The sequence below is a fragment of the Papaver somniferum genome, chromosome 9, assembly GCF_003573695.1.
Source record: "Papaver somniferum cultivar HN1 chromosome 9, ASM357369v1, whole genome shotgun sequence".
Taxonomy (NCBI): domain Eukaryota; kingdom Viridiplantae; phylum Streptophyta; class Magnoliopsida; order Ranunculales; family Papaveraceae; genus Papaver; species Papaver somniferum.
The window spans coordinates 181,421,224-181,493,312 of record NC_039366.1 but is presented as its reverse complement, the minus strand read 5'-3'; the positions used below and the strand labels follow the sequence as shown (position 1 = coordinate 181,493,312).

Here is a 72,089-nt window from a genome sequence, read left to right as displayed (position 1 = left end):
TAACTCAGATTTTGATCTATCTATGTAGATATATTAACTAGTTCTTAATTATTTTCAGTATTTTCCAAATAAAAAGTACGATGAGGGAGATATGATGGAAGTCCGCAAAGAATGGATCGATCACATCAAACCATATATAAAAGAGAACGATGGAGCGGCTGATATGGATTAAGAGAACGATGGAGTGGAAGATATGGATTGCTTAGTAGAAGAATTTAAAGCTTGTTGTTTCTTTTCTTTTTTTCCTAAACGATTGTGACTACTTATTAGTTTTTCCTTTTGATGCAGATATTGATATTCAAGATGTTTGATTTTATGAATAATTTTAAGATTATCTTGAATACATTGACTTATATGCGCTTGTGCAATATTTTATTTTGTCTTGTTAATAATATCAACTGGCCCGGTCCCTAAAAATATTTACACTGAAAGCTCACTCGGCTCTCCTTTCCAGCCTGTATCCATCAATTGATAACAGATCCGAAGATCGTGAGCCTGATAACAGATCCGAAGATCGTGAGCCTGCCCCACCCCTGCCCAGTCGGCCTACCCTCTACCGTAACACCTTATAAACTAAAATGTTACTGTAACCATACATATAGTAACTTGTTTCGAAAAAATGTTACTGTAATACCTCCGGACGTAACATTTTATAAATTAAAATGTTATTTAAGCATCCATATAGTAAGGGTTTTGAAAAAAACAATGTTACCGTAACAGTTCATAGTAACAGTTTTATTGGAAAACTGTCAGCTTAATACCGTATTCAAGTCCAAACATAAAACATATATGAGAGTATCGTAACAGTTTAAGACTTGATGTATTATAATTACTCTGAAGACAGTAACGGTTTGTTCTCAAATATGTTATAGTAATCTGCCAATCGCAACAGTTTTTCTAAAAACAGTTACAGTTGTAACTATTCAATAACATAAATTTGTACAAACTGATACGGAAACCCACTAACGGTGACAGTTTAAAATTTATGCAACATTTCTATGCAACGATTTCGTAACAGTTTTTATAAACTTTCCGTAACAGGGGCTTTAGTAACACCGCAGAAAAATTTAAAACTGTTACAGAAACTATACGGTAACAGTTTATACCTGTTACCAAAAGCCATATTTCTACTAGTGTGGTTTAAAACACGATTTTCATTTACCCACTCTTTGATTCCATCAATTGTCACACTTCATGGGATCATGGTGTCTACAATTCCAGCAATATAAATAAGTCTCTGAATCATGATTGAAAACAAGGGGAATCTCACGTCAAACAGACAACACGATATTAACATCTCAACATCTGAGTAATCACTCTCAACAGAGATTCAATCATTCAGAACTTATCTTATTCAGAATAAATAACACACCTACAATCTTTGATTACCATTGATTCCACACATTTCTCAACTTTCCTCCTACAGATCGAGCCATCCTCTCTTGTGACCGAATTTACTCTGGGACGGCCATTGTCTTGGTTTAGGCCGGAGTACTACAGATTGATCTCTCGAATTCAAAGCACTCCCTTCTGGCAGTGCATCTGTGTGAGGTTGAACATTTCGCTCGGTTCAAGGAGTCTCCTCTGTAAGGTCGTCTCCTTAATTCCGTAAAAACCAGCAAAATTGTTTTGCCCCATCTACAACGTTTCGCTCCAGAAGCCGTCACTTCAACGTTCTCTCCAGAAGCCGCTTCAACGTTCCTCCAGAAGCCGCTTCAATGTCCTCTCCAGAAGCCGAAGCCGCTTCAACACCTCAGCAAGCCACACAGGCCAACCGCATCAGGTCTGCCACATCACCTACTCAGAACTCGATTTATGTCCTAGTCCGAGACATCTATAAATAGGCTAGAAATCAAGACTTATAGTTTTGATCAATAACATTGACAAACATGCTTGAGATAGCAACGCATGCAAGTCCGACCGAGCAGTGCTCTAACATATTTTTTCACCATTTTGTTTTTACTTCAACCATCAACAGAAAAAAACAAACAGAAAATTCTACTTAAGTGTACCTCTTAATTGTTTTCATAAACATTTTTATTTGAGTAACCAAGGTTTCACTTTGATTTATCTAGGTTTTATCCTATATTTTCTAAGGTCGGGTCACTCATGGAATAAGTACTATAACTAGGATTTGAATAATAGTATCATCTGAAGAAGAAATTTTTTTTTAACATTTCTTAAATAAAATCATATAGTTAAACGTAGTTATCTTTGGAGTGGCATGACTATAGTATTTAGATATTTATAAAATGTAAAAGATTAAATACTCTAAAACTAGAAACCTGGTTATACTTAATCAAAGTATGGGGTTGTATTCAGTCACTATAAATAACAGAGACTAGTACAGGTCTAAGTTCAAGCATTTTAAGATTATTTTCAGATAATAATTCGACACTTCCTAATATAATTGGGAGGTGTAGAAAGGTTTAATGAGGTACTGATTTCACATTACAATAAAGCCATCTAAGGAAAACTCCTATGGGATTGACAACTCCAGTATTTGCTAATTTTGAGTCCCATTACGGACTCGACAAACACCCATACCTTCAACCTTAAGGGTTAGCTGCGTGAAAAATATTGCACTATGTGAAGAAACTTTTTCTCGTGACACAAGTTGCATTGTTAAGCGGTGAAAGGTGAGTCGCACGACAGAAGTTGTGTAACTCAACGGCTAGATGGCAATGACTCTCTTTGAATCCTCTATAATTACTTATCATTTCACCAATTTTAAATTATACCTTCTCTAAATATCTCTTAAATATTCACTACACCATTTTTCACGATTTGGAACAGTTCCTGAACATTACGAATCAGGATTGAAAACGGAAATTGAACGTTACAAAAAGAGATAACAAATTTTTTGTAACGACCCACTTCCCTTAAAAAATTTGATTTGTAGCGGAGGTTGTAACAGCTGGGAGCCGTTACTACGTGTGCATTCGTAACATGAAGGAGCCGTTATGAAATATTTTGTAGCAACAACGTCGTAACAGCTTCAATTCGTTACTATGTGTCATTTTGTAACAAGCCAAAGACGTTACTATGTGGTAAGTTGAAACTGTTTTGAGTTGTTACGATTTTTCGTAACAACAAAAAATTACTGCAGGTCAATGTTGTCTGGCAATAACTTTCCAGACGGAGATATGCCAGAATTCCAAATAACCTATATACACTTTTCATTCTATCCATCATCTGCATTCAAGATTCAACAATAGTATCTATTCATATCATATCCAAATAATCTATATACACCTTTATACAATTCATATCATATTCAATGAACAAAAATCAAAAATTCCTCTAAGTAACATTTTTTTTTGTTAAGTATCAACTTCAAAGGGAATACACAGAAACTACTAAGTTCCTAAGTTCTGAGGGAATACACAGAACTTCCAAAACTTCCTAAGTTCACAAATTCTTCTAACTTAAGTCATAGCAAATACTACATAGAAATTTACAAAACTTGCAGCTGCTAAGTGACCTAATGGCTGCTTTGTTCTCCAATATTTTTGATCTCACAGCAGAACATCATTCAATAAACCTGCGAACAAAACACACCTTTACACTAGAGTTGAAAGTTACTGCAAGGAAGTAAGAGAAGTGGAGTATGTGCAACTTACTGCACATGCATGCTATGTAAGATATCCTTGTAGCCTTCTTCATCATATTCTCCATAATCCCTGTCTTTAAGTTCATAATTCCTAACCCATACTACACGAAACAAACCAAAGACATCTATAAGAATCCTTTAAGTAAAGTCGTGACCACGTATAATAATCCTCATTTATACAAGACATGGAACTTGCAGAACTTTAAACAAGTTCGAAAGACAAGAATAGAGCATTACCTTGTTGGTCCATGTATGGAGAAACAGTTTGATAAGCTTGCACTCCATTTTTCTTGGATGGTAATACAAAAATGTCCCATTAGGAGATTCAAGATCAAGTAAAATCTATACAAATATAGAGAAACGATATATGGTATATGGTTGTAGAAATACTATATATCTACCCTTAGATAAGTTTTTCACCCAATTAAGCAGACTATGAGAACTACTTACAATGAATTTGTTACCAGGAGTTGTCATCACTTCACAATTTGAATCGTAACCTCAAGGTCAAACAACATATATAGCATCTGCAACAAAAATTCAAATTCCATAGCATCAACACCACTTCTAAGACTTATGCCACTTGTTATGCAAGAAGTATCATAAATATAATGATCCAATAAAGAGTATCTGGAATTCATACCCGTTGATGTCAATCCCATTCCATTGGTGTCCACTTTTCACCAGCATAATACCTCGCAAGTATAAAATGAAGGGTCAAAATCCATAAAGTTAAACTTAATTATATATGTATAACCAAGTGAAGTACTTACCAAGGATTGATATTTTCCCGGCTGGCTATTATTGTTTCAACTGACCTTATGTGAAGTCACATATGCATTCATAGAAAGAAAAAACCATATGTTAGAGCACTGCTCGGTCGAACTCGCAAGCGTTGCTATCTCAAGCTTGTTGTCAAGTTTAGTTGCCAAAACTATAAGTCTTGATTTCTAGTCTACTCATATCTAAGTCTCGGACTAGAATAGAAAGTGTAGTTGAGCTCTAGACTCCATGGCGATCATCATACAAAAACGAAGAACTACTCAAGGAACTGATGGAACTTCATCGACTAAAAGGTATGTGGAGACTTGAACTTATCTATCACTCAAAAGTCTATCTACTCTATCTCCTATCTTGAGAAAAAAGTAGTTTTGCTATACAGACTATGATTATACACATTTTCTATTTCGAGCCTAGTTTATCTCGCTTATCTATTTCTCGAAATATGTGTTGGTAAGCTTTCGCTTTGGCCAAGTTCATCTTTACTAGTGACGAAAGTCATATTAGTTTCAATCACTTGTGTTGATGGTGGTTTTTAGTTCAAGGGCTAAAATCGTAAAGCATGTATTTAATGCGCTATCATCCTGCAAAGGAACAAAATCCATTTAAAAGCAATGAGTGCTTAAGCCTCTTCGCTCACATATGTATTGAGCAATTCAATATATTTGTATATATGAAATTTACTCAGAATGGTACGTGCAACAACAATCCCAAATATTCTGTGAATTTTATCTTCCACCGGCATTATTCACTAATGCATTGCCTGCCTAGTATTATCCTTTGCAATGTTCCCAACCGAACTCTCAATATTGGCATGACATGACGATTAATGTTCACTCGCAGCGGAGTAGCATGAATCTCCCAAAGTGCCAGTATTGAGACCTGCATGAAAACACTCACGTAGGCCACACAACTCTCTATAAAGAGATCAGCGTGTTTACACACTTTTTAATTAAAAGTTAGCGTGATCGAACGCGTTTAAATTCCTTAAATAAAATCTAGACTGTCCATATCAATCTTAAAAAACGATTACAGCCACACGATTTGGCCACACAATTCAACAGGCCTAACCTACTCCTAGCGGAACTAGGTGATCATCATGATGACCACCGGCGGGCCCACTAACATCACGATCGAACGGATTCCATCTAGTACACCCGCAAGCACTTCGAACGTTAACCCTAATATGGGTGTTTCCGCTATTTGAAAAGTAAGCTCAAATGAGCTAAGACCGGCAAAAACGGTCTCAAATACATCATGACCGTCCAACTTAGCCAGCCTAGTTGTACGGCTGAGATCTTCCTTGGAATGATCAAAGAGGCGCCAGCATAACCATTAGCGTCCCAACTTCTTCCTTGGTCGATCAACCTGCCCGCAACAAGTCCAGAGGGCGTCAAATCGTTTGCCCAAACTAGGGCCAAACCGCTATTCCAAAGCCCTAATTTGGGTTGCGACAACATACAACTATCGCAAATCATCACATCCATCCAACTTAGCCAGCCAAGTTGGACGGCCTAGATCGTGTCCCGCACGATCGAAGAGATGCCAATGCGTTCACCGCCGGCCCAATTTCATTCCCGGTCGATCGACTTGCTCATGGGAAGTCAATGACGCATCAAACCGTTCGATCGAACTAGGGTGGACGCGGTCGTTTTAAAACCCTAATTTATATTTGCGGCAATATGCTACTGTTGCGAATGGACCATGACCACCCATCTTCGCCAGCCGAATCGAGTGACTTAGATCTAATTTTAGATGGCCCAGGAGATGTCAGCATGCTCACAAGCGGACCGTCTTTGCACATGGCCAACCGGCCTGTTGAAATCAGCGCCCAACGCTTTGATTCGATTATCCAAACTAGGGTTGGCCGCACAACTTCCAAACCCTAAATCAACGACAGCAAGCAGCTGCCGCAAAACCATCTTGTCTGTCCAACTTCGCTAGCTTGGTCGGACGACTTAGATCGGATACTAGATGATCAATGGGGTGCCTCTATGATCACCGGACACCCCCTCCCGTAAGGAACGATCAGCCGAGCTATAGATCGCCCGTGCGATCCCAAACGATCGCCCAAAGATGGCCCTTCGCGCTGCTTCAATAATAGTCATTAAATGCCGCAAATCGTCTCGGCCACTCAACTTGGCTAGACGATTCGAGAGATCCAGATATAATTTATATCAACCAGTAGGATTTTAGAATGACTACCATCCGCCAGTCGTCTACAGGGAGCCATCGACCAAGCAGTAGCTCACCCCTAGAGCTACCAAACGATCGCCCAAAGGTTTCCGGTCACGCTCTTCTTTTTAAGACGGTCGACTCGCGATTAATTTAGACAATCTCTAAAACAACGATTCTCCATGCGCATCGATTATTTTGAGTTGCTTTCTTAAAAGCGATGCTTTACGTGCATCGAATACATACGATATTTTATGAATATCGTCTTCACAAATAACTTAGTTATTTAACCTAATAGAGTTGCGTGCTATTCTGTAGGGCGAGTCCCACGACTTGACCCATTTACTCGAGACGTCAAATGTGTCACAATTTGGGGGATGCTCACTGGGGGTATTGGTCTGGAAATTTACAGCGTGCGGCGTGCAACGCTCCCACTATGAGAAAGTGTCAGGAAAGGACGGACGGTTAACAACGATGAGAGTAGTGGGTGAAGGTGTGACCAGTCTTCCCTTATAATGGAAACGTGATGATCGCCACCTCTTACACAACCCCACTGCTCCACTACTTAATCTCCTCCACTTCCTACGAGATCAAGGTGCGCTCAATGACTTGTATAAATAGGTTTTCAATCTATTTCGACAATAAGAACACAAGTGTTATCAACACAAGTATCCAGAAAACACCAAGAACTGATAGCTTATGTTCTGCAAGCCAGTTCCACATTCTGATACAAGTCATAAAACAGCCACACCTTCGTAATTCAACATTCTTATCTCAAACACCTTCTTCGCTTCGCTCCCTAAGATCAACCCTTCTCCTTCACTTTGTGACCGAATTGAATCTGGAACGGCCATTTCTTGGTTTAGGCCAGAGTCTTACAGATTGATCTCTCGAATCTAAAAGTACTCCCGTGCAGTACATTTGTTTCGGGTTTGAATTCGTTTCTCATTCACACACCCAAATTTACCAAAAATAGCAGAATCAGTTTTTACCCCCAAACAACTGGCGACCACAGTGGGAGATTAATCTCTCGGTTGCAAGATTAATTTTTAATTTCATTTCAATTTTCTCAAATTCAAGATGGTGGATCTTAGGTCTGGATCAACAACAAACCCCGATGTCACTGACACTGAAAACACCCCTGGCGTCAACATTCCTGCCGGTGACACCAACGTACCACCTACCATCACGATCAACGCATCTCGTGTCACTACATCCTCTACCACCAACACCAGCGGCGCATGAAACATCCCCTCCGGTGTGACACCTCCTATCACCAAGGCTAAAGTCGTTGCCGCTATTCCCAATGTTTCTTCGAGCGTAACACCTCCAGTCGTTACCAGAGCTACTGCAACTTCTCCATCAGGACGAGAGGCTGGAGGAACTAGAGGAAGCCAACCCCCTATTACCATTGTTGATTTGATGGAAAGACAAGAAGTTCTCTCTAAATCCCATAACTCAGAAAGAGGTACTTACTTTCCTAAAGACACTAACGGAGCGGTTACCACAAGAGCCACGTCAACTCACAGAGCCAATAAGGAGTACTTTTAACACTCCTGGCGCAATCACTTCAACGGGAGAGCCTTTATAGATGAAGAAGTGTGTGTTGCTCCTGAACGCTCATGGTGAAGGAATCAACCGTCTAATTTCATCACACGTGAGGATCTGGAACGACTTCTCCAAAATCGAGGCAAAGAAAACCCGGTAGACATGCACCAACATCAACTTCCGTATCCTCCTGATTTGCAAAGAGTTCCTCTCCCGAGAGGATACTCCTCCCCTCAGTTTTTACTCTATGATGGCACTGGTAACGCTCGTGAACATATCTCTCGTTTTCTGGAATCTTTGGGAGAACACGAATACAATCATGTCCTCCGCCTAAAATAATTATCAAAGTCGCTTACTTGAAGAGCGTACACCTGGTACAACAACATTGCACCAAACATCATATCCAATTGGTGTGAGATAGTCACTGCTTTCTACAAGAAATATTTCTTCGTGTCTGAGGAAATCACTTTCGCAGACTTGGGGAGGATGTTCTAACGAAAAAAATGAGCATCCAAATAATTATGTCAAGAGGTTCAGAATTCAGGCACTGGATTGTCACGATCCAAATATGACTAAACAACGATTGAATAGGATGGTACCTGTCTATCGTGCTACGCTGGAGAATCTGCGCTTTCAGGCATCCTCTGAACTTCGTGAAGCTGCTAAACGCTTAGCTACAACAACACCTACCCTGCTAGAAAGAACTAGGCCTGCCAGGAGTGAAGAGCCTCATGATATTCATGGAAGCATACATCTCACCAGCAGGCAATACAACCTTCAGCCTTCTGTAAGCAGTTTCACTGAAGCAGTAAGTGGAAAATCACCGAGATACAACATCCTCCGCGTCCAAAACCGCCAACTCCAACTCCAGTACCACATGCACGACTGTCACAATGATAAAACAACGTCCAAGATATAACATATTTGGCTCGACAGCAACAACATCGGTGAGAGACGCTTTCAGAATTTCGTCTCCCGTAGAAGAAGTGGTTGCATTACCGAAGGAGGTTGCATCTGGGACTTAAGAGGTACATACGGACTCTCCATGTCAAGAGCTTCATCATATTTGCACAACATGTTGGTTAAGTCATTCGCATGAGGGAACTTCCCTACTCCTCAAAGACACGATCCAAAGATGATAAAGGAAAATGAGTATGGCTAGGGACTGCTCAGCACTACCCATCTCAAAGATGCTGAATTTAGAGAGACCCAAGCACGCTATCATTATGATTCCAAGATGTCCAAAGACAAAGACATACTCAAGAGAGCAGACGTATTGTCAAAGACCAGCGATATTCCTGGACGTCTATGAAACGCAACGTAGACGCAAAGACGGCCTCATGATCAGTAACTCGTACAATCCTCATCAACATAGGGTTCAACTCCAACTCTCATCCAAATTATTTCCTCGGAAACCCAGAGTGACAACATCTATCAAGTCGAAAGATCAGTGGATACTCGTGGGAAGGGGACTGTCTCCCTATTTTTCTTTCCATGAGGCAACATCAAGGAAGCTATCGGCTCCATCATTAGTTTCTCCCTCTAATAACGAGACAAGCTCTACCACTATATGAAGACTATCAAGTTCGTGCCTGTAGCTATCACGCCTCTCCCTGCCAGTCTCTTCTGATCATAGTTGCTGCCAAGAACCGTTGTTGCTCGTTTTTTGATACCAGCCCGAGCTTCACCATAGCAACAACCACTAAAGACAAAGGTAATCCGAACTTTTGCATATTTTATTTTCCCATGGAGAAGTAATAGAGTCACGGAGGCAAGATGGTGATATCTTTATTATGGTAAACCCACCGACCATACAAGATAGAACCATGTAAATCACGCTTGGGGACTCAGGCTCAACACGGGATCCCTTCACTGTCAAGGACCTTTTCAACCCAGAAGAGACGGTCAACCAAGAAGTCATAACCGTGACAAGGTTACCACTTTTCAAAGATACAGCGTAAGAGTATCATCACCTCCCTATTTGGGGGCGCCTGACCGGCAAGCAGTATTTGTGTAAGGACCCTCAAGTTCGTCAACGCTATTATACCGGTCAAATGATGATTTAGCAATAATCTAGAGATGATCAAGAGATGATTTAACCGCTAATGACTCGATTAATTAAATATGATCAAAAACTAATCAAAATAATCTTACAATAATTTGAACAAATATATAGTACCAATAGATAGATCTCGAAAATTTATGCAAATGGGTTACCAGAACGCGTCAATCGGATATCGTACGTGGTAGATACGGCACTCGGAAGTTTAGAAGCGGAAGTTTCACTAAAGTCAACCGTCATTGACTTGACCATCGACGTTTGACCTTAACCCTGGTCTTTTCCGTTGACTTGACGGGACCTCCTCTTTGGATCAACCTATGGATAGTTTATGAGGTTAACCCTTAGTAATTAGATGATGGTGGTAATAGTAATGGTGTAATCAAGGTGTAAATAAAGTGATACTTATCCCTTAGCTTTAGGTATTCTCTTCTAATACGTGCGTATAGGAAGGTGTTGGTGTTGGTGTGGTAAAGAGACAGAGTTATTGTGGGTTTATATAGTTCAGTGTTTTTTAGGAGTTGGAGAGATTGAAATAGATAGTAGAGAAAGAAAGAAAGAAAGGAAATAAGAAATTTAGTTTATAGTTGTGATGAAATGGAAGCCTATTGAGTAGTTGATGAAAGAATAGATGTGTGAATAAAGTGAGAGAGTTAGGAAGAGTGAGATGTATTGTAGAATTCATTGAAAAGAGAAGAGCATATGGAAGGTTTTTTTTTTTTTTTTTTGATATTGATAATACTCATGATGATAAGATGATAGTTGATGGTTGATAATGATGGAGATGATAGTTCTAATATAAGAGCATGCTCAAATGATCAAGGTAGTGCTTATAATCATGTTTTATTAGTTTATAATGATTTGGATAGGCGGTAGAAATAGAAATAGAGTGAGTTAATCATCTTTTTTTTGTTATGAATAGTTATGATTTATGTGTATTTGTGTTTCACTGCCTTATGTTTGAGCATGGATTAGTTGTTCATATGTTGTGAATTAGTCTTGATACAAGAATTAATTTAACATATGAGTTTATACTCTTTTCATAGAGCTTGAGTTTGCTCAATTTGGAATTATAGGAAATTAATAGCTATATTTCAAAGTTCAGTCGTTGTGACTGTAAATCTGGAATCAGCGGTAAGGGAGTGTCTAAAACAACCTTTTTAGGTAGGTTCGGATTGGAATTGGTTTCTGGTCAAAACTACAATGTTGTAGAGGAGTCTCTCACGTTTCTAAAGAGCTATCAAGTGAAATTTTTGGAGTATAATTGTAAACTCTAGAGACCCTGAAAGTTGGGTACTTTGTGTTGTGTACAAGATGTAAAATTCCCACCAAGTGTTTGTGAAAATGTTTGAATCAACTCAGTTAAACCAAGAACCAGTGAGTCAAATCGTTTTGACTCAGTGAGTCAGAAGAGTCAGCTTAGCTTGCTCAAACCTCAGACCGGGGCAGACGAAATGAGTAAGTGGGCCGGTTTCATTGTGTCGGTTCAGGCCCATTGGACTTGGGCTTAGATCAGATTTCTTATTTTGACATTTTGTACCTTTATGGTATGAATTAGCTTCGGTTCCTTCTGCAAAGTGTAGCATTTTTCGAGAGCTTTCCGACGACACCCAATTTGACCCCATTTGGATAAATAGATATTAATTTATGCCTAAAACACTTAATACAGAGTTATAGAACCATTGATAGAATTAGAACAGTTGGTTATTTGACTTAGCTCATAACTGGAGACTTGTATGAAATTATTTTATGAACCTTGTATGAGCCTTTTGACTAAACTTTTAGAGTGACTGTGATTAACAGTTAGTCTATATTAACAACAATCGATTCAAATGATGAACCAGCGGATTGTGGAATTCAAGGTAGGAGTGGCTTGTCATCATATCAGGTGGGAACTCTGTAACCTTCTTGTAATCATTAAGTTCACTTTATCTGCGAGCATGATGAGTCTTTAATTTATGTAAGCATATTGTTTGTAATTCGATGGGAATGTTGTGTAATATGCGTTGGATGGTTTCCCGCGAAGAGTGTCTGTGTTTCCCCATAGATCTTGGCTAAGTTTAGTAGGGCAATGCTACGTTGTTTGAATATTACCTAGTAGTCCGGTTTTAACCCTTTTGATTATTATTACATTTTATTGTCTTAAGATAGTATTCCGGCTTTACCTTGGTTGATTATTACCTAGTAGTCCGGCTTTACCCCGGTTGATTATTATATATACTATTTTATTTAGGAAAGTCACTCATGTGCATATTATACTTGATTGTGCAGTCTTAGTAGTATGACTGAGTTATTATAATCTTGACTTAGGAAGAAATTCTAGGTTCATGACTGGATATGGTTATTATTCGGTGACTTCGGTCTACGAATAATGATTGAGCCTTTTGTGAACCTGTTGTGCGGGGTCAGATCATAGTAATCAAAATCTTATTATATTCTGGACTTAGATGGTGGAATTGGATTTTATGAGGTGTACGCATTCCACGATGATATCTTACGGTAGCTGGATTCATGCTATCATTTGAGATTGGAGTTATTCCTAGCATCTTCTCCTCCATTGAGTGAGACGAGGTTGGGATAACATATGTTTAGGTTGTTTAATTCTTTTCTCGTAGATCCATCCGGAGGTGGATCTTTCACGGATATTACCACTATGGACGTAATATCTGGGGATATGAATTGAAGCAATCTTCTGATCTATGTTGCGTGTAAAAGATGTTTATCGTTTCTCTTTAGTAGAACTGTGATGCATGTTAGTGATTACTTGAATGTCATTTGTTTCCATTCGGCACCCCTTTGGGATGATGTGCTCATTCGTTCCTACTTCAGTTCCAGTAATCAGAAGCAATGGAGCGCACGAAAATATCTGTCTCGTAGATTAGAGCTTTATCAAATCTAGTGTTGTGGTGTAACTTTTATTATATGTATGTATCCTTTATTTATAAAGTAAACAACACATTATTATATTCTTAACACTCAAAAGACCTTCATTTATACGATATCAGAGAGTTTGGGTTTTGTTATTAGCGCTTTACGTAATTATGATTCTTACAATCGGTAATCTAGTTTTGATGCTTCAATTAGGTTGTAATCCCATTAGCTAAGCAGGTTTAAGAGTTGGGGCGTCTCAAGTTGGTATCAGAGCTCACTATTAGATCTTACATGGAAAACAATAGATTATAACTTGTATCAGATAGATAAATAGATTAGTTTAGAACAAGTTGGATTGTGAGATAAATCTTAATCACTAAAAGCTATCAATTACTAAAAGATTTGATTGGTTGACTAATTTGTTTGTTTATCTGTGTGTACATTTTGTGAAGTAAAAATTATAGGGTAAACCAAGTATTTTATGGTTTTCAAAGTTAATAGGGATGAGAAAATAATTAGTCCAAAAAAATATGAACTTGTAGACAATCCAATACTAGAAAAATTAGCGAGATTAATATATTGGATAGATCCCAAATTTATTTAGTAACTCTTTGAGTGAATTTGCATTTATGTAGAGCCATCAATCTATTGAAATGAAAAATTATTAATACTTATCTACAATTGAGTTTTGTAAATTAAACTAATGAAAGATTAGAGATATATGTTTTGTGTTTAAACCATATAGTTAATATAAGACTTATTAGGTTAGACTTAAGAACGTGAAGATATATTGCATTAAAATAAAAAGTACTACACTCCTTAGTAATTTTATACCTAAATTATCATTAGTTCAATAACTGATTCAGTAAATCGTTAAAATTAAATAAACACACATGAAGAGGTAATAATAGTACTTGGATGCTTAGCACAATAATAGACTTGAAAGAAAATAAATTTGTATATTAATAAGATACTTTATATTAATAGCAAAATCCAAAAGACTATTAGGATATATTACAATTTTATGTAGACTCAAGTTTAAATCATATTAATTACCAACGCCAATAATTTACAAGATATAGTATATGGATTCAATAGGAATAAATTTTCCTTAAAAAAAATAGGAATAAATAAAATCAATTATATCAATTCTTACGTAAATGTAAAGTCTATTTAGGAAAACAAGACTTAGTGTACCAAACTGGACTATTAATAAACCAACAACGATAATAATAAAGATGGTAAGAAGAGTCACACAGTTTCAACAATTAGGTTAATAGCAATTTTAAAGTAGATAATATTTGGAAAAGTTTATACATGGTATAACAGTAAAGTTAAAATATCAGATATTATAGATTTACGTGAAATCAAATTTGAATTAGTTATATGGATAAAATGATTTTCTTTTAATATGAAATATGATATTGATATTTTAATAAAGGAATTAAATTTATATATTTCAAAAAAATTAATTCAATAGAATATGAGAAAATAGAAACATATATACTTAAGTAATACGTGTTTAACGAAAAAGTATTAGTATAGATTAATATAAAATGATTAAACAAATAGGTAAATTTGTATGACAATTTAAAATGATTTAGTTCTGATAAAATGATGATTAAAATTAATTGAAAATTTTAATTAATAAAAATGTAAGATAAGTTGTATGGATAAATCACATCAATTAATAAATTATTGAATGTTAGACTATAAATTTTAGCGCGGGGAACTTAGACATACTTATCTGTAGAAATAGAAGTTAGTCTATTGAACTTAGAGCTACAAATTATAGATTCTAGTTGTAGAAAACCATATAGGTTTGTGTTTCATTTCTTGTTGTTTCGAACTCATTTAAGATGAGTTGTTTTTCTTTTGTGCGTTTGTAAGTATGGGAAATACTTGCATTTGGTTGAGAGGTAGTTTTTCTCTATAAGGTGGGGAGTTTTGCAGACCAGAAGTGCGGTTCGATTTTCGAGGACGAAAATGAATAAGGTGGGGAGCATATAAGGACCCTCAATCTCGTCAACGCTATTAGACCGGTCAAATGATGATTTAGCAATAATCTAGAGATGATCAAGAGATGATTTAACAGCTAATGACTCGATTAAATAAATATGATCAAAAATTAATCAAAATAATCTTACAATAATTTGAACAAATAAATAGTACCAATAGATAGATCTCGAAAATTTATGCAAAATGGGTTACCAGAACGCGTCAATAGGATAACGGACGTGGTAGATACGACACTCGAAAGTTTAGAAGTGGAAGTTTGACTAAAGTCAACCGACATTGACTTGACCATCGGCGTTTGACCTTAACCTTGGTCTTTGCAGTTGACTTGACGGGACCTCTTCTTTGGATGAACCTCTGGATAGTTATGAGGTTAACCCTTAGTAACTAGATAATGGTGGTAATAGTAATGGTGTAATCAAGGTGTAAATAAAGTGATACTTATCCCTTAGCTTTAGGTATTCTCTTCTAATACGTGCATATAGGAAGGTGGTGGTGTTGGTGTGGTAAAGAGACATAGTTGGAGAGAATGAGAGTTTTGATAAGTTTGAAATTATTGTGGGTTTATATAGTTCAATGTTTCTTAGGAGTTGGAGAGATTGAAATAGATAGTAGAGAAAGAAAGAAAGAAAGGAAATAAGAAATTTAGTTCATAGTTGTGATGAAATGGAAGCCTATTGAGTAGTTGATGAAAGAATAGATGTGTGAATAAAGTGAGAGAGTTAGGAAGAGTGAGATGTATTGTAGAATTCATTGAAAAGAGAAGAGCATATGGAAGGTTTGTTTTTTTTTTTATATTGATAATACTCATGATGATAAGATGATAGTTGATAATGATGGAGATGATAGTTTTAATATAAGAGCATGCTCAAATGATCAAGGTAGTGTTTGTTGGAATTTTTAGTGAAAAATAATTATATGAGTGAAAATTGGTTTTCAAAGATTTAAATTCCAAGAGATGTGTTTGGTTATGGCTTTTCACCATAAGACACCTAGTCATGAATATGTGTTATGGAGAGTCACCATTGGCCATGGGGAGTCGCCTATTGGTGAAAAGACACCTTGTAGAGTCACTAATGACTCTATATAAGCCCATCTCTTAGAGTTATTTTGAATGAGTTTTTACAAGGTTTTGACAAGTAGAAAACAGATTTTATGTCAAATGTCAGAGTCATTTAAGAGCACAGTAATTGTCAACATTCGCTGGCCTAAAAGTATTGTAGTGCTACTTACTATAAGGCGTGATCGTTGTATCTTGGAAGGCGACATCCGTAGAACCGTGAGCACCGTATGTGGGGATGAATTGTCTTTAAGGAAAGAGGATTACCTCGCCTCGATCAACCCAATCCGATAAGTCTTTCTAACTCTCTTGTTGTTAGTATTTTGTTTGTTGCAGTAACATGATTTCCGAGAAACCGAAACTGCATATTATTTCCAACAATCTTAAAGACAATTCATCATGTTTTGGTTTCTTGGAAATGCTAATAGTTGGTGCTCTCAATCTTGATCGCTACAAAGTTTCGTGTGAATGTGCACTTGAACTGTTGAACATGTTAATTAAATTTGAATCACCGCCTGCATGTTGGTGCATATGTTAGAGGCTTTTGTGCAATGCTTTTTCAATCGCCTTATCTTCTTATAATTTAGTGCTTGTCTCATCTGATTAAAAGCATGGCGTCTCCATATCCAATGCTTTTGTTCTTTTGCACCACATTGCTCGTCTTACATGATATTGCATGTCTCGATATTGTTTGTTAATTTGATTCAAAGTATACCCATGTTCAGAAATACTTTGAATGAATAATCATCATAATTATTTACAGTACATGCAGTTAAGATCATTTTTGCGCCTTCAGTGTTCTTGATTCGGTGAATCAAGGAAAGTAGAATGATAGGCGAGTGGGCGTCATTTCTGTTTTACAGTTCGTATATTTCATTTTGATGTTAGTTAGTTATGGGGACATGACCTTTCATATGATGTATGAACAGTTACGTCTGTTCAAAACGAAAGACTTCAAAACGTTACCGTTTTAGAACCATTTAAAACTGTTCGTGAGTTTCAAAGATAGGTGATTTTGAGAAATCCTTTCACGGAATGAAACATGAACACAATTATTTATTTGTTCAGCCTCTCCTAAACATTGCAGGCTAGAGGTAATCATTGTGAATGGAGTTCCCTATTGTTTCTCTTGGGCGGAAAGGATGCAAACAATTGGTAGTGAAGGTATTACAAAATGAAATTTTTGTAAGAAGAATCTGATGAAAGTTCTCTGGTTGGTCCGTGATGTCGTTTTGCTACACAAACTCATCAGGATTAGAACACCGCAAAACCAGTTGTTATGCGATGTTTCCTAAGATTGATTGGTGGGAGACACCAAATGGTTACTACCATGACCATCCAATCAGAACCTCATTATCCCTCTGCAAATTTTAAGATCTTGCATTGAGTTTTTATTTCGGATCAAATCCATTAAAGTGGTTTTCATGACTATTGGTGATAGCCATGAAATGTGGGGGAAGAAGTACCATAAACAGGTTCTGATGCAATGTGACCGATAATTCTGGCTCACATTTATGAAAGAATTGGTCTTCTCCGAGAACTTCAGAAGCCTAAGACATAGATGTCTAAATGATTCATGTGATTACGTGAATTTACAGTTTCAGCTGTGGGTTGCATACATGTCGCCTGAATTTTGGGAATTTGTATTTCGTTTCTAGATTGGTTTGAACTACTTTGTTCAGAAAGGCGTAAGTCTCTTACCGCTGGAAATTCTTCCAAGAATAAGAGATGAAAATGCACTGCAGGAAATGTATAGAAGTATGTTCTTACATTTGAGATACAATCCGTAATGGATTTAGTTGTACGGAAAGCGAGAAGAATTCTATGTACCATCAGTAGGTGGTATATGAGAATGCTTGTTCTTACAGTTACTTATGTAAGCGAAATAAGTAAAAAAAAAACAATTAATGCAGCATTTCCCCTTGGATGTGCAAGCGCAACTCTGCTTGTGCAAAGCACCAGGAATATTGGTAGTTTCATAACATAGAAATGTCATGAAATGTGGGGGAGAAGACTAAGAGTACTCCGTACAAGTTAGTACCTCTAATGTGGGGGTTCAGAGACTCCGAGGCATTTCTCATAAATGGGTGACTATGAGAATCGGATCTCGATTTTGGCACCAATATTGCTAAGGAAAAAGCAAAGCAGTGTTAGAAAAACTGAAATTATATGATGAGTATCTAAAACCAGTAAGCCACAGGATTGGGGGTGGTCATATAACAGAAGTGTTATAATGATAAATTCATCAAAATGTGAGGTGCCTCAGTTTTATGGTGCGTTCCTATAAATACAAGGTCAACGTAATATCATAAAGCAATTGCTCTCAAATGCGCGCATCTAAAAGAAATAGTGTTTGGAAATTGTATCAAGCCGGCAAATGATACAAATTCAAGATAGAGCTTATAATTGCATGTCGAGGGGAATGGTCTTATAGCCTTACTAAAGAGTAAGTTGCAGCGGTAACCCAACCTAAGCGATTGGAGATCCCATGGTCTAGGTTCAAAAGGGCAAACTAAGTTGTGACGGACTCGCCAGATAACACTGAAAGATATTTTCTCTTTCCCATTCCTATCATAAGAGTCAGTGTTGCCTGTCATGTAAGAGGTTGAGATTTTCTCTTAATGATTCTTATAGCTTAGTTTAACTAAGAAAATTATGGCAGGATACTTTCAAATAGGAGATCACCTATATGAGTGAGAAGTGGGGCCGCTTCTATGATAACTTTAAAGGCTAGGTTAATATAGAGCACTCATAGAATTCCAAGAACGTTCAAGGCCGAAATGAACACAACCGAGAATTTGACGATTATAAGGAGATATAATGTGTGAGATTTATTGTATCGATTTACATCAACGGCTGACAGTTCAACGACATCGCGTCCACTGATTGGCTAGTAAATCCGGTAAATTTTCACTAGGTTTGGTTCAAAGCCACAAGCTACCATTTACCGATGCATTATATTTTCTGCTTGTGCTCTTAATAGTTGTAAGTTTTGTTGAGTCAGTATTTTCACTCATGTGGGGGATTGTTGGAATTTTTAGTGAAAAATAATTATATGACTGAAAATTGGTTTTCAAAGATTTAAACTCCAAGAGATGTGTTTGGTTATGGCTTTTCACCATAAGACACCTAGTCATGAATAGGTGTTATGGAGAGTCACCATTGGCCATGGGGAGTCACCTATTGGTGAAAAGACACCTTGTAGAGTCACTAATGACTCTATATAAGCCCATCTCTTAGAGTTATTTTGAATGAGTTTTTACAAGGTTTTGAGAAGTAGAAAACATATTTTATGTCAAGAGTCAGAGTCATTTAAGAGCACAGTAATTGTCAACATTCGTTGGCCTAAAAGTATTGTAGTGCTACTTACTATAAGGCGTGATTGTTGTATCTTGGAAGGCGACATCCGTAGAACCGTGAGCACCGTATGTGGGGATGAATTGTCTTTAAGGAAAGAGGATTACCTCGCCTCGATCAACCCAATCCGATAAGTCTTTCTAACTCTCTTGTTGTTAGTATTTTGTTTGTTGCAGTAACATGATTTCCGAGAAACCGAAACTGCATATTATTTCCAAAAGTGCTTATAATCATGTTTTATTATTTTATAATGATTTGGATAGGCGGTAGAAATAGAAATAGAGTGAGTTAATCATCTTTCTTTTGTTATGAATAGTTATGATTTATGTGTATTTGTGTTTCACTGCCTTATGTTTGAGCATGGATTAGTTGTTCATATGTTGTGAATGAGTCTTGATACAAGAATTAATTTAACATATGAGTTTACACTCTTTTCATAGAGCTTGAGTTTGCGAAATTTGGAATTATAGGGAATTAATAGCTATTTTTCAAAGTTCAGTCGTTGTGACTGTAAATCTGGAATCAGCGGTAAGGGAGTGTCTAAAACGACATTTTTAGGTAGGTTCAGATTGGAATTGGTTTCCGGTCAAAACTACAATGTTGTAGAGGAGTCTCTGACGTTTCTAAAGAGCTATCAAGTGATATTTTTGGAATATAATTTCAACTTCTAGAGACCCTCAAAGTTGGGTACTTGTGCTGTGTACAAGATGTAAAATTCCCATCAAGTGTTTGTGAAAATATTTGAATCAACTCAGTTAAACCAAGAACCAGTGAGTCAAAGCGTTTTGACTCAGTGAGTCAGAAGAGTCAGCTTAGCTTGCTCAAACCTCAGACCGGGACAGACGAAATGAGTAAGTGGGTCGGTTTCATTGTGTCGGTTCAGGCCCATTGGACTTGGGCTTAGGTCAGATTTCTTATTTTGACATTTTGGACCCTTTATAGTCTGAATTAGCTTCTGGTTCCTTCTGCAAAGTTGTAGCATTTTTCGAGAGCTTTCCGACGACACCCAGTTTGACCCCATTTGGATAAGTAGATATTAATTTATTCCTAAAACACTTAATACAGAGTTATAGAACCATTGATAGAACTAGAACCGTTGGTTATTTGACTTAGCTCATAACTGGAGACTTGTATGAAATTTTTTTATGAACCTTGTATGAGCCTTTTGGCTAAACTTTTAGAGTGATTGTGTGATTAACAGTTAGTCTATATTAACAACAATCGATTCAAAGGATGAACCAACGGATTGTGGAATTCAAGGTAGGAGTGGCTTGTCATCATATCAGGTGGGAACTCTGTAACCTTCTTGTAAGCATATTGTTTGTAATTCGATGGGAATGCTGTGTAATATACGTTGGATGGTTTCCCCGCGAAGAGTGTCTGTGTTTCCGCATAGCTCTTGGCTAAGCTTAGTATGACAATGTTACGTTTTTTGAATATTACCTAGTAGTATGGCTTTACCCCGGTTGATTATTATTACATTTTATTGTCTTAAGATAGTACTCCGGCTTTACCCTAGTTGATTATTATATATACTATTTTATTTGGGGAAGTCACTCATGTGCATATTATACTTGATTGTGCAGTCTTAGTAGGATGACTGAGTTACTATAATCTTGACTTAGGAAGAAATTCTAGGTTCATGACTGGATATGGTTATTATTCGGTGACTTCGGTTTACGAATTATGATTGGGCCTTTTGTGAACCTGCTGTGAGGGGTCAGATCATAGTAATCAAAATCTTATTATATTCTGGACTTAGATGGTGGCATTGGATTTTATGAGGTGTACGCATTCCACGATAATATCTTACGGTAGCTGGATTCATGCTATCATTTGAGACTGGAGTTATTCCTAGCATCTTCTCCTCCATTGAGTGAGACGAGGTTGGGATAAGATATGTTTAGGTTGTTTAATTCTTTTCTCGTAGATCCATCCGGAGGTGGATCTTTCACGGATATTACCATTATGGATGTAATATCTGGGGATATAAATTGAAGCAATCTTTTGCTCTATGTTGCGTGTAAAAGATGTTTATCGTTTTTCTTTAGTAGAACAGTGATGCATGTTAGTGATTACTTGAATTTTATTTGTTTCCGTTCGGCACCCCTTTGGGATGATGTGCTCATTCGTTCCCACTTCAGTTTCAGCAATCAGAAGCAATGGAGTGCACGAAAATATCTGTCTCGTAGCTTAGAGCTTTATCAAATCTAGTGTTGTAGTGTAACTTTTATTATATGTATGTATCCTTTATTTATAATGTAAACAACACATTGTTATATTCTTAGCAATCGAAAGACCTTCATTTATATAATATCAGAGAGTTTGGGTTTTGTTATTAGCGCTTTACGTAATTATGATTCTTACAATCGGTAATCTAGTTTTGATGCTTCAATTAGGTTGTAATCCCATTAGCTAAGCAGGTTTAAGAGTTGGGGCGTCTCAAATTAGATCTATCAGGAGAGACTCCCGCCCATTAATCAACAAATGATGAATCCAAAAGATTGTCGTCTTCATCAATTCGTCAACCACCTTACTGACAAATACAGTGGAAGTACGTCTTTCAAGAGAAAATAAGCTCAGGATAATTACACATGGGGACTGCCAGCACATGATGCCTTCACGTCCCTCAACTGTTTTATTTCTAATATCAACATCATCACTATTGAAGCTTTACGAGCCGCAGAAATTTCTCAACATGAAGACGTACATGTGCATCAAAGACTCCAAAAGTACAAGTCGGAGATATTTTCACATATCCAGCCATGCCATCAAATCTGAAGTGTAATTGGGGACTGCTCATCGCATCTCATTCCATATAACCATCCAAGATTCAGAAGACGGTTCAAAAGATGTCGCTTGGAACGAAGTCCTTGAAGATATCCCAAAAAGCAGCCTGCCTTAACATTGAGACGTTTCTCAACCACCACCTCTTTTGACTGACATGGTCCCTAGAGGAGTTTCTGTCCATTTCATTATGAAATTTTCGAATTTTGGAAATCATTTCACGGATTGGGAAGAACTGAATCTGAAGGTGGCGCAGTACCCAGTGACACTCCCAGTTTTCAATTATTTCTTCAGAAATCACGATGCACATGTCGTCAATTGAAGATAAGGCCTCTCTCATCCGTTTAGCTAACAATATGCGGCTTATTGGGTCTCTAGATTCGCGGCACAACGTCCATCCTTATACATACCTAGCCGGCACGCCACTGTTGTAGTAATTCGATTGCGGTAAATAAGGATTCGTTGCTCGGACTTGTAAAGATTTAAAAATTAAGATATACACAGAATATATGTCACAAGATCAAGAGGAACCAGGACTCAGGATTCCAATGTGTTTCATATTCAAGTGGCTCAGAAAATAATCCTAAGCGATTATAGCTCAAAATAAAACAAGTATTAACTCTATCTTTGCCAAATTAGATTCCATAAAATATTACTTGTATATTATAAGCATGGCACATCAAGAATCCCTAGGACTAAGCATGTTCCATCAAACAAAATCACAAGTAATTAATTGAAATCATAAATCAATTAAAATCGGTGCAAAAAGTGAATTAAGAATTATTTAAATAACCACATGGCTGAAAAACAGCTTCCTCCATCATCCCAGTATTGGGGTTTAGCTACTCATAATAATCATGTTCTCAAAATACATACTTGATGCTCAAAATATGATTAAAAGAGTGAAAAATATAAAACAGTGAAACTACGACCCACTATAAGCGTCCAGAGAAGAACGATACCAGAGAAATGCAGTAAAAGAACGACACTCCGCTGCTGCTGAAAATAAGTCTGCCCTAGAGACTCTGTTCTTCGTGTTCTTCGAGCTTTGTTAATGGCAGCAGCAGCAGCAGGTACAATTCCTGCGCCTCTCTGCTGGCCTCCCAATCGAACCCTAACTCTTCATCCCCCTTCTCTGACATAAAACCAACTATTTATAGGCTTTAAATCCCCTTGGAAATCTCCATTATTCTTTACGGGTTGTTTGAAGAATAATCTTCTTCTTGTTGCGTTACAGGCTGTTTCTAGCTATTCTCTCGTCTCAAATATCTTCTAGGACTTTTACCCAACTGTTTTGATGTATATCCCACGCAAGATATCCCATAAATCTCTCAAACTAATCTCAAACCCTAAACAGAAACCGTGTGCACTGTCTTGACTTTGTGTGGATTTTCTGACTTATCCATCCCAATTAGATGGGTCTAATCGCTTCTAACAGGTCCCTTATGTCTTGTAGAGTCCGTGGGTACCAAATTTGCTCATTGAATCGCCTCCTAGGTCGCTCAAATCCTTGATCCAAAACTGTTGACGCTGCTGCCTTTTTTCCGCCAAAATCCAGTTTTGAAACTTTGAAGATGACCTCCCCCTATCCAGTTCCGGTGTCTCTCTAGTACATGCCCTGAAATGGGGTGCCCCTTAGTAATTAGGTTACCCCTTATCCAAAGTGAGAGTCCGTATAGTAATTTTCTCCCACGAGCGCAAAAACCACTTTTTAGCCAATTTCGCCGCAAAAGCTTATTTCTCCAAAAACATCTACAAAGACATAAAATAACCAAATAAGTACAAAATCGAGCACTAACAGTATAAACAATTGGGACAAATTAGACACATAAATGCGTCTATCAGCCACAAATCTTCAAAAAGCGTGTAATCTGCAAGGGGAATATCAAACAAAAGAATGGGATAGCTCAGATTGCAAAATCATGTACACAGGCTCAACTCTAACCTTACCGAAGAGCGCTACGTCTAAAGTTTCAAGATATTGCGAGATCTTTCTAAGAATTTGGATTTCTTAGTCGCTAGATTTCATTCATAAAAGACTACTAAACATCATGAATGAAGGATTATTATTCGATCAAGCCCTGGCTCCAGCCGCATGAAACAAAGACTACTAAACATCAAAGAAGTGTCATCAACGCCAGGTCCAAGGGCGCCTTCACTAGAGTCCTCTCTAGGAGCTGCTTCAACATCCTCTCCGGAAGCCGCTTCAACATCCTCTCGAGCCGCTTCAACACCCTTTTCGGAAGCTACATCAACGCTCTCTTTGGGAGATGCTTCAACATCTTTTTCAGAAATTACTTCAGCAGCCTTTTAAGGATATTCCTCATGATAAGGCTCGTCCACATCAGAATCGAGGATTACGATGTCGTCATGAATAGTTTGAGATCCCAACCAACCGGATGACTAATCTACCTGGGGCCAACCGACATCATGCTAGGGGAACGCTCACCTAGACGCCTTTTGAATGTGACATGTTCCAAGGACAGGCCGACCCATGTCTCTCGGTAACATCTAAATTTGTCTCATAAGTTTTATCTTTATTTGTCACCATCTAGTGCTTACCCCGCAACAATGTCACTGTTATGTACTAAGCAAGGGACTTAATATGGATGGTGGTTTTTAGTTCAAGGGTAAAAATCGTAAACCTTGTATTTAATGCGCTGTCATCCTGCAAAGGAACAGAAGCCATTTAAAAGCAATGAGTGCTTAAGCCTCTTCGCTCACATATGTATTGAGCAATTCAATATATTTGTATATATGAAATTTACTCAGAATGGTGCGTGCAACAGCAATCCCAAATATTCTGAGAATTTTATCTTTCACCGGCATTATTCACTAATGCATTGCCTGCCTAGTATTTTCCTATGCAATGATCCCAGCCGAACTCTCGATATTGACATGACATGACGATTAATGTTCACTCGCAGCGGAGTAACATGAATCTCCCAAAGTGTCAGTACTGAGACCTGCATGAAAACACTCACGTAGGCCACACCACTCTCTATAAAGAGATCAACGTGTTTACGCACTTTTTAATTAAAAGTTAGCGCGATCGAACGCGTTTAAATTTCTTAAGTAAAATCTAGACTGCCCATATCAGTCTTAAAAAACGATCACGACCACACGATTTGGCCACACAATTCAACACGCCTAGCCTACTCTTAGCGGAACTAGGTGATCATCATGATGACCACCGAAGGGCCCACTAACATCCCGACCGAACGGATTCCATATAGTACACCTGCAAGCACTTCAAACGTTAACCCTAATATGGGTGTTCGCTATTTGAAAAGTAAGCTCAAACGAGCTAAGACCGGAAAAAACGGTCTCAAATACATCATGACCGTCCAACTTAGCCAGCCTAGTTGGATGGCTGAGATCTTTCTTGGAATGATCAAAGAGGCGCCAGCATACCCATTGGCGTCCCAACTTCTCCCTTCATCGATCGACCTGCCCGCGGCAAGTCCAGAGGGCGTCAAATCGTTTTCCCAAACTAGGGAGAACGCGTTATTCCAAAGCCCTAATTTGGGTTGCGACAGCATACAACTATCACAAATCATCACATCCGTCCAACTTAGCCATCCAAGTTGGACGAACTAGATCGTGTCCCGCACGATCAAAGAGATGCCAATGCGTTCACCGCCAACCCAATTTCATTCCCGGTCGATCGACTTGCTCATGGGAAGTCAATGACGCATCAAACCGTTCGATCGAACTAGGGTGGACTCGGCCGTTTTAAAGCCCTAATTGATATTTGCGACAGTATGCTACTTTCGCGAATCGATCATGACCACCCATCTTCGCCAGCCGAATCGAGTGGCTTAGATCTAATTTTAGATGACCCAGGATATGTCAGCGTGCTCACAAGCGGCCCGTCTTTTCACATGGAAAATCGTCCAGTTCAAATCAGCACCCAGCGCTTTGATTCGATTAACCAAACTAGGGTTGGCTGCACGGCTTCCATACCCTAAATCAACGACATCAAGCAGCTGCCGCAAAACCATCTCGTCCGTCCAACTTTGCTAGCTTGGTTGGACGGCTTAGATCGGATATTAGATGATCAATGGGGTGCCACTATGATCATCAGCCACCCCCCTCCCGTAAGAAGCAATCAGCCGATCTATATCTCGCCCATGCAATCCCAAACGATCGCCCAAAGATGGCCCTTCGCGCTGCTTCAACAACAGTCATTAACTGCCGCAAATCGTCTTAGCCACTCAACTTGGCTAGCCGATTTGAGCGATCCAGATCTAATTTAGATCAACAGGTAGGATTTTAGAATGACTACCATCCGCCACTCGCCTACATGGAGCGATCGACCAAGCAGCAGCTCACCCCTAGAGCTACCAAACGATCGCCTAAAGTTGTCCGGTCACGCTCTTCTTTTTAAGACGATCGACTCGCGACTAATTTAGACAAGCTCTAAAACAACGATGCTCCATGCACATCGATTATTTTGAGATGCATGCTTATAAGCGATGCTTTACGTGCATCGAATACATACAATATTTTATGAATATCGGCTTCACAAATAACTTAGTTATTCAACCTAATAGCGCCGCGTGCTATTCTGTGCAGCAAGTCCCACGACTTGACCCATTTACTCGAGACATCAAACGTGTCACAAACTGGTGGATGCTCACTGGGGTATTGGTCTGGCGGTTTACAGCGTGCAGCGTGCAACGCGCCTACTACGAGAAAGTGTCAGGAAAGGACGGACGGTTAATAACGATGAGAGTAGTGGGTGGAGGTGTGACCAGTCTTCACTCATAATGGAAACGTGATGATCACCACCTCTTACACAACTCCACTACTTAATCTCCTCCACTTCCTACGAGATCAAGGTGCGCTCAATGACTTGTATAAATAGGTGTTCAATCTATTTCGACAATAAGAACACAAGTGTTATCAACACAAGTATCCAGAAAACACCAAGAACTGATAGCTTACGTTCTGCAAGCCAGTTCCACATTCTGATACAAGTCATAAAACAACCACACCTTCATAATTCAACATTCTGATCTCAAACACCTTCTTCGATTCCCTTCCTAAGATCAACCCTTCTCCTTCACTTTGTGACCGAATTGAATCTGGAACGACCATTTCTTGGTTTAGGGCAGAGTCTTACAGATTGATCTCTCGAATCTAAAAGTACTCCCGTGAAATATATTTGTTTAGGGTTTGAATTCATTTCTCATTCGCACACCCAAATTTACCAAAAACAGCAGAATCGGTTTTCACCCCAAAACAACTTGAAAATCGCTTTGACGAAAAATAGCTTGTGAACAACAACTATATAACGCCCTCTAAGAATGTTTCAATGATTGAAATGAGAGTTTATAATATAACCTTGAAAGGTTATAAACATTGTGTGATAACTCATATGTGTGTAAGTCCTTATTCCTTGAACCAAAGTATGCGTACTTTGCTGCTCAGGAAAATCGGAAACTGAAGTCCGCGTACCAGTACGCGCACTGTCGGAAGTTCACATCCCGTGAATTTCTGCTGGAGTTTGTGAATTGGAAAACAAACTTATTCCGGACACTTAAGTCCACGTACCAGTATGCTTAGTTAAGTGGGTTAGTTTCGAAAAACGATTATTCGTGAAGTTAAACTTATATAAACTAAGGAATGCGTACTTTCAAACCGTGGCAATAAAGTTCACGAGTGAATCAAATCGTTTTTGCTTCAATTGTGTCTTGTATACTTCTATGAGATCTAAGCGATTGAACAACTCTCTAACTAGTTCTCTTGAGTCATTTGAACTAGTTATGGTGAAGATGAATATGGTTGATATGAAAGTGCTCATATGGCTAACCATTTGGTTAACTACTGTTGAACCAATTAAGTGTACATGTTTAGGTGCGGTTACACAAACCTAAATAAACGTCCATTTCATTTGTGTGTAACAAGCTAAGTTCGATCTAACGGTTGAAAGATATTAGCTTGAATCTAATCAGATTTTCATCTAACGGTGAATATTGAATTCTTTGTTACCAAGGTAACATTGATTGGAAACCCTGATTTGAAAACTATATCAATGAGAACTCTAGCAACTGGAAAACTTAATCCCCGCACCTTTTGTGTGATACTAGTTGTATTAGCTAGAGTCGATTCTCCTTTAACCTTAGGTTTCTATCGAGACCCTGTAGGTTAATGACTTGAAGACTTCATTGGGATTGTGAAGCCAGACCCAACTATTTTCTTTGTAGTTGTGTGATCTGATCTTGCTATTTTTATCGTATCAAGTACAATCGTAAGATTGGATTGAGATTGATTTCTCCGATAGGCAAGATAAAAAAGAAGTCACAAACATCTTCGTCTCATCGTTTGTGATTCCGCAGTATCTTCTTTCGCTAGTCGATTAAGATTATTGTGAGGTGATTGATAATTATAGGATGTTCTTCGGGAATATAAGTCCGGGTTATCAATTGGTTCTTGTTCACCCTGATTTATCAAAAGACGTAACAAAAACTCGTAGGTATTTCTGTGGGAGACAGATTTATCTATTACCGTAAAATTTTCTGTGTGATACAGATTTGTTTATTAAAGTCTTCGACTTTGGATCGTAGAAACTCTTAGTTGTGGGTGAGATCAGCTAGGGGAATCAAGTGCGTACTATCTTGCTGGGATCATAGACGTAAGGAGCGCAACTGTACCTTGGATCAGTGTGAGATTCATTGGGGTTCAACTATAGTCCATAGCGAAGTTAGTTTGTAGTAGGCTAATGTTTGTAGCAGCTTAATACAGTGTGTGTTCAATCTGGACTAGGTCCCAGGGGTTTTCTGCATTTGCGGTTTCCTCGTTAACAAAACTTCTGGTATCTGTGTTATTTCTTTTCCGCATTATATTTTGTTATATAATTGAAATATCACATGCTGTGCGTTGAATCGATCAATTGGGAAATCCAACCTTTGGTTGTTGATTGAAATTGATTGATCCTTGAACATTGGTCTTTGGTACCGTTCAAGTGATTTCTCTTGTATTCAATTAGACTCGCAGATTTTTATTTGCTTGAGTAAGTATTGAATCGAGAAAGTGAGATATAACTCATTGATATACTTTTATTAAGATTGAGTCTGACTGTCTAGTTGATTCTCTTAAAAGTATATTGGAGTTTGTCCATACAAATTGCTAAGCGAAATATTGGGTGTGGTTGTTAGACCCCCGCTTTTTCAATTGGTATCAGAGCAGGAAAACACGTTGAAAGACCTTACAAGTATGTGTTTGTAGCGATATGACTCTATCGATGATAAGAATATCTCAGATAATGCAACATCAGCTCAGAGTCACCCTTGTGAGTTTCAAAATCCCGAAGCTTCCAAGAAAAACTCTGTTTCTGGTCCTTTGACTGAATCTGCATTTAAATGGGAAAAATCTCTTGATGAACAGTTGGATGATCTTTCAGAACAGTGATTCAAAAGAAGGACAAAGTATTTATGAGGAAGTCTCTCAATATATCAAGCTTTTTGACCATGCTTTGAAAGAAAAGAAGTCAACTACTTGCTTGAGTAAATACATGGCACCTCTCTGTCAAGAAAACAGAAAACTGAGAAAACTCTTTAAAGGTTATGATTGTGGATATAAACATTTACAATCTATCGTTAAAGATCGAGAAGAAGAAGTACTCTCAAAAGGGTCTGAATGTAATAATCTTCTTCAAAATCTCTTTGTGTTGAAAGAAAGACTTGCAGAATCTGAAGCAAGATATGACTCTCAACCAAAATGTTTTAATGACAGAGAACTCAGTCTTCTCGCCAAAGAAAAATCCTTGGAGACTGACCTTGTTGCTGCTCTTGATAAAGTGAAATTACTGGAAGAGAGTCTGAGTACATTCAATTCTAGCTCTACAAAATTATCTTCTATGCCTGGAGCATGTAAAGAACATCACGATACACGTGGTCTGGGCTATAAAGGAATAGATGCTCCAGAAACTAGTAAGATCAATTTTGTTAAATCTAATGATAACTCTTCATGTGAAAAACCTTTTGCAGCTAGTAATGTTCCTAGAAACAAGGATTATGCTCCTTCGAAATCTACTCACACAAGAACAGTCAAGAATAATTCCTTTAACTGCTATTATTGCGGAAATAAAGGACACCCTGAACGAAGATGTCGTTTTCGATTAAGGAATGAAAAACTTCACAACATTCTTGCATGGATGTCTAAATAAGTTATTAAACCTGTTTCTCATCTTGTTGGAGTAAAAGGCATTGTCTGCAATCAACAGAAATACTTTGATAAGTCATTTCTTGATTGTGATTTTGAGACTAAAAGCGCCTACAATGGTAGAAAGAAGAACGGTAGAAGGGCTACTGACGTCTTAAATAGCTCCGAGAAGAAAAAAAGGCATAGGAGAAAGAAAGAAAGGTTAAATTCCTCTTCTCTCTCTGAAAAAGACTGCAGACCCAAGATGCCTGCTCCAGATTCATTTATATCAATGATCAATTCTCAGAGCTTAAGGTCAGCATAAACAGACTCAAACGGAGCATCAAAAAGGAAAGGAAAGCAGTTGTTTCAGGTATTCCTTGTTCCCCTCTAGTTAAAACTCCTTCAACTAATTCTAGTGATTTTTCTATAAATCCTTATGAAGGAAAGAAAGAGGAAGTCAATATTGTTGATGAGCAAAATGCTCATCCAAATACAACATGACTGCTTAATGTAGCGTCCTTCGTGTAATGGAAGGATGCTCATAATTCTCAAGAAGTCTGTGTCTTGAGAAAGTAGTCGTGGTTGTATGTTACTTTTCTTCTTTTCGATGATCTTAAAAGCTGGTGAGCCTCGCTCCAGTTATTTTCTTCTGAAAATAATTCTGATCATCCTCTTTTGAGAAAAAATTCCTTGTTTGATTGTCCTTCTTTTGAGTAGTTGTTGTCTTTCAACAATTATTTTATGATTCTTCTGGTGTAAGAATATCATCCTTTGTTTAGAACGACTCTTGAGCTCTCAAGACTTAGTTTAAATTTGGCTCCACTATTACCTTGGTCTCATACCAGGGTTGTGACCATAAGTGCACGTACACCTGACCCACACGGACGTATACGAGTTTCCCTAAGGTTTTCTATGGAACTTTCTTATATATACATATGTGTCATGACTCCTTCTTGATACATATTGGCTCCGTAAGGTCAAAAAGTTCTTATGAATTTTGGTGTGCACAATGGATGGAAGCAACAAGGATGACAAAGTCAAGAAAGGAAAGACTATCGAGTTTCACAAGAATCCTGTTTTTATAACATGCTATCATGTTGTTGATCATGAAAACAGACTACCAGTTCAGATGTCATCACAACTGGTAGGAAATCTTCTTCGAGATTTTGAGGTCGTACGTGAACAACTCGGAATTGCAATAAGGAATCTTGATTTTCTGAAAAAACGAATTGAAGAAAGAAACTAATGATCTCATCCATGTTCAATCTTTAGTTGATGGCCGCATTTAATGTTTTTCAAATCATGTTCTCCAAGAGTTATATGTCTAGTAAATCTTTTGATGAGAATTTTATTTTTTGTGTTTTTTTAAGAAGAATAACTATAGTTTGGAATAACCATTATTGTGATTACACATAGCTATGTCCAACATTTTCATCTTCATTGTTTTTAGGTTTATTTGTTTAAATTCTAAAATTGTTTGGAAGATGATTTTTTGCAATATTAATCTTATGGTTTTATATATTGCAAATTTTTATGGGATATGTGTGTTTGCGTCCGTGAACTATGATATTCTCATACTTTGTCAAAAGTTAAGACTTTCACATGTCGATATGCAAGTATTGATAAAAGAATGAATGAACTTTTGACATTACAAAAGTTTTTAAGCCTATTGTATGTCATTATGCAAATATTAATGGAAGATGGGATGAACTTTTGTTTACGAGGGTTATGTCTATTGTATGTCATTGTGCAAATAGTGATGGAAAATAGAATGAATCCTTGTCTATTCCGCAGTATTGATCTTCTCTGATCCATATTTTTATGTATGTACTGTGCGGCTCCATAAGTTCTCTTATGTTAAGCATTTCCGATTAAATTAATCATGGGTTTTCTCGTGGTTAATTTAATTGAGTATTTTGGATTCAAATTCATATTCATATGTGATTTGTTATGTCCAAAGAAATCCTTCTTTTCTTGTGAAAGTAAGGTCACTCTTGTTGTTCTTTCGGGAATGACATTTTATGGGGGAGAGTTCTTAATTGAATTTGTGCTTATTTGCCAAATCTTTGTGGGGAGTGTGGTTGTGGAATATTATAGGGGTTATCTTCTATCTTTATAAACTCCTTGATGAATGCATTTAGCTTCGGTTATATGATGGCATCTAAAAATTTGATATGTGCTTTCTTTTGGTCATGAAATGTCTCTATGGAATTTTCATTGGGATCCCACCAGTTTCCGTACCTTTGCCAATTTTATTGACAAAAAGGGGGAGAATTAATGTGTAGTTCACACTACAAATACATATGGTTTTCGGATCATTATGTAAGGGGGAGTGGTTTCCATGTGAGATGGAGTATTGACTAAGGGGGAGTGATACATATCACCATAGTATTGTTATCGAAGTTGTGATACAAATGAACTTTGATGTTGTGTAATAATACTATGACACTGTGTAACAATGATTGAGAACTCTTGTTTTCTCATTGTTATAGCTGCGAATTTTCAACAACGATGATGCTAAACTTACAACCTTTGGAATCATTGGAGTACTTGGAAGTGACGAAGATTTCGAGTAATGTTGAAGAACCAAGGAGATCATGCATGTGGAAGAGAAGCTATAGAAGCTACAAAAGTTTATTTGTTTATTTTGTATTCCATATTTATTGATAGTTTTTAACTAAAATTGACAAAGGGGGAGATTGTTAGAGCACTGCTCGATCGAACTCACAAGCGTTGCTATCTCAAGCTTGTTGTCAAGTTTAGTTGCCAAAACTATAAGTCTTGATTTTTAGTCTACTCATAGCTAAGTATCGGACTAGGATAGAAAGTGTAGTTGAGCTCTAGACTCCATGGAGATCATCATACAAAGACGAAGAACTACTCAAGGAACTGGTGGAACTTCATCGACTAAAAGGTATGTGGAGACTTGAACTTATATATCACTCAAAAGTCTATCTACTTTATCTCCTATCTTGAGACAAAAGTCGTTTTGCTATATAGACTATGATTATACACATTTGCTATTTCGAGCCGAGTTTATGTCGCTTATCTATTTCTCGAAATGTGTGTTGGTAAGCTTTCGTTTTGGCCAAGTTCATCTTTACTAGTGACGAAAGTCGTATTATTTTCAATCACTTGAAAATCGCTTTGACGAAAAATAGCTTGTGAACAACAACTATATGACGTCCTCTAAGAATGTTTCAATGATTGAAATGAGAGTTTAGAATATAACCTTGAAAGGATATAAATATTGTGTGGTAACTCATACTGTGTAAGTCCTTATTCCTTGAACCAAACTATGCGTACTTCGCTGCTCAGGAAAACCGGAGATAAAGTCCGCGTACCAGTACGCGCACTTTCGGAAGTTCACATCCCGTGAATTTCTATTGGAGTTTGTGAACTGAAAACAAACTTATTCCGGGTACTTAAGTCCGCGTACCAGTATGCGTACTTAAGTGGGTTAGTTTCTAAAAACGATTATTCGTGAACTTAAACTTGTATAAACTAAGAAATGCATACTTGCAAACCGTGACTATAAAGTTCATGAATTGATTCGAGTGAATCAAATCGTTTTTGCTTCAATAGTGTCTTGTATATTTCTATGAGATCTAAGCAATTGAACAACTCTCTCACTAGTTCTCTTGAGTCATTTGAACTAGTTATGGTGAAGATGAATATGGTTGATATGAAAGTGCTCATATGGCTAACCCTAACCCAATATAATAGAAAACAGTTTCGTTGAACTCTACGTAATTCAAGTTCATAATATCTTAATAACTCCGTAATAAGTTATTTTTGCTTCCTCGGTCGACTTCGCTTTCAGTCTTGTAATAGATTTCATTGACACACCAATGTTATGTGATACATTCTTCACCTCACAGCCTACTATGCTAAAAGTAAAGCCATTGACTTGATATTTTCTATATGATCGAGCCTTGAAGAGAGGTCCTTGCACGAGTCTCCAAAGTGTTGAATCAGTTTCTTTGGATTTTATCAACTGTAAAAGAGCATGTCAAAGTTAGTATCACAACCAAAACCATAACAAGTTGTATTACAAATCACTACTGAAAGCTTTAGGGTAACATGTTACCTCGTCGCACAACCATACATGAAAACTCTTTGAGGTATGCTGACCATTAGACGTGTCGTCGTTAGCATAGAAATTATATTTCCTACAACCTATATCATCATATGAGTTTCTAGGAAGCGTATTACTACCACAATACTTCATTATCACAATAATTTAACTCTAGCATATTACACAACAATTATAAACTCATATTGAAGAAGTAAAATTTTCCTTTGCCAGTCATCTAATCCGACATACTTAGATAGGATCCAGCAGCGACATTGTCAAATTGTACTTGAGTTAAAGTAATACTCTTCCCAGTACTTAGAGGCATCTTATCGAGAAACTCATAGTCATCACCCAAAAAAGCATGTGGAGTATGTTTATGAGTACCATCACCATCATCTAACATGCCTTTCATAAGGAATAAGCTAGCTTCCCGCAACGAATAACCTCTTGCAATGCATCCATCAATGTAGCTTTTATTGCCCACCAACCTTTTAAAAACTTTCACTAACCTACAAACAAAATTAACACGGAGAAATTGTTAAAATAATATGGAGAAAACCGTTATCAAGTCAAAATGTCTCCTGGTAATTAAATTGCAGATGTAAAGCCACATTTTGATATCAGTGTCGGTATAATATTTGTATATGAAAAATAAAAACAAGTTTTTGCTTGACAACACTTGTGTTCAGTTTGATCGATCTATCTATCTTGTAAATGGATTTTAACTATCCATTTACAAGTATTAGCATACCCGTATATTCTATCCGACCAAAACATACAAAGATAACATCCAAAATGAGTAATTGAATCAACTAATCCTTTGTCGTGCACATATATTATAGAAAATTATAATGATCATGCCTAACATAACATGTAAATACTCAAAGGTTGCCGTGAGGATATACGTGTACGGTTCTTTTGAAGTGACAGTCAATTTTACATACTTGTATATATTGATATCATTTATAGTTTTATATTGACTAGGTATTAACAACACCCTGGTACATGATAGAGATCTTGAAAAACTTTGTTTTTGTGATTTACATGTTTTTATTTGGGATTGTTAGAATAAATTTTTAGGTTTCCAAAAAAAAAGTTGATAAGGCGCGTGCCTAGTTAGCAATTCGCCGAACAATTCACGTACTGTTCCGAACTGATACGTTGTGCAAACTATTCGCGTACGTTCCAATTACGAACCCAGTACGTGTATTTTATGAGATATCTGAATTATACGCGAATCATCCGTCCAGTAGATTCGGCTGACTAGGACCAGGTCATCTCGCTAAACTCAGTCAACACGTATTGTAGACAAATACTGATTCGCGAATCATCCGTCCAGTAGATTCGGCTGACTAGGACCAGGTCATCTCGCTGTAAACTCAGTCAACGCGTATTGTAGACAAATCTTTGTACCAAAAATGAAATCGTGTACACCTCCGTCCAGTAGATTCGGCTGACTAGGACCAGGACAACTCGATGTAAACTCAGTCAACAAGTATTGTATCGTAGACAAATCTTTGTGCCAAATCTTTGTTCCGAACTGATACGTTGTGCAAACTATTCGCGTACGTTCCAATTACGAACCCAGTACGTGTATTTTATGAGATATCTGAATTATACGCGAATCATCCGTCCAGTAGATTCGGCTGACTAGGACCAGGTCATCTCGCTAAACTCAGTCAACACGTATTGTAGACAAATACTGATTCGCGAATCATCCGTCCAGTAGATTCGGCTGACTAGGACCAGGTCATCTCGCTGTAAACTCAGTCAACGCGTATTGTAGACAAATCTTTGTACCAAAAATGAAATCGTGTACACCTCCGTCCAGTAGATTCGGCTGACTAGGACCAGGACAACTCGCTGTAAACTCAGTCAACAAGTATTGTATCGTAGACAAATCTTTGTGCCAAATCTTTGTTCCGAACTGATACGTTGTGCAAACTATTCGCGTACGTTCCAATTACGAACCCAGTACGTGTATTTTATGAGATATCTGAATTATACGCGAATCATCCGTCCAGTAGATTCGGCTGACTAGGACCAGGTCATCTCGCTAAACTCAGTCAACACGTATTGTAGACAAATACTGATTCGCGAATCATCCGTCCAGTAGATTCGGCTGACTAGGACCAGGTCATCTCGCTGTAAACTCAGTCAACGCGTATTGTAGACAAATCTTTGTACCAAAAATGAAATCGTGTACACCTCCGTCCAGTAGATTCGGCTGACTAGGACCAGGACAACTCGCTGTAAACTCAGTCAACAAGTATTGTATCGTAGACAAATCTTTGTGCCAAAAATGAAAGCGTGTAAGCACACCGGGAATTGAACACGAGACCACCAACTCACACACCAACAGTCGAACCACCCTTCCACGCGATGGATGTTGGCTAATATAGCCTATTAATCTCAAATATAACTACGTAAAGCATAGAAATTTTTGGTCCCCCATGAGTAATATAATCAAAAACGAAAGGTACGTAGGTATGCCGTTCTGAATCATCTCCCAACTACAAATGGTTGACCGAATAGTGGACCGCATTTATTTTCCGTCAAAACGAATAATACAAGTACGTATGCCGTCCCGAACTACTCCCGTATCCCAAATTGCTAACCCGCACGCATACAATTTTGATCGCGCGATTAAAAGGTTTTCCGGTTTAGTCCTCGAATAAACTGGTTTCTACGTGCAAGTAGATGCAACTATCATGGAGTGACTCGGAGGTAATGTTGAAAGTTGTTACATCCTAGTCCTTGGCAGCTCCTCTGAGGTTCAGTCCTCGAATAACTTCTCCTGGGCTGTGGGAAAAGCTAAAATCAAGCCGAGTAGACCTACACAGCTACACTAGGGGTAGTGTACGTATATTATCCGTCAAAAATTAAGGGAGTCAAAAGTCCAACTCGTTGTTTTGACTCGAAAGAAGATCTTCCAGAACTGATAAACTTCTTCAGTCTCCTTCGTTTTCAAGTCAATATTTGCATCCAGAAAGAGACACTTGAGGTCAGATTATAAATTAGGGTTCTCCATGTGTGATACAGAAGCCTAGTCTATGAATCTCCAATAAACCGGCGTTCAAATGGAGAATCCAGTATTTGCAAGACGCGATTCCTTAAAGCACAGTTCATCTTTCAATTACTATAAAACATCTGAAGAAGACAAAAATAAATCACAACAACAATCTTGGAATAATGAAGAATTTGGAATCAGTGGAAGTGATAGAAGATTTGCATACACTCGTCTACCTTCGTTTCGTCAATCAGTTGAAACACCACATACACCAATCTCCATCAATGATTCGAGTCATCCATTACTCTCTCGAAGTGTTTCAGAGATTGATAAAACTCCATTTACTGGATTTCCCAAATTCGAAACTAGGGATAAAGATGGAGGAAATCGATTCTCAATTTTGATGCTTTTGTTATCAGTTTTTCGAATAATTAGGTCTGGGAATAGACCTATGAAAAGATTGTTTATTATGATCTCTCTTAATGTTGCTTACTCTTCTGCGGAATTATTTGTTGGGGTTTTCACTGGACGTGTAGGTAAGAATCTACTGAATCTCTTGTAAAATTCAGCTCTCACATTCTATTGTTGCAATGTTAAGATATTGGTGTCTAATGACTATATTCTTGTTTGGTGATTGGTTTATACTCAAACTGGTATGAGCTAAACAACTGATTGGCATTTGCTACAGTAATAATGTCTTGTGTGTGTCATCACTGGTTTATCACCTATGCAAAAATTATTTTGGTCAATTGGTTAGTGTATGTGGAATCTTCCTAACTTCTGTTGTTGTTTGCATTCTTTTATTCTTTTTCATTTTCAAGGATTGGTGTCCGATGCATTTCATTTGACATTCGGTTGTGGACTCTTAACGTTTTCCCTCTTTGCAATGGCATCTTCTCGACAGAAGCCTGACGGAGTCTACACTTATGGGTGAGTTGTTGTTTCCAACCATTTGGTGTTTGAATGCAGTATTTCTCCCATGTTAAATTTGTTGCATTAAATAAGTTAGCAAATTGGAAAGTAGTAAGCGCTCTAGTTAACGGATGAATCATGAATGAGTCCAGAAGTGGCCTAAGAGTGCAGATGCCTCTCCAGTAGAATGGTAAATTTTGGACTCATCTGCATCCCAATTCCTACTGTCAGATAAAAATTGGCTCAACTCTGTTTGTTTGCAACAAGATTGAAACAAACTAATAACATTTATTTTCATTAGTCTCCATATTGCTTTGTATTCCGTAATGGACTATGATGCTAACCATGCTTTCTCTTATTATGCCGTTAATAATATGTTTAGAATCTACTTTAGTGATTGGTGATCGTTTGAGCTTCTCTTATTTCAGGTATAAGAGGCTAGAAGTGCTAGCTGCCTTTACTAATGCTGTAAGTTTCTTCACTCCTGCAGCAGCGTTCTTTATGTTGTTATTTAATTGGTTGAGCTGTTAAGATTACTTGGTTAAACTGTATGATTACCACTTCTTCCCATGAGATCATGATTAATGGCACTTCTTCTCTAACCTTCTCTAGCCAATTAGGAAAAGATGCACTGCATTGTAAATACTCCAACATTCCTATGTTAGAGACTGCCTTTTAATTGAATGAGAAACTGCGAGACAAAAATCACGTGGGAAGAGGGGGGAATTAAGATTATAGTGATGAATGACAAGTAGCTAATCTTGCAACCATGTCAAGTTGATATGAATCTTGTTATATGCCCAGTTATTGTATCTTGCTTTGTTCCCCACTTAGTTTTCCTTGTGCTTCTTCTTCGCATAATTCTATACTTCGTTGTTTTGATTATCCTGTCCTAGCGCTTCACCTCAAGTTTATGCTTCATTTTCTTAGTGTCCATGTTTAGATATTATTTACTATAAACTAGGTTTTACATATCTCACGAAGACATTGGTGGAGTTGGCTATATCCAGCTCACTAATTACTCCTATGAATGTTCCTATCTTCTGCAACTGCGGATTTCATCTTTTATTTATCTTGAACGAGTCCAGCATGATGATAAAGTTGTCAGAACTTGTGTTAATTCAATGGTTTTTATATCTGTAGTTTTGTATTATAGCCCTGTAAAGGTGATCATATTATGTATGGCATTTCACACGTTTTTTTTTTCCCATCGTTAATCTTTGTTTATGAGAAAAAGTAGAGATTAAGTCATTCTTTTTATTTTGGAGCTGTTATTGTAGTTTCCGCTTCATGTCACTAACATACGATTATTTTTGTTGTGTCTGCTCCATGTATAGACAGCTCTTTCTTTTGTTTCTGTCATTTTCTTTGGCTGTAGAAGCTCTGCATGCCTTCATACAAGATGAATCTGAGCACAAGTGAGTTCCTCCTCATCACATTTGTGGTTGCTTAATTTTAATTAATTTTCATGGTGTTGCTTTATCATCTTTCACCGCATGATGCATCCAGCAGTTACTTGTTCATCATACCACATAATTTGGCATTAGGATCCATTGTGGTCATAAATCTTAAACGATAGAAGCTTGTTACTACTATATATTGTGTTTGATGAACGTCCATATTGATGTTTTGATCAAGAACTGTTTCCTTTGGTACGCAAGTGTGTATAATATGCCCATTTTGGCTTCTCGTATAGTTTTTTTTGTCTACGAGTTATTCTATCAAATTAACTAACGGATACATACATCCAGGCATTACTTAATTATTTCGGCGGTGACAAATTTATTGGTTAACCTACTTGGTGTTTGGTTCTTTCGGAGCTATGCACGTATAAATCTTGGTAAGTTGCTTCAGGAAAACTTGTTCCATCATCAATTCAATGTGAGAAATGATTTATTTTAAATAGCCTATAAAACGTCCTATTTGGAAAGGCTACCCAGTTCCCAAGCAGTCTTTGACGTTTTTTTTTCATCATTTAATCTGCAATGTTTGTATGATTAGTTGATAACTCCAAGGGGAACTTTCCATGTTTAATGCATTTTTGTCTTTAGGTTATTTCTTGTGGTGTTGCTCGTGATAATCATGTAACATCGCATACTTATGGTTAATCTTTGTGTGTGATTGAACAGCCTAATTATATTTGTGGTTAATATTTCTGTGCTCCAATTTCTGGGGGATAAACACCCAACTAAGTAGTGATCTTAGTGATCTTTTGTTCTTTGGTTTCTGATAATCTGTGTTATCCCAGTATACAGGAAACCAGAAGATATGAATTACCATTCAATATGCTTGCATGTTCTTGCAGATTCTATTCGTAGGTATATATCCATAAATTTTGTCAGATACTTTCTTTCTTTATTTTTTATGTTCTTAACTTTGAAAGCTGTCAGATTCAATGGCACTCACTCTAAAATAATTCCACTATGTTCATTGTCCTTTCCAGTGCAGGTTTGATATTGGCATCTTGGTTACTGACCCTCGGGTAGATCTTAAAACCAATCCTTTATATTGTCTATCTTATTTTTGAGATTTTCGCTGACATCTTGTGATATTAATATCATTTCAGGGTTAAGAATGCTGAAGTCCTGTGCTTAGGTCTGGTTTCAGTTACTGTATTTATGCTTGTCCAGCCACTCTTTAGAACCACTGGTGGCATTTTACTTCAAATGGCACCACCGAACATACCTTCTTCAGCGTTGAGCAAGTGCCATAGACAGGTACATACGGTTCGAATCTGTAATCAGCTTTTACTCATTTCTTCTTCACCTACTGTGTTTATTATCAGCTTTCAGTACCATTAATATATAATTGTGGCCAGATTTCTGCTCTGGAGGACGTCTCTGAAGTCATTGAAGCCCGGTTTTGGGAATTGGTACCAGGTCATGTTGTTGGGTCACTATCCATACAGGCAAGTATACTGAGAATAAGTATATGGCTAAATCTTAGTTTATATTACAAAAAAGCTATTTGCCGCCCTATCCACCACCCAAATATATTTAACCCTTGGATTTGGGCTTTACACGTGTGGCCAATATTGCTTGGCAGCAATAGGGCGGAGAATTTCATCACTCTATTCATTTACTGGATTTATTTAGAGATGCAAGTTTGCGTTCTTGCAATATGTTGAACATTCTATATTTCCGGTCAAACTCTTATGTTATTATTCTCAACAGGTGAAAAAGGGTGCAGATGATCATCCAGTGCTACAATACATACATGGTTTGTACCATGACATAGGAATAAATGACCTGACCATTCAGACTGATTGTGTTTAAAGCTTCTTTTTCATAACCGGCTACTAGAAACAGTTTACTAGACGAATGTATTGCTTATTTTATTCTTAAAATTGTTGTATGCAACTATGAGCAATTTTTGTCATAATTACATATGAGATGGGTAGAATTGGAATCTATCTTCCCCAGCCAGTCACTTTCTCACTCTCTCTTGCTGTGTACAGTACTTGTTAGTTGTAAATTCTAATTGACCAAATCAAAAGTTGACCCTGATAAAGCAAATTTGGTTGACCAACTTAATCCAGTAGGCTACCAGTTTACCTTTTCGACAAGTGCCAGCTTTTGGGAGCTGTGGTCGATGATCGAAGACAGGGCAAGTGCCATCTTACTGTCGTTTAAGTTCCCAGTTTAGGTTGCCTTTGGTCCACCTCAAGTAGCTTCCATAATTTCCCTTCCGCCAGTCCCATGTATAGATGCGGATTAGATGGAATTCTTTGGGTCCAATTGGCTGCTCCTAGTTTTGAAAGTTATACGACCAGTGTGAGTTACACTCAGCCAAAGGACATTTCCTCGGCGTACAGGGTTGTGACGTAGAAGAGGGTTGTGACGTAGATCTTCTGGTTTAGCCTGCCTTGTTGGCTTGTCTAGTCAGTAAGCAGAGGTTGTCTCTTTCTTTGATCAACGAGATCCAACTTGAAGAAACAAGCGTGCCTTAACGCAGTGGAAAGCCGAGAAGGTTAAGCACTATGTACTGGCGGTTGCTATTTTCTATAAAATATCGTTAGGGTTTGCTTATATTAGTGGTTGCTACTTGCTAATCTGGTGCGGTGAAGGATGACGATTTCAATATAATCTGTATTTTATCTATAATGGCCATTAAACCAGATGGTACATGTTTACATCGAAATCACAGTCAGCTGCAATTCTCCATTACCAGCACATGTTATTCTACATTATCAAGAGGATTAATGCGGGTTTAACGTAATTTAAATGTGGCCGCCATCACTAAGCCTAGTTACATCGGTACGTTCAGTTTAATAATGAGTTTAATTACAATGGGTCTCTGCCAATGTGCTCGGTTATAAATATATCTCGTTCAAGGTAATGGAAGAAGCAGTAGTCAATCATAGTACTAAGAGGAATCTCAAGAGAGGTATAGATCAAGCATTATGACGATGAAGACAAGTAGAATTGTGATTACCAGTTCTTATAGTTCGGTAGCAGTTATTGTCGTTGCGATGTTGTGTTTAAGTAGTATGCCTTCAGTAAAATCTCAGTTAACTTCAAACTTCTACGCAACAACATGCCCTAGTCTTTTTCAAATTGTACGTCGTGAAGTGAAATCCGCAATAAAAAATGAAATGCGCATGGCCGCTTCCTTAGTTCGTCTTCATTTCCATGATTGCTTTGTGAATGTAAGTTTCAATTGTGCATTATCACGCTGCATGAATTAAAGCTCATTTTACTCTGCAGTACTAATGTAATGGATAAATCTATCTCATATTTACAGGGCTGTGATGCGTCTATCCTTCTAGACGGTGGTGACGGGGAGAAGTTTGCGTTCCCGAATATAAATTCGGTTCGAGGATATGATGTTGTGGATACAATAAAGAAAGCTCTTGAAGATAAATGCAGTGGAGTGGTATCTTGTGCTGATATACTCGCTCTGGCAGCTCGAGAATCTGTTCTCCTAGTACGTCAACATTTTTGCATGCTTGTGATTAATAACCGACATGATAAGAAGTACCAACACTTTTTTAAATTGCAGAGTGGAGGGCCATCATGGAAAGTCCGATTTGGAAGAAGAGACGGGATAATATCGAACCAAACGAAAGCAAATCTTGCTCTTCCATCTCCATTTGAGAATGTCACTGCAATTATCTCCAAATTTTCAGATGTTGGCCTTAACGTCACCGATGTTGTAGCCTTGTCAGGTATAATCGTAACTAAACAACTGATTTTGGTCGCACTTTAATATTTTAAACTAGCCGAAACAGTTTGAAAGCTGGTACGTCTCGGATGCGTCTATTGACACCCTGCAGTACTTGTCGATTATATGCAGGTGCTCATACAATTGGGTTAGCAAAGTGTGCGACATTTAGTACAAGATTGGTGAATTTCTCTGGAAGTGGCGCACCCGATCAAACCATGCACACTGATATGGTAACTGACTTACAGTCAGTTTGTCCACAAAATGGAGACGGTAATAAAACAGTTGCATTAGACCGTAACTCAACTGATTTATTCGATAATCATTACTTTAAGAACCTACTTGAGAAGAAGGGCCTTCTATTTTCTGACCAAGTTCTCTACTCGAGTGATTCTGCGGCCGCGACTACAAAATCCATAGTTGAAAGTTACAGCAACGACTCCCAACTTTTCTTTCTGAATTTCGCTACTTCAATGTTCAAAATGGGAAATATCAGTCCGCTCACTGGGTCTAATGGTGAAATACGTAAGAACTGCAGGGTGGTGAATTAAACAATCCCAAATTATGTCTTAAACACACATATATATATATATATATAATGGACTATGGATGGATTGTGAACGTATCTAATGTTGATATATCAGTGAACTTGTTGAATAAATTCAAGGTACAGCTAGTACTTATTTATCGTTTACAAGCAATTACCTCTACTTGTTTAGAAGCAAATACCTTATGAATAGAGCAATGAAGTCGTACACATTTGATAACGCTAACTTTGAGTTTAAAACCCATCCCCAAAACCTCAATACTATAAAGGATCGGAACAAAAGAGAAAATATACAAGGACCTAGTATAGCCAGCAGCTTCATTTGCAATAAACTTTAACATCAACCATCATACCTCCTCCCTTATTACAATAACAAATTAAAGCAAGCAAAATTCAAAGTAAATCATTTACGGATGAACACATAACTTTATCTGGATTACATCTCACCCTGCCACAACAACTTTTAATCCAAGATTGTTATATATAAAGGGTACCAATTTACCTGGAGGTGTACCAAATTCCAGATAAAACAAAACATTATGCACCTTTGAAATGGTACACCCCCAAGCAAATTAATAACTCCCATTAGCAGCCAGTTTTAAGGCAAATTATATTATAATTCTATTTCTCAAGCTAATGGTGCCTCCTAATTTGAGTGTAAAAATGAAAAAGACTAAATTTGCTACAGTTTGGATATACATGCTAAATTTGGTAGAGAATGTATATTTCCTTTTGTGTGGTAATTTCTCATTATCAATAAAAGGTATGAAGATGTGATCAAAAAAATAAAAATAAAATAAAAGGTATGAAGTTATATGGTCACATGGTGTTTGGTACATTTATATAACAACCCCATTAATAACAACACCTAATCGACATGTAAATCAATTGTCTTATTTGGCTCTTTCCTTCAAGATTGTTGTTCCTGAAATTTACATGTCTGTTCCTTTGTGCCTCCTTGTTGATGCTGGTCGTCACAAAAGATAAATAGACAAATCTCCAATTAGACACAGTTTAATCAGCTGGTGCATCCATTTGTGATCCTATTAAATGAAGAGTGTACAACGTTAAAGCTAGTCCAACTGTTAATATATCTAATGCAGCTAGCTAAAAAGCATCGAGTTGCTAATTAGCTAGGATGCAGCTAAGTAAACAGCATCAAATTAGTACGTACTATAGTAGGATAAAGTACCTTAACCTAACCTATTAGGTTTATATTACAGTGTATGTTAAATTCGTGGAAAAATAAATCTTTGGTAGAAACCAGTTGCGACTTTCCTTATCACCAGGATGCACAAGTGGTAAAAGTTGAAACAGTGGAACTGATGAACTTGAAGAAACGCGTTTTGACCCAAGGACGAGTTCATATCACGCAATGGACCCTACATCTACATGCATGCAAAAGCATTACGCGGTTTCGAAAGATTGTGATTATTCTTATGGGAAAAAGAAGCTTCATTTATCAGAACCCAACTAAATTTAGTTCATTCATTTACCAACTAAATTATTATAATCAAAGCGTTTAACAGAGTTGATTGGCTGGAACAATTAACGGCATATCCATCGATGTCCTCACTGCAGCCACCTGTTCTCTGTCGATCCGTAGCTTAACACTTGTTTGACGTCGTTGACATGCTCACTTGCTGGGACAGTGAGGACTTTTAATATGCTGGATAAAGTGGAAGTTTAAAGTAAACTCTTCGTGGCAAAAACGAAACCTCTAGGAACTTTCCGGGAACTTTTGAGTCGGAGCAGTTGAAGTTGCTGTTGACGTACCCATCAATACTTCAAACACAAATTTCTTATTGATGCCAGGCCAGCTGAGATCCTTTTCAGTGTGGACGGATGCATGTGTGTGTTTCCCAAATATGGCATGTCCCTTATTCCTACAGTCTAAGACCTAGAAATGTGAAACTGAGCAAATAGGTAACCCCCAAAGTCGTTGTATCACTATCAACACCCACTTATCCAAGTTTTTGCCATTTCTGTTTATAAACCTGTCTCTGAGTTCAATATTTGCCGCCTATAGTTTACTGTCCCCAAACACCGTCACTTACTTACTCTCGAAGAATATACTTTCCTAGCTAGAGGTCAAAAAGCTATAATTCAATCACAAATCACAAATAATTCCAACACGTTCATGCATTGGAATTTTACTACCTTCCTTCTCATCATCTCTTTATAGATAGTGCGGAAATCACCAATCTTTGAGATCAATTACTTAACTTCGGAGGTAGTACTGAAAACAATAGAGAGCGATCAAGAAAAATGGGTTTCTCAACTTTCTCAATTGTCTTCAAGATCACAATATGCTTATTTTCATTTTCAATTCTCTTTGGATCATCAAATGCACAACTAAATGCCACTTTTTATGCTAGTACATGTCCGAATGTGTCCAGTATTGTTCGAGGTGTAATTCAACAGACACTTCAATCAGACCCACGAATCGGCGCAAGTCTCCTTCGACTGCACTTTCACGATTGCTTTGTTAATGTAAAAAACATAAAACATATCTATTGTTTTTGTTGCTCTCTCGTGTTTTTCTGCATTCTTTCCGTTTGAGTATGGCTTTTCATTAGGAATTTATTGCACCTTGATCTCATATTTTCCCCTTTACTTGTCTTTTAGGGGTGTGATGGATCTATTTTGCTAGATGATAGCAGTAGTATACAAAGTGAGAAAAACGCTGCTCCCAATTCTGTTTCTCCACAGTGGAAGCCAAATGTTTCCGAATGCCCATGAGAAGCAAAAACCTATGGAGGCCACTTATGCAGATAAAATATGCCTTAGCAAACTACCGATCAGAAAAAAAATGCCTAAGCAAATTACCGATATAGAATAATATATGTATAAATCAAATAAAATGATGTTACATTTTGCATCCCCTTGCAAACCTAGTTACATAAATATTGGTCATAATTTCATCTTTTTAACTTGGCCGGAAGACCTTTTATCACCATCAACATGAAAAAAAGATCACAATTTTGCCAAAGTAACAGTTTGATTCTTTATATCTAGCCTGCATTTTCAATATATTCTTACCATTTTCAATAAATTCAAGCTTTGCAAATAAATACTTCCTCTGTTCCTTTTTAATAGGCTTGTTTCTATAAATAAATATTTCAAGAAAATAGGCTGGTTTTCTAATTGGGAAAGTCAAATATTACTTTAATTTTCTGGGACCACTTTTTTCTTAACTTCTTTTGATGACAGGTGTCATGTGGATCATTTCACTTTACTTCTTTTGCTGACAAGTATCATGGGGACCATTTCACTTTACTTCTTTTATTGACAAGTGTCATGAGGACCACTTTCAATGATTAGTTCTCTTAATTTTCTTAAATTTCTCTAAAAACAAAACCAACCTATTAAAAAGGAACGGAGGGAGTATAACAGACTAGTTTCCTAGTCCCGGCAATCATAAGATACAATAAGACCAAGCCAGGTGAAATAGGTATTACGTGTATCCATCTCTAAAACATGTGAGACTCGAGTGCAAGATTGCTAATAGGGTACCAAATTATTTGGGGGTGTACCAATATACATATAGGACAAAATACATATTGGTAAGTGATTGGTACACCCCTAAGCAATTTGGTACCCCTATTAGCAGCCTTGCTCGAGTGAGTCCCAATCTCCCGCACTCCCAGAAAACTAATTATATGCAATGTTTGTTTTTTTTTTGATAGGTTAGAACAGTGGTTCCTAGAACTACACCTAATTAAGTACATTAGCTTAGGACTTATGCTATTACATGGGTTCGATCCCCAACCTCCCCTATGGGAGGAAGCTTGAGAACCATCAGATCACTTGCTTATCATTGAATTTGAAACAGTTAAACGACACAACCCTAATTCCAAATATATTTTGCGAACTAGATTCTTTAAAGTCGTTTGCCCGAGTTATATATCCACTTTGACTGCGGAGAACAAATCCTATGGGTAGTGTCATTCATTCGAAATGAAGAGGGACCTTCCATTTAGAGAAAATTTGGTGTTACTAAGGGGTCTTTCATCACCTTGGTACAATCCTTCACGTGAAGGAGTGGTTAGTAGTGGACACTACATGGCAAACGGTTTATTGTGTGAGATTTCTCTTTTTTATTTTATTTTTAAACATAAGTTTCCCTACTTATTGTTTTATATTGAATTCTAATTGGAATATGCTTTCCCGTCGAAAGCATATTTGATTTTTTAAAATATTTTTAAGCATGAAATTTCCCTCCATTTCGTTTTTTATTATAAATTTTGAACTTTTTTTCTTCTAAAAGGGCACATTGTATACCATGTAGTGTGCTTTTACCAAATTTCCCATAATAGGATCACTCCTTTCAATGAACAAGTTCTCCTTTAAAACAAACGAGTTAATCTCAGAGTGGAACTATCCATTTGTGATGCTATGAGATTCTAAAGAAACGAATACAATACAATACAATACAATACTTAGTCTTCCGTATATTTACTTGGCTGCATCGACAGACTCCACAGTTTTCACCTCTCTGGGTATTGTGAAATATATGGCTTCACCTGCAGAAAAGCCAGGTATGATATAACTACTACCAACTCGTAACACAAAATAAAGACGTTTTCTTTTCTTTATCTTTACATCTTTGTTACATTGAGTGAGTTGACTATTGTAACGCGTGTATCATTTTCATTTATTATTTTCTTTTCTCTAATAATTGGGTATAAGTATCATTTTCATTTATTATTTTCTTTTCTCTAATAATTGGGTATAAGTATCCTGTAATAATTCTTGGTTAGTCTTGTTCTTTATTTTTTTCAATCTGAATTCCACTATGGTACCAGAGCAGAAAAATTCAATTTTATTTTCTATAAATTTAATTTTCAAATTCAAACTCAAATTTCTTCTTCTATTTCTTCATATTTTTTTTTATCTTTTCGGATCTATTTTCCTTTCGAGATTCATCTTTCTAATCTCTAATAATGGAAAGTCCAACTACGTCCATTACGAAGTTTCAATCAATTCGTCATTATCGTATATCGAAAATTGAAAAATGATAGTTACTTGATCTAGAATACTTGATGTTTCATGTGATTCGAAGATTTGAGGTTATGAAATTCCTAAACAAGTCTCATGAGTGTCGAGTGAATGCAAACAACAAAACTGGAAATCCTAGCTCTTTACACAAATTGGATGATAGAAGATGCTACAATCATAGTGTGGATCAATTCCACTACTTTTAATCATGTTGTGATTTCGTATTTTTCTAGAGCAACTAATTCTCATCAACTTTGAAGAGCTTGCAGAGAGATTTGTCGTGTTTCTTCAACTCGTGTTATTCAGTTAAGAACTAAATTGTTGGTCTCTTCAGAAAAATAAATCTTCTGTTGTTGTTTATGCTAGAGAGATTAAATAAATGATTGATCAATTAGTTGTGCCTGGATACAAAATTTTTAATGATGAGATTGTTATTGTTACCTTATCTGGTCTTGAGTTAGATTATGCATATTTTTCAACTTCGATCATAGTTCGTAATGCATGCATGTTAATAGTATTGAATTGCACTTAGTGAATACATTATTCTTAGTAATTAATATATTTACTAATTCTCATACTGAATCTATAAATCGTGCGCTCTCGGTGCATTTCCTACTTGTGCACCAAAAGCATAAAGTTTATCTTTCTGATGATAAACCTACTTGTCATATCTGTCATATGTATGATCATGCAGCTGAAGAGTGTTGAAACAGGATTAAGTTTGCCTATAAAGGCAGAGCTCCACCAAAAATATATATGTTATGCTTGCTACAACCAATGTGCCAGGTGAGAATCCTTGGTACATGGATTTCAGTACTACAAATCACCTTACTTCTGATGGTGGCAATATTACTTCCAATTTTGGTTATTCCGATGATCCATCCATCACTCTTTCAAGTGGTGAAGGTATAAATATCCTTAATTTGATTCCTACTTTGATTTATGTTCCTATACACAATTTTCTTCTCAATGATATATGTCATGTTCCTTTGTCTATTGTACCTTATTTCGTTAAGAAAAAGAAAGAATAGGCATTAAATCGACTTTTCGTAACAGGAAACAATTAAACAAACAAAAACTGTTACTTTACTTCGATATGACAAACTAGGATCACAATCGATCAAGTTTTCATATTAGGAAAGAGATTATTAGAATAATTCTTCTCTCGGTTTTTGCAACCACTCACCGCACGAAGATATGACGTTTAAGCACGAGTTCAATATAGAACTCCCCCGTTGTTTTGTTATTCCCTGCAAGACAAAAGAATAAGAAAAAGAGACAACCTTTACCAGAAAAAGATCGATAAGATCTTAGCTATTACGTGCCAATAGTAAAAAAACTAAAATCGGAACTCATATATATACTAAATACATGACTTATGAGACATAAACTGATAATAGTATAATTGTGCCTTCACACATGAGTTTAAATCAATATCTACTAATGATTATTTGATGAAGCAACCTAATACGTTAATTAGATATGAAATCTGCTAAATTAAAAAGTCACAAAATCTAAAAATATCATATTATGAGACGAAACATTAGGGTTAGTAAAACCAAAAGTAAATCTCATAAACCGAAAAAAAAAGAATCACAAGATGCACAAACTATCAAAGAACACAAGATTTATAAGATAAAACTTATTTATTGATAGTTGTAAATAAACTTTATACAAGAGTTGAAATAGATCAACAATTTATTGTTCAATGTATCAAAAAAAAAACGATTGATAGTGCATTGTTAAGATAAAGCAAAAGGAATCTAACTTAATATTTGAATGTGCTCTGGTTGTTCACCGAAGTTTCTTCAGTGATCTTCATGAGATTCTTCCTTTTTTTCAATCAATTAAATCGTGCCTTAAGAAGATAAAGATTAACAATCATCTTTAAAAGTATGGATTCAAGCCATTCCTCGTTCTTTTTAGATGCTCCAAGTTTCTCTCGGGAAACTTCTGAGTCCCGCATAAGCATGAACATAAATTCAAGAGACAGATGATCTTTCTTATGTTCTTTTGAGAAACAACGCTTGTTAGAGCATAGCTCGGTTGAACCCAACAAGCGTTGGTATGTCAAGATTGGTTGTCATATTTTAGTGAACCAAAACTCATTTAAATATTCGCTTGATTATTTACTAGAGTCAACTTCGTACAGGTTAGCTTGAAAGTATTAGGATATGAAATATTACAAGTATTACGTGAAAACTTGAAGAATGTGAAGAAGTAAGGAGCTACAACGACGAAATCATCCTTCCACTTGAGGTTAGTAATATTTGACTTGAACTGTTTCATTCCCTAACATATCTTTCAAGTCGTGCATATTGAAAACATAACTACGAAGATGTGATATTATACTCTAGTTAGACATAGTATTAAGGAATTACAATACGAAGTATAACGTCTATCTTTTGAACTTCGTATATAATACATCGACATAATCGTATGAATGCTATTGTGATTATGTATGGGTATGGGTGAAGATTTCGTCTTAGGAAATAATTTTTTACATTCGTTTAAAGGAAGTAAATTCATAAACTTGTTTTGTGAATCGAAAGGGAAATCGGTAGGCTTATTGGTATTGTTATTCATTGCAAATCTTTTGAATTACCAATATGTGTGTTTAGTATAACCGCTCATCACTTGTTTACGTATCTTGGTGAAACTATTCACAAGACCCAACTTTTGTATTGGTATGACTTTTACTAGTGAAACCGATCTTAAGTAATCACCTAAGATGGTAAGATCGATATCTTGAATTTGGTGTGACTAAATACTATCCATTGGGTAACCGATCCTAGTAAGAGGTGTAACCGATCACAAGAGAGAGTGTAATCGATCCTTGCAAGAGGTTTAGAAATTTTTAGTAAGTTGGTGTAATCGATCCTATAACTTGGTCAACCGATCACAAGTTTTACCATAAGAAGTGGCAACCGATCCTAGTACTTAGTTAGCCATTTTATGGTAACTAGTGTAACCGATCCTAGTACCCACTTGGAGGTAGAACCGAAAATTTATGTTGAGGTAGAACCGTGAAACCCATTAATGGTGATTTGATAGGATAATCAATCACATAGTTCTTGGAAGTCAGATGAACCAATTCTAAACTTGTTTAAAAGTCTCGCAAATCGGTTCCAAGATTGTAAATATGAAAAAGGATTTACAAAGTAAAGATGTCGACATACTTTGAACATGTGCAGTAACTCTTATCTTTTATTGTTCAAAGATATTCCTTAATAGCTAAAGGATAATCCCGGATCGAAATAAATTGAGAATCTTTTAATTAAGGTTTTTAATTTTTATATGCTTTTAATTTCCCGCAATTAAAATGCATATCTTTAGAAAATAAAAATTAGTAATGTGCATTTACTAGTTGGAGATTTTCTACTGAGATTTCGGTCAATATTTGGACAAAGCATTTCCAGGAATTATGAAAACCGTTTTTGCCCTTATTGCATATCTTTGAGAATATTCGGTTTTGGAAATTCCTTGGTGTCCAAACTTCCTTGTCTATAAATATTGAAGTTTGCATTTCGAGCAAACTAATCCTCAGAGCCAACAAAACTACCTAGTTGTGTTGTTACTGGTGGAGCCGCCTATTCGGAGAGGAAAGTTCCCTAATTAGGCGAAATATCTTACGGCCGCTCGGTTTAAATACTTCTTTGGGATTGAGAAGCTCTATTAGTACCGTTGGTGGGAAACTAGATAATTGCAGTTTATTATTAGTTTTCGATTGATTTGATTGACTAATGGTTGTTGAACTTTGATTGCACCTAGTTTGTGTATGCTTGAGAATCTTCTCTTCTGATATAAGATTCACTCAAACTAGATCGAAGTTTTGACGGGGATCTTTAGACTGTTTGTAGATCTAAAGACGTCTTGTGATAATCTGTTGTTAACAGACTCCGTCCTGTGTGTGATTGATCACAAGAGATTCAAGTTGTTTGTGTGCAGGTGTTTATTGAAGATCAAAGAAGATTTGAAGACAAAGAAGATATTTGGGTTCATAATCTTTGGTGTGCACAAAACTTGTTTCGGCTGGAAAAGGATCCAACTATAATCGGTTTATCTTTGTGATAGATTTGATTGATTAGTTGAGTAAATCGGCATCAATACGTTTCTTTGTGATTCAAAGTATTGCTTGCATAATCTTAAAAATTACTTTGGTAGTTGTTGAAAAGATAGATCTAAGGACATGACAAAGGAGTTTATTGGGATAAACGGAAGAACATTTTGTAAAACTCATATCACGTTGTTTGAGAAGAGTTATTACTGAACAGATTTGTTGTTCCTTTACTGTTTGGAATACGAACCAAAGGAATTGTTCCAAGTGCGTGACTTATTGCAAGTAGAAGGCGCGGGGATACAGACGGAACTAGGTGAACTATAGGTTTAGTTGCTTGGTCTCAACTATACGAAGTTGGTTTAGATTTTGTATAACGGCTTAATCCTGAGAGTATTCAATTCTTGACAAGGTCCCGGGGTTTTTATGCATTTGCGGTTTCCTCGTTAACAAAATCTTGCCGTGTCTTTTACTTTTCTATTTCCGCAATTATAATTGTTTTATTATAATTAGAAGTAAAATACACAAACGTTAATTCCTATTTACTTGATAGCAATCCTATTGTGTTTGGTTAAGTCCGAACCTTTTATCAAGTAAACATACTTCGTTGTTGTATTGTCTTGATCTTGTATCCATAGTCAATCACACAGGTTTTCTTGTTGTCGTATTGTCTCGATCTCGTATCCATAGACGATCACACGAAATATGAACTAATTAGTTGTATTGTCTCGACTCAGTCCATAGACAATCACTTTCGGAGAAAGGAATTATAGGTGGAAAAGTTTTAGATTGAGGTATATTTGGGTACCCTCGTCTTTTAAATTGGTATCAGAGCAGGCAAACACGAAAAGATCTAACAATTTGTATTTGGTGCGATCCAACCTATAATAATGAACTCGAGTTCTCATGAATCGACTTCAATTAACGTACCGCCAAGATTTGACGGAACAAACTATCTATGGTGGAAATCTACTATGAGATCTTTTCTTCAACCACGAGACTTTAATACATGGCTATTACTCGTCGATGGTTATAATTACCCGAAAGTAGAAAATTCGGAGACTGAGTTTAAACTCTTAGTGGATTTTTCAAACGAAGAAAAGGCCTTTGCGAAGAAGAATTCAGATGGTTTGAATGCTATTATACATGTTGTAAGTCGTGATCTACAACATCATGTATCAACGTGTCTAACTTCGAAAGAAGCTTGGGATAATCTTCAGATCGTATTTGAAGGGAACACATCATAGAAAGAAGCTAGACTTCAAACTCTAATGTCTGAATGGGAAAACCTTTGAATGGATGACAACGACACTTTTGAAGAGTTTCATATTAAACTCTCTGAGATAATTAATGCTTCTTTCTCGCTTGGAAAGACTATTTCTGAAAAGGATATAGTATGCAAAATTCTCAGATCGTTGCCATCTAGATACGATTCTAAGAAGCATGCAATCATCGAAGCTAATGATCTCTCCTCATTATCAAGAATTTCGCTTGTAGGAAAACTGAAGATATTTGATCAGGAGTATTTGTCTAAACAAAAAGATAATCTGGCCTATAAAGCTGGTAGAAAGTTTCCGACTTAATGTCCGGAAAACTCCCAAGATCAGTGAAAAGGCGAGGGTACCCAATTATACCTCAAGCTAAAACTTTTCCTACCTATAAGTCCTTTCTCCGAAAGTGATTGTCTATGGACTGAGTCGAGACAATACAACTAATCGGTTCACACTTCGCGTGATCGTCTATGGATACGAGATCGAGACAATACAACAACGAAGTATGTTACTTGATAAAAATGTTCGGACTTAACCAAACACAATAGGATTCACTTATCAAGTAAATAGGAATTAACGTTTATGTAATTTACTTTAATTATAATAATACAATTATAATGCGGAAATACAAAGTAAATGATACAACAAGATTTTGTTAACGAGGAAACCGCAAATGCAGAAAAACCCTGGGACCTTGTCCAGAATTGAATACTCTCAGGATTAAGCCGCTACACAAAATTACACCTAACTTCGTATAGTTGAGACCAAGCAACTAAACCAATAGTTCACCTAGTTCCGTCTGTATTCCCACGCCTCCGACCTTAGTCACGTACTTGGAACAATTACTTTGGTTCGTATTCCAAACAGTAAAGGAACAACAAATCGGTTTGGTATCAACTCTCTTCAACCAAGTGATATGAGTCGGACAAAGGCTCTTCCGTTTATCTTCACATAAACTCCTTCGTCAGGTCTTTAGATCTATCTTATGTTCAATTACCGAAGTAATCGTTTAAGGTTAAGCCAACAACACTCTTAATCCAAAGAATTGTGTTGATGCCGATCTACTCAATTAATTAATCCACTCTATCACAAGGATAAACCGATTATTAATTGGATCCTCTTTTACCGAAACAAGTATTGTGCACACCAAAGATTATAAACCCAAGTCAGATCTTCAATATCTTCTTTGTCTTCAAATCTTCTTAAATTTTCAATAAAAACCTGCACACAATCACTTGAATCTCTTGTGATCAATCACGCACAGAAGGGAGTCTGTTAACAATGGATTATCACAAGATCGTCTTTAGAACTAACAACAGTCTAAAGATCCCTGTCGAAACTCTGAACTAGTTTGAGTGAATATTATATCAGAAGAGAAGATTCTCAAGCATAAACAAACTAGGTGCAATCAGATTTCAACCACCGTTAGTCAATCAAATCAATCGAAAACAAAACATAAACCGCAATTATCTAGTTTCCCACCAACGGTACACGCTAGAGGTTCTCAATCCCAAAGAAGACTTTAAACTGAGCGGTCGTAAGAGATCTCGCCTAATTAGGTTACTCTCCTTTCCGAATAGTCGGATACACCAATAACAACAACAAAAGAGGAAGTTTTTTGTTACGAAGGATTAGTTTCCTAGAAAGGAAAACTTCAAGTATTTATAGACAAGGAAGTTTGGACACCAAGGAATTTCCAAAACCGAAAATATTCTCAAGATATTCATTAAAGTAAAAATTCGGTTTCCATAATTCCTGAAAATGCTCTGTCCAAAAATAATGATCGAAATATCTCGAAAAATCTAATTAGTAAATGCACATTACTAATTCTTATATTTCCCTACAAAGTAAAATTAATAACCTTAATTAAAAGATTCTTAACTTACTTATGTTTCGATCCTGGGATTCTCTTCCCTTATTGATAAGCACGAAAGTGCGACGCATTTTCACCCATAAATACATTAGCTGGGACTCATTTTATCACTAATAAACTTGTTTTAATTCTTTTCAAGGAAATAAGCTCTTTTGGACAAATAGATCGAAAAAAGTGTTAAAAGCAGCCAGAGGAACTGATAAAGGCACCTATCATTTCAGATACGGTCACCCAACTTGTTAAAGACACCCAACAAATGAACAAATGGATAGAGGCACCCTGTTCTTCTTCATTTGAAACAGATTCACATAATTTATGGGAGATCTCAAAGATTTAAGGCAAAGATATCTTGTTGCCTATTATACAAGAAGTTTTCATATCTTGAAGTTAAAAAAGATAATATATTGATGAGTTTGTTTTTATTGAAAAGGAGAAAGAAAATCTGTGGTCTTATTTATAAATAAAATAAATAATAATATCTCCAGAATTTTATTCTAACAAATAGAGGAAGATGTGTGATAATGGAGAAAGAAATTATTCCTGAGATATCTTTCATCAAAGAGAAGATCTGGTGGAGTTATGGAAGAATATTTTGAAAGATGTTTGAATAATGGGTTGTTGTGTATAAATAGGGTGCTAATAGGACCAAACAGGAGGAAAAGAGGGGGGAGTTTTGGTAGAGCAAAATTGTTGCGTTTAACTTTTCTTCATCTTCACCATTGTAAACACCATTTGAGCTATTAATTATATTTTTTGAGTGTGTTTTCATCATGAGAAGCTAAACCCCAACATTGGGTCGACGGAGGAAGACGAACTTCACACAGGGGTGAATTTGTATTATTTTCTGTATGACTTTTGCACTTATTTTAAATTGATTTATGATTCGAATTAATTAGTTATCATTTTATTAGATGGGTCATGCTTGCTTAGATGGTTGATGTCCCATGCTTAAGATTTATAACTAATGTTTTGAGGATCTACTTTGGCAAAACAAGAGTCGATGTTTTATTAATTTATTGAACTTTAATTGTTGAGAATAAATTAATTGAACCATGTGTTATGAATTCGGTGGAATCCTAGTCCCAATGAATCTCTCTTTTATTTATTATTTTATTTAAACCTTTAAATTTAGTCTTCACAAGTCTTAGAGTTCGAATCCTATTTACTAAAAAAACAACGACAATCAAAAATATTATCATTTTAGCGCCGCTGCCGGAGATTTGTTTTTATATTTATGTTTTAGGTTTATTTATTTTTATTTTGTACAGTATTTTCATTTCATTTTAGATTTTTTTTTCCTTTTTATGCGTTTCTTTTTTTATTTCTTTTCAGGGACTTTTTGAGAATGATGACTTCTTCTGAGGAGACGTCACCTACGATGACGCTGGCGGAAATATGCGTAGAAAGTCAAATTATCAGGAACCTCATCTGAGATGACGCTTGCTAAATATATGCGTAGGCAATGGTATGGAGTTTCTACTCTACATGAGGTAAGTGAAGAATCTCCTCTAGAGATATATGAGAAGTATTACAAACACACACCGCCTAGTTTGGAACAAAGATTGAGAGTTCTTGAATGTCAAAGATTATTTGTTGATGATGATGAATCTGGTAGTGACTCTCTGTTCCAAACAGAACATATAGATGACCCTGTGGATGATTATGTGGATGATTTGCCTAATTCCATGGATGAATCTACCTCACAAGATCATTCACCCGACTTAGAGGTTGTTTCTAGACCCCTAGACTTCCAAAAGTTGCCTAATTTAGGATTAGAATTGTGTGCTTCTAAAGTATTGTTGAATTACTTTGCATCTAAGTACCCAGAGGACTTGCCTATTCCTGATATCGTGCACGAATCAATTGATATTTCCCCAGTCTTAATAGAATCCCCATATTTTGTTCTTTACGCACTTCCTTGTGCAGTAAAAACTTGGTTTTGGGGTAAATCTTGGTTTTTGACAGTTTCAATGTCACCATATTTTCATAGCATAATTGTGAAGTTGTCGTTTGTAAATACTGTATTTTGGGTTGATCCCCAAATTTTCAGACTATTAATTTTTGGGGATCCTTTTTGTATATTCCAGTAGGTGTACTTTTATCTTTTTTATTTTTATATTTTGTTTACTTTTTCCATTATGAATTTTGCCATCTTAAGTTTTGCGTTGGATGACTCAATTACATTGAGGACAATGTAATGTTTAAGTGTGGGGGAGTGGTTAACTTTTTACTTTAGTGTTTCAGGAGTTTCATTGCAAATCATGATCAGTTGTTGAGCGGGTGTATTGAAGGTTTGTAGGTAGTTTATGACCAGCTGTTGAGCGGGTATAAAAAAAAATAAAAAAAATTGTAGTTTTTAGGGTTATGACCAGTTGTGTAGCGGGTCTTTTCTTTTTTCTTGCACATTATGACCAGCTGTGTAGCGGGTCTCTTTCTCTCTATCTTATTATATGACCAGCCGTGTAGCGGGTCTTTCCATTTTTTCTTACATGTTATGGCCAGCTGTGTAGCGGGTTTTTAAATAAATAAAAAAAAAATTATGACCAGCTGTGTAGCGAGTCTCTCTCTCTCTATCTTATTATATGACCAGCTGTGTAGCGGGTCAATTATTCTGTTTTGCTCGAGGACTAGCAAAATGTAAGTGTGGGGGAATTTGATAAGCACGAAAGTGCGACGCATTTTCACTCATAAATACATTAGCTGGGACTCATTTTATCACTAATAAACTTGTTTTAAGTCTTTTCAAGGAAATAAGCTCTTTTGGACAAATAGATCGAAAAAAGTGTTAAAAGCAGCCAGAGGAACTGATAAAGGCACCCATCATTTCAGATACGGTCACCCAACTTGTTAAAGACACCCAACAAATGAACAAATGGATATAGGCACCCTGTTCTTCTTCATTTGAAACAGATTCACATAATTTATGGGAGATCTCAAAGATTTAAGGCAAAGATATCTTGTTGCCTATTATACAAGAAGTTTTCATATCTTGAAGTTAAAAAAGATAATATATTGATGAGTTTGTTTTTATTGAAAAGGAGAAAGAAAATCTGTGGTCTTATTTATAAATAAAAAAAAAATAATATCCCCAGGATTTTATTCTAGCAAATAGAGGAAGATGTGTGATAATGGAGAAAGAAATTATTCCTGAGATATCTATATCTTTCATCAAAGAGAAGATCTGGTGGAGTTATGGAAGAATATTTTGAAAAGATGTTTGAGTAATGGGTTGTTGTGTATAAATAGGGTGCTAATAGGACCAAACAGGAGGAAAAGATGGGGAGTTTTGGTAGAGCAAAATTGTTGCGTTTAATTTTTCTTCATCTTCACCATTGTAAACACCATTTGAGCTATTAATTATATTTTTTTGAGTGTGTTTTCATTATGAGAAGCTAAACCCCAACATTGGGTCGACGGAGGAAGCCGAACTTCACACATGGGTGAATTTGTATTATTTACTGTATGACTTTTGCACTTATTTTAAATTGATTTATGATTCGAATTAATTAGTTATCATTTTATTAGATGGGTCATGCTTGCTTAGATGTTTGATGTCCCATGCTTACGATTTATAATTAATGTTTTGAGGATCTACTTTGGCAAAACAAGAGTCGATGTTTTATTAATTTATTGAACTTTAATTGTTGAGAATAAATAAATTGAACCATGTGCTATGAATTCGGTGGAATCCTAGTCCCAATGAATTTCTCTTTTATTTATTATTTTATTTAAACCTTTAAATTTAATCTTCACTAGTCTTAGAGTTCGAATCCTATTTACTAAAAAAACAACGACAATCAAAAATATTATCACTTATCTATTAAGGAATAACTTTGAACAATTGAAGAAATAAACATTTATAGCACGTGTTCAAAGTATGTCGACATCCTTACTTTGTAAGTTCTCTTTCACACTTACAACCTTGAAACCGATTTGCCACACTTCCAAACAAGTTTAGAATTGGTTCATCTGACTTTCAAGAACTATGTGATTGATCAAACAAACATTCAATCATAATCATGGGTTTGACGGTTCTACCGAAACAAGTTTCGGTTCTACCTTCCATGTGAGTATTGTGCATAGTCACACTAGCTTTCCAAAATTCGGTTGACTAGGTACTAGGATCGGTTCCCCACATATATATGGTATCTAACTTATATGTGTTGCACATGTCTATAAGATCGGTTCCCCATTGCCTAAAAACGTGTTGCACATGTCCATAGGATCGGTTACCCTTTCTGCTATAAACCTTACTGCACCCCATACAAAGATCGGTTCCCCTTTGTGATGTACTGCACCTCTTACTAGGATCGTTTCCCCTTTCCCATATTTGGTCAGACATAAAATCACAAACCCGATCATACCATCTCAGGTGATTTCTTAAGATTTGTTTCACTAATAAAAGTCATACCAATACATAAGTCAGGCCTTTGTGAATAGTTCTACCAAGAACACAAACAAGTTGTGAGCGGTTATACTCAATCACACATATTGTTTGTTCATAAGATATGCAATGAATAACAAAACCAATAACACCTGGAAATTTCCTTTTCGGTTCACAAATAAGTTTATGAACTTACTTCCTTAGATCACATGCAGAACATTGTTCCCTGGGATGAAATCCTCACCTCATACCCATACATAATCACAATAACATTCAAATGATTATGGCGATGTCTTATCTACAAAGTTTAATGGTTAAGCAATAAACCTCGTATTGTATTCCTTAATACTATGTCTATCTAGAGTTCAAATATGCTTCGCAGTTTTGTTTTCAATATGCACGACTTGAAAGATACGTCAGGGAATGAAACAGTTCAAGTCAAATATCACTAACCTCAAGTGGAAGGATGATTGTTGTCGTTGTAGCTCCTTGCTTCTTCACATCTTCAAGACTTCACAATACTTGTAATGTCTCATATCATAATACTTTCAAGCTAACCTATACGAAGTTGACTCTAGTACATAATCAAGCAACTCTTAACATGAGTTTTGATTCACTAAAATATGACAACCAAACTTGACATACCAACGCTTGGTGGGTTCAACCAATCCATGCTCTAACAATCTCCCCCTTTGTCAATTTTAGTGACAAAACTCTTACATAATATGGATAAACAAATTACAAGAATTCATTACACATACGCTTGATTCCCGAATTCAACAACACAGTAAACTGCTTACATTCAATCCTTGAAAATGTCGTTGTTGACATTATAATAACAAAGCAAATACTCCCCCTAAGGAAGATAGGTAGATATTCAATCCGCACGTCTTTGTTATACCAATTTATATGACATGTTACTCCCCCTTAGTCTGTGCTTTCACTCTTTCGTTAGATAAACGTTCAAGCACCAATATTCTTTTCCTTAGCGATACCAATCAATATAAAATCAGTGCCAGTATCACTTGTTTACTCCATATATTTCTCCCCCTTTTTGTCACAAAATGACAAAGAAACGAAAAAATAAAGGACAACACGAAAAGAATCTTACAAATCTCAAAATAGACTTGCAACCTGTAGAGTTAGGCACGAGGGTTCCATACATCATGTTCTGATAACCAATATCAAAACCGAAACTACAAGTAGTTTTATTTTGATATGTTACCAAGGAAAAAATTGTCCGAAACAATTTTTCCAATTTAGTTTAGCAAAACAAAAATCAACTAAGCACCTTAGTCCCTTTGCTAAACCGATTGTACAAAAACAATCGCTTAATTCGATAAGACCAAAATAAAGATAAATCTATTTTTCTCATCAGGTTCTAATTATCCATAAACTTAGACCTTTCAATTTTAAACAAGTCAAATACTAGGTTAGTTAACTAGCATTTCTTGTTAAGGCATTCGATTAGACTTGAAGAACCGAAACCTCACTTCGATAAGTCTAATTAAGATCAGAATTAACTTAGTTTCTCTTATCCGGAATCTAATTGGACTAAACAACTCATCTTGTACACCTTTTATTTCGTTAAACCATAAATAATTCATACAAACCAACATAAATCAACTTGCATAATTATTCACCTCAACCGGAAGCAATTAAAACAACATAGACATTAAAAGCACCGCAATTGCTCCGAAATTTTATAAGCCTAAAAGATTGATACCACATAATAAAGCAATATAATAATAGTTTTTCTTAATTGGAACCAATTGAATCACACACATCCATACACACGTCATGGAATAAACATCAATTGAACCGAAATTTTGTTAAGCAAAAGCAATAAATATATAATACAAACTCAGGATTTTCTTAAACAGGAAAACAATTAACTAACAAGATTGTTACCTCAAATTTCACATCCACTTCTCCAATATGATTGCATCTTCGTCCAAGGAGAATTGATATCGAAATATCATTATGTTGTCATCCTTATGCAAACACAAAAGAATAACAACAACCAACCTTTACCAGAGAAAGGTTGAAAATCATTTTTAACAATTGCAAGCAAAAGTTGAAAACCTTCGAAACACATATGCTTTTATGCTAAACCAAAACCGATTCAACATATTGTGACTTTTTCACATATTATTTCTACCAGAACCCCTCATTATTCTTTGATAAAGCCTACCAACATGGGTTAGAACTTAATCCTGCTAAATCAAAAAGTCACCCAAACCACAAGGGTTCACAATATATGAGATCGAATATTAAGGTAGTAAAACAAAAATCAAACATCCCATAAACATACATAGAAATAAGATAAAAGCATTCAAGCACAGGTTATGTAAACCGAAACTATCACAAGAAAAAAATACACCAATCAAATAATTTTATTCATAATAGACCAATACAATCAATGAAAGAAATCAAAAATTGATGTCTATTTTTCTAGATTAAGTATTACAGCATATAACTTAATCTCTAGTGGTGCTCTTGTTGTTCACTGAGGTCTCTTCAGTGTTCAAACTCTTAAAGCATGTCTCAAGAGACTTGTCCGCAACCACTTTTTGTTTCTCAAGTCTTTCAACTTGAATCTTCATATCAGCTATATCAGATTTTTTTTTCTCAATCTTATCTTTGAGCCAATCTTGATTTCGAACCGTTATAATGAGATTGGTTCTTAGTTCCTCAAAACCTTGGATATAGTCAATCATACTATCAGTACGAATCTACTTGGTTTTGGTTGGATCTTGTAGGTTGTAAGCCACCATACATGATTCATCTTGTGATCCAACTGAACTATCAGAGTCATAATCAGACATGATATTTGATATGCCCTTCTTCTTCCTCTCTGTATTGATTCCTTGACAATCCTTAACCTTTTCAGCTTCCTCCTTATTAGCCTTTGAGACACTGCGAGTTATTGGAGGCATGCTCGGTTATGGATAGATAAATATAAAGGATTGATCAGGGTTTCTGAATACAGACAAGAGAAAGTTTCTCTTTTAAAAGAGACAACTTTTCGGACCAAAAGACCTCTGGAAAATCCGAAAATATAAAAGAATATATTTTATTTCCTTAGTCCGAATTTCTCAGGTTGGAAGGTTTATTAAAATTTGAAAATTCTAAATAAAACCTCTTTTTGGAAGATCATGTTAAACATGAACAATTTTTCAGACAACCATGGATTTGCAGCTATCCGTATAGTGGCACAGAATTTTCTGATAGACAACTACACAAACACATGTGCTCCTGTTTTATTGTGCCTTTCTCATCCAAGAGAATGAGCATGAAAGGATGAGAATGCACAACTTTTGATACAACTAAGTTGCATCGGAGTAAGTTTTTTCCAGCTTACAGTGAATATCAGAAACAAAGTTCATGTTTCTTTTAGGGAATTTCTGCCCAAAATATTTTCTCCCAAGACGATGATCTTTTCTAACTCTAGAGATATGATCATGTGGTGAAAATGTACTAATGTGAGAATTCTCAGAGATAGATAAATCTTTCTTAATTATTTCAATGAGATTTTCATAAGATTTTCTCATTCTAAGGACTTCCTTATTTTTTACATTAGTGTGATCATCTGAAACAACTATCGGAAATTCCTGATTGTTCCTCTTGGCAGAGATTCGCTCTTTCCCTTCCTTCGGAAGTCGTTCCTCATCAAAACTAGAACTGTTTCGATATGGGTGAGGAGGAACCTTTTTCCAGAAGCGATTATCAACTCTTTCCTATGATTCCTTTGAGTTGATCTTATCGGGATGTGGTATAATATGTCTTTCTACTGAGAAATGATCTTTCAGTTTTTTAAGACAAGAAACTTCCTTCAAAAATTTTACCACCGTATGTTGAAGAAGTATAAGTTTCCTGTCAAGTGACTGAAAATTGTATTCCTTACAATCACCACGGAATCAGTTCAAAGTTTCCTTTGGACAAGATTTAGTTTGATCATTAGTAGATCTAGAAGCTGGTTTCTCATCCTCTTCCAACTTGATGTAGTTAGGCAAACTACCATCATTTTGATCTGTTTCAGATGTGATTAAACCGGTTTTATCACAATCTGTAAAATTCGAGCAAAGACTTTTAGTTTCCTCGTCAGAAGAAATCACAACAACATCATTAGTCAGAATCATAGGACGTGTCTCTATATCTGTAAGAGATTTACCAAGAGTCTCTAGTTTGACAGTGATATCCATTTTCTCTTTGGCTAGACGATTCAATTGAATGTCTTTTTCTCTGATCTCCTGTTTAAGAATATTTGACTCTGTCTTTAAAATGAGTACTTTAGAAGACAGAGATTGTATAGGCTTTAGGAGTTTTACCAACTCTTTATCAGCGTCATCTCTTTCACCAGAGATAGACATAGATGTTTTCGTAACTCCTGGATCATGAGTCAACGAAGTAGTAACATCTCCAACTTTTGAGTATTCATAATCTTGCATAACGTTAACTGAATCGCACATTAGATTCAATTCTTATAGGTTGGATCGCACCAAACACATATTATTAGATCTTTTCGTGTTTTCCTGCTCTGATACCAATTGAAAAGGCGAGGGTACCCAAATATACCTCAAGCTAAAACTTTTCCTACCTATAAGTCATTTCTCCGAAAGTGATTATTGAGTCGAGACAATACAACTAATCGGTTCACACTTCGTGTGATCGTCTATGAATACGAGATCGAGACAATACAATAACGAAGTATGTTACTTGATAAAAAGGTTCGGACTTAACCAAACACAAAAGGATTCACTTATCAAGTAAATAGGAATTAACGTTTGTGTAATTTACTTTAGTTATAATAAAACAATTATAATGCGTAAATATAAAGTAAATGACACAATAAGATTTTGTCAACGAGGAAACCGCAAATGAAGAAAAACCCCGTGACCTTGTCCAGAATTGAATACTCTCAGGATTAAACCGCTACACAAAATTACACCTAACTTCGTATAGTTGAGACCAAGAAACTAAACCTATAGTTCACCTAGTTCCTTCTGTATTCCCATGCCTCCAACTTATAAATAAGTCACGTACTTGGAACAATTCCTTTGGTTCGTATTCCAAACAGTAAAGGAACAAAAAATATGTTTGGTATCAACTCTCTTCAACCACGTGATATGAGTCGGACAAAGGCTCTTCCGTTTATCTTAACATAAACTCCTTCTTCAGGTCTTTAGATCTATCTTATGTTTAATTACCGAAGTAATCGTTTAAGACTAATCCAACAACACTCTTAATCCAAAGAATTGTGTTGATGTCGATCTACTCAATTAATCAATCCAATCTATCACAAGGATAAACCGATTATTAATTGGATCCTCTTTTACCGAAACAAGTATTGTGAACACCAAAGATTATAAACCCAAGTCAGATCTTCAATATCTTCTTTGTCTTCAAATATTCAATAAAAACCTGCACACAATCACTTGAATCTCTTGTGATCAATCACGCACAGAACGAAGTCTGTTAACAATGGATTATCACAAGATCGTCTTTAGAACTAACAACAGTCTAAAGATCCATGTCGAAACTCTGAACTAGTTTGAGTGAATCTTATATCAGAAGAGAAGATTCTCAAGCATAAACAAACTAGGTGCAACCAGATTTCAACCACCGTTAGTCAATAAAATTAATCGAAAATAAAAGATAAACCGTAATTATCTAGTTTCCCACCAACGGTACACGCTAGAGCTTCTCAATCCCAAAGAAGACTTTAAACTGAGCGGCCGTAACAGATTTCGCCTAATTAGGTTACTCTCCTCTCCGAATAGGCGGCTACACCAGTAACAACAACAAAAGAGGAAGTTTGTTGTTACGAAGGATGAGTTTGCTAGAAAGACAAACTTCAAGTATTTATAGACAATGAAGTTTGGACACCAAGGAATTTCCAAAACCGAAAATATTCTCAAGATATTCATTAAAGTACAAATTCGGTTTCCATAATTCCTGGAAATGCTCTTTCCAAAAATAATGATCGAAATCTCTCGAAAAATCTAATTAGTAAATGCACATTACTAATTCTTATATTTACCTTCAAAGTGAAATTAATAACCTTAATTAAAAGATTCTTAACTTACTTATTTTTCGATCCTGGGATTCTCTTCCCTTAGCTATTAAGGAATAACTTTGAACAATTAAAGAAATAAACATTCATAGCACGTGTTCAAAGTATGTCGACATCCTTACTTTGTAAGTTCTCTTTGACACTTACAACCTTGAAACCGATTTGCCATACTTCCAAACAAGTTTAGAATTGGTTCATCTGACTTTCAATAACTATGCGATTGATCAAACAAACATTCAATCACAATCATGGGTTTAACGGTTCTACCAAAACAAGTTTCGGTTCTACATTCCATGTGAGTATTGTGCATAGTCACACTAGCTTTCCAAAATTCGGTTGACTAGGTACTAGGATCGGTTCCCCACATATATATATATGGTATCTAACTTATATGTGTTGCACATGTCCATAGGATCGGTTCCCCTTTCTGCTGTAAACCTTGTTGCACCCCATACAAGGATCGGTTCCCCTTTGTGATGTACTGCACCTCTTACTAGGATCGGTTCCCCTTTCCCATATTTGGTCAGAAATAAAATCACAAACCCGATCATACCATCTCAGGTGATTACTTAAGATCGGTTTCACTAATAAAAGTCATACCAATACATAACTCAGGCCTTTGTGAATAGTTCTACCAAGAACACAAAGAAGTTGTGAGCAGTTATACTCAATCACACATATTGGTTGTTCATAAGATATGCAATGAATAACAAAACCAATAACACCTGGAAATTTCCTTTTTGGTTCACAAACAAGTTTATGAACTTACTTCCTTAGAACACATGCAGAACATTGTTCCCTAGGATGAAATACTCACCTCATACCCATACATAATCACAATAGCATTCAAATGATTATGGCGATGTCTTATCTACAAAGTTTAATGGTTAAGCAATAAACCTCGTATTGTATTCCTTAATACTATGTCTATCTAGAGTTCAAATATGCTTCGCAGTTTTGTTTTCAATATGCACGACTTGAAAGATACGTCAGGGAATGAAACAGTTGAAGTCAAATATCACTAACCTCAAGTGGAAGGATGATTATTGTCGTTGTAGCTCCTTGGTTATTCACATCTTCAAGACTTCGCAATACTTGTAATGTCTCATATCTTAATACTTTGAAGCTAACCTATACGAAGTTAACTCTAGTACATAATCAAGCGGCTCTTAACATGAGTTTTGATTCACTAAAATATGACAACCAAAATTGACTTACCAACGCTTGGTGTGTTCAACCGAGCCATGCTCTAACAATCAGGAAGATCAAAATGCCGAAGATAAAGCTGAACTAAATCATCATTTATCTCTTATTACTCAACGATTCAAGAAATTGTTGCGACACCGGAAAAGAGAATCTCTTGTGTCAAAAAGAAATCACATTTCTACACAAAAGCGTGAAGACACTTGGGATGATAATGATGATATTCCTCGATGCTACAAATGTCGAGGATTTGGTCATATTTCTCCGGATTGTCCAACTAAGGATAACCAATGGAAAAGAAATGCATATACTACAACTCTTGACTATTCCCCTGACGAGAATGATCAAGACTATATGGTGGATAAAATTTCAACCATTGCAGAAGTCTCTAATTCTGAAATTCTTTCAACTCTAGATACTCAAGAAGAGTTTACCCCCTCGATTTTCAAAGAAATTTTTCCATGTAAAGATAAAAGAACTCAGCTTCTTGAATATGACATCAATGGATTAAAAACATTGCTTAATCAACTCGAACGGAGTTTTCTGAATGATAAAGAAAAATTTAACAAGCGACTGGAGAAAATCGAGGTCTCTCAATGTTCCAAAAAGGTACAAGTATCTAAACTCATTCTCGACATTAAATGTTTTCAAGATGAGATAAGGAAGTTAAAAACAGAAAATCAAAAACTGAGAGATAAACTCAGTTGCTTTGAAAAGCCATTACCTGGTATGGATGCATCAAAAGGAAAGAAGGCAAAGTTAAATAAATTTGTGGAGTCTAAATCCAGAAACCGTAAAAATTCTGGTGTTTGTTTCCAATACAAACAAAGAGGGCATTATCAAAGGAAATGTACTGATACTAAACAGAGAGGGAGACTCTATAAACCCAAAATCTCAGGATCTAAGTCTAGATCAAAAATCTCTTCTAAAAGGGAGAATAAGGTTTTCGAACATCAAGATCTTACATCAAGATTAAGGGTTGAACCTAAGATTTCAAACACAATAGCTTCTCAAATCCGTAAGGATGTTGAAACCTTCAAGTGAAGAAGATTCAACAACCGAAAAATGACAACCTAATTGGTTATCATGAATCCTTACTTGTTACCCTCAAAAAGTATACAGTAAGGATATGAATGTAAATATTTGAATAAAAATATTTCTAAAATAATTTTTCAGTTAAGAATTTAATTGAAATTATATTCTCAAAGATTTTGATAGAAAGTTCTTGAACCTATAAGAGGAGAAACCTCTTACTTCATTTTATAGAGTTTTGACAGGATGTCTACCTCTAACTGCAACTCTCGCAAAACCGATAAAGTCTGGACCATATTGTTTCCTAACAAGAAACTTCGTCTCGAATCTTCTGATGGTGATTCGGATTCATCTCCAGAGCTTCATCAAGATGTTCCTAATGAAGAAATATCTTCTCTCAATGATAATCTTCTCAAGAATATTTCACTAAAATTAGATTTAATCTTATATGAAGTAAGTAACATGGAAAGGATTCGCGAAAGGAAGTAAAGGAAGTCAATGACAATGTTATTAGTCGTGAATCAAGACTAGTAATCATAGAAGATGATTGGAATCCTGTGAAATCTTCTGATCCGGCTCCAACCTTGAAGGAAACTCTAAAAGGATAAAATTAGAGTTTCAAAAATGGGAAATAGACATCAGTTTTTGATTTATTTCAATAAATTGTATAAGGTCTATTTTTGAATAAAACTATCATCTTATTTATGAATAAAATTATTATTTTATAATTTTGCGTGTGATAGTTTTTTACTACATAGCCTGTGCTGGCATGCTTTATATTATTGTTATGTATGTTTATGGGATGTTTGATTTCGGTTTTCATGAGCTTAATATTTGATCTCATATGTGTGAACCCTTATGGTTTGGGTGACTTTTTGGTTTAGCGGGATTGAGTTCTAGCCCATGTTGGTAGGCTTTATCAAAGGATCATGAGGGGTTCTGATTGAAACAATATGTGAAAAAGTCATAATATGTTGAATCGTTTGGTTTAGCATAAAAGCATATGTATTTCTGGGTTTCAACTTTTACATTGCAATAGTTAAAACCGGTTTTCAACCTTTCTCTGGTAAAGGTTGCTCTTTGTTGTTGTTCTTTTGTTTTGCGAGAGGATGACAACATAACGGAGGAGAGTTATATCTTGAACTTGCGCTTAATGATATATCTTAAGGGGAGAAGAGGATGCAGAACTTGAGGTAACAAATTTGTTAGTTAATCGTTTTCCTGTTTAAAAAAAGCCTGATTTTATTGCATATATTCATTGCTTTTGCTTGACAAAATTTCGGTACAATTGATGTTTTATTTCATTGCTTGTGTGTGATTCAATTGTTTCCGGTTAAGAAAAACTATTGTTATCTTGCTTTATTTTTTGGTATCAATTGTTTAGGCTTACAAAATTTCGGTGCAATTGTGGTACTTTAATGTCTATGTTGTTTCAATTGCTTCTGGTTGAGGTAAATAATTATGCAAGTTGATTTATTTGGTTTGTATGAATTGTTTATGGCTTAACAAAATAAAAGGTCTTCGGGATGAATTGTTTAGTCCAATTCGATTCCGGATAAGAGAAACTAAGTTAATTCTGATCTTAGTTAGACTTATCAAAGTGGAGGTTTCGATTATTCAAGTCTAATCGAATGCCTTAACAAGAAATGCTAGTTAACTAACCTAGTACTTGTCTTGTTTAAAAGTGAATAGGTCTAACTTATTGATGAGAATAACTAGAGCCTGATGAGATTAATTCTGATCTTTATTTTAGTCTTATCGAACAAGCGATTGTATTTGTACAATCGGTTTAGCAAAGGAACTAAGGTGCTTAGTCGATTTTTGGTTTGTTAAACTATTAGGGAAAATTACTTCGGACAATTTTTTCCTTGGTAACATATCAAAACAAAATTACTTTGTAGTTTCGATTTTAATATTGGTTATCAAAAATGGTGTGTGGAACCCTCGTGCTTAACTCTTATAGGTTGCAAGTCTCTTTGTAAGATCCTTTCGGTTTGTCCTTTATTTTCTCGTACCTTTGTCATTTTTTGACAAAAAGGGGGAGAAATATATGGAGTAAACAAGTGATATTGATATTGATTTGGTATCAATAAAGAAAGGACAATGGTGCTTAAATGTTATATCTAAGGAAAGAGTAAAACACAGACTAAGGGGGAGTAACATATTATATGATGATGGAAATAACAAAGACGTGCGGATTGAAAATATACCTATATTACCTTTAGGGGGAGTATTAGCTTTGTTATTATAATGTCAACAACGGAATTTAAAGGATTGAATGTATACAGGTTATTGTGTTGTTGAAACTTGAATCAAGCGTATGTGTAATGAATTCTTGTAATTTGTTTATCCATATGATGTAAGAGTTTTGTCACTAAAATTGACAAAGGGGGAGATTGTCAGAAAATAGCTCGGTTGAACCCACCAAGCGTTGGTATGTCAAGATTAGTTGTCATATTTTAGTGAACCAAAACTCATTTAAAGAGTCGCTTGATTATTTACTAGAGTCAACTTCGTATAGGTTAGCTTGAAATTATTAGGACATGAGACATTACAAGTATTACGTGAAGACTTGAAGAATGTGAATAAGTAAGGAGCTACAACAACGACATCATCCTTCTACTTGAGGTTAGTAACATTTGACTTGAACTGTTTCATTCCCTAACGTATCTTTCAAGTCGTGCATATTGAAAACATAACTGCAAAGCTGTGATATTATACTCTAGTTAGACATAGTATTAAGGAATTACAATATGAAGTATAACGTCTATCTTTTGAACTTCGTATAAAAGACATCGACATAATCGTATGAATGCTATTGTGATTATGTATGGGTATGGGTAAAGATTTCGTCCTAGGAAACAATGTTTTACATTCGTTTAAAGGAAGTAAATTCATAAACTTGTTTTGTGAATCGAAAGGGAAATCGCTAGGCTTATTGGTATTGTTATTCATTGCAAATCTTTTGAATTACCAATATGTGTGTTTAGTATAACCGCTCATCACTTTTTTATGTATCTTGGTAAAACTATTCACAAGGCCCGACCTTTGTATTGGTATGACTT

At 36.2% G+C, this 72,089-nt stretch overlaps 2 protein-coding genes across 2 annotated transcripts; both read left to right on the top strand.

The window, feature by feature from the left end:
- Positions 1-37,416: 37,416 nt before the first annotated feature.
- Positions 37,417-41,858, top strand: LOC113308065 (metal tolerance protein C2-like). Its single transcript, XM_026556535.1, has 10 exons — positions 37,417-38,041; positions 38,327-38,435; positions 38,846-38,885; positions 39,759-39,835; positions 40,169-40,257; positions 40,666-40,735; positions 40,861-40,899; positions 40,984-41,134; positions 41,236-41,325; positions 41,591-41,858. The coding sequence occupies exons 1-10, from the start codon at positions 37,576-37,578 to the stop codon at positions 41,690-41,692; spliced, it is 1,233 nt and encodes a 410-aa protein (XP_026412320.1). The 5' UTR covers positions 37,417-37,575; the 3' UTR covers positions 41,693-41,858.
- An 823-nt stretch (positions 41,859-42,681) lies between these two features.
- On the top strand, positions 42,682-44,281 carry LOC113313912 (peroxidase N-like). Its single transcript, XM_026562687.1, has 4 exons — positions 42,682-43,065; positions 43,161-43,343; positions 43,419-43,584; positions 43,713-44,281. Exons 1-4 carry the CDS (start codon positions 42,820-42,822, stop codon positions 44,129-44,131), a joined length of 1,014 nt encoding a protein of 337 aa, XP_026418472.1. The 5' UTR covers positions 42,682-42,819; the 3' UTR covers positions 44,132-44,281.
- The last annotated feature ends 27,808 nt before the right edge of the window (positions 44,282-72,089 follow it).

Bases quoted from the DNA above. Each gene is read 5' to 3' on its own strand.
- LOC113308065 (XM_026556535.1), top strand. From the start codon at position 37,576: ATGGAGAATCCAGTATTTGCAAGACGCGATTCCTTAAAGCACAGTTCA. The intron at 38,436-38,845 runs GTGAGTTGTTGT...CTCTTATTTCAG, and splicing joins GACGGAGTCTACACTTATGG to GTATAAGAGGCTAGAAGTGC. The intron at 39,836-40,168 runs GTGAGTTCCTCC...ACATACATCCAG, and splicing joins CAAGATGAATCTGAGCACAA to GCATTACTTAATTATTTCGG.
- LOC113313912 (XM_026562687.1), top strand. From the start codon at position 42,820: ATGACGATGAAGACAAGTAGAATTGTGATTACCAGTTCTTATAGTTCG. The intron at 43,066-43,160 runs GTAAGTTTCAAT...TCATATTTACAG, and splicing joins TCCATGATTGCTTTGTGAAT to GGCTGTGATGCGTCTATCCT. The intron at 43,344-43,418 runs GTACGTCAACAT...TTTAAATTGCAG, and splicing joins CTCGAGAATCTGTTCTCCTA to AGTGGAGGGCCATCATGGAA.